This window comes from Protopterus annectens, chromosome 2.part0 (assembly GCF_019279795.1).
Source record: "Protopterus annectens isolate FY-2018-M chromosome 2.part0, PAN1.0, whole genome shotgun sequence".
Classification (NCBI taxonomy): Eukaryota; Metazoa; Chordata; order Ceratodontiformes; family Protopteridae; genus Protopterus; species Protopterus annectens.
In genome coordinates this window covers 1,490,872,676-1,490,944,764 of record NC_056728.1, presented here as the reverse complement: position 1 = coordinate 1,490,944,764, position 72,089 = coordinate 1,490,872,676, and positions in this window count along the sequence as shown.

Genomic DNA, 72,089 nt, shown 5'->3' with positions numbered 1-72,089 from the left:
TGGGAAACTGGGATATGTAGTACAACTAGCTTTGCAAAAGGGTTGAGCCTTATAAACATTTTCAAATTTAACAATCACTAGTATACACTAACATGATAAACACCAGAGTTGTTTTGTGAGTTATGATTGTGTATCCATGCTTCACAATAAGAACCTTGAAGTCTGTTACCCTTTAATGTGTGAGTAAATGAGTGAATAAGTAAGTTACTGACTGACTGATTCTGTGTGTGTGCGTGTGCGTGCGCATGTGCGTGTGTGTGTGTGTGTGTGTGTGTGTGTGTGTGTGTGTGTGTGTGTCTGTGTGTGTGTGTGTGTGTGTGTGTGTGTGTGTGTGTGTGTGTGTGTGTGTGTGTGTGTGTGTGTGTGTCTCTGAGTGTCTACAGAAAGCAAAGCATTTTCATCTATATTTTCTTCCACATCTTTAGATCTGTAAAACAGGATTTTTAAGACACTGTATGAGATGATGCTTAAGTTTTATGGGCCAGTATTCATAGTCATAGTGCAAACATGTTAGTGGTATTCGGTTTGTCCGCAAATGTGCATAGCTAGGTGGTGACTCACAGAGGCCTCTTATGGTGATTAGTGGTGGCTGTAAGTTAGTGAGATGCAAATGACAAAGTATATGATGTGGCATATGCTAATGAATCCTACTTGCAATTCATAGACAAAGTTTCAAACCATCCACACATTTTTTTCATAAAAAGATAGGTGCGCATATTGTATCTACTTCACTATCCACATAGGTACTTGCTGACCATGGAAGAAGTAATTGAAGTTGTCCTTTCTTTATGCCAAAGCAGCAGTCAAACAAAAAACAACATCGTCAATCAACAACTGCTATCCTCACACAAAAAAATATGGTTGTGTGACCCAACACCCTTAATAATATTACACATGCAGAGACGTGCCAAGTAAAGTCGGCTGAAGTGCTGTTTGCATTAACATTAGTACATGAATACAATAAATAAAGCAGTTTGCTAACATATCCGTCTCTTCATTTGCTCCTACTGCATAATACCGTCAGCCACATGAGAAAATCTTCCAGTAAAGACACGTGTGTAGCCAACAAAACATACGTGCTACTTCAGTACTTCTAACATGTATGCATAATCACTAAAACATGACAAAGAACATTTTTCACAGAGGTCATAATTATTTTTATTTAATTTATATTTGTTAACTGTGAAAATCCAGCTGGACCAGGTCCATTTTCAGTGGAGGCCCGGGGAGAAAAGCTCCACAATTAAGAAGACATTTATACAATTACAGATATACATACATTTATACAATTACAAATATACATACATTTATACAATTACAGATATACATACATTTATACAATTACAGATATACATACATTTATACAATTACAAATATACATACATTTATACAATTACAGATATACATACATTTATACAATTACAGATATACATACATTTATACAATTACAGATATACATACATTTATACAATTACAGATATACATACATTTATACAATTACAGATATACATTCATTTATACAATTACAGATATACATACATTTATACCATTACAGATATACATACATTTATTCAATTACAGATATACATACATTTATACAATTACAGATATGCATTCATTTATACAATTACAGATATACATACATTTATACAATTACAGATATACATTCATTTATACAATTACAGATATACATACATTTATACCATTACAGATATACATACATTTATACAATTACAGATATACATTCATTTATACAATTACAGATATACATACATTTATACCATTACAGATATACATACATTTATACAATTACAGATATACATACATTTATACAATTACAGATATACATACATTTATACCATTACATATACACATACATTTATACAATTACAGATATACATTCATTTATACAATTACAGATATACATACATTTATACAATTACAGATATACATACATTTATACAATTTGAGATATGCATACAAAACAGGTAGTACTGAAAATGTATTTACAAGTAGAATTATTCTTTACTTTGTTAACTATAGTTAAACTTGCAGTGCAATACTAAGATACAGTTTTGAGAAATAGTGCAAAGGTTCAGTGAAAGGGTTTAGACAGATATTTTTCAGAGTTTGGCTTCCAGTAGTTACCAGGTTTTGCAGGACAAAATGTACCATTTGAGATAGTTTTACAAAGGTAGTAAGAACTGCTTACAGATTTAGTATGTATGTATAGAAGGGAGCAGAAAGAACAATATGATATGTGATAAGAGTCAGTGTTCCATTGTGCATAGATATAGTGTGATATTTAGACTGGAGTAGATTGATAAAAGATGGAAGAAAGGTATAGGGATTGTCATGTGATACATGGGCAAATCCAAGTTGTCCTGAGATGATATTTGCATGATTGTTTGAAGTTTGCATTTGTTGTTGTGGAGGTTATATTGGTGGGGAGATTGTTCCATTTTTTGGCTATGATGTGGGAATATAGGGCTTTTCCTGCAGTGTTATTAGCAGTAGTAACACTGAGTAGAGGTTTATTGGAAGAATGTAGAGAGCGACTGGAAGAGTGGGAGGTTATTAGGTGACTGAGGGCTGGAGTTTTGTCTGGGTGATTTCTGATGTTAAAGGCGTAGGTGAGTTGTTAGTAAGATAGTAGGTTAGGAAATTCCAGCCATTGAATTTCTTTTAGTACTTGGCAGTGATGCATTTTAAAGGGGGAATTATTGGCAAATTTAGCTATTTTGTTTTAGCATGCTTCTAACTTATCCAGATCTGATTTTTTAGTGTGGGTTAGGATAGGTGCAGCATAAGTAAGTGTCGATAGGAGGTGTGTTTGAGCTAGAGTGATACGTGCTTTTTCCGTGAGATAGTTTTTGTGCCTGTATAGGGTTCCCATTTTCCTATGAACCTTTTGAATAGCTTGTGTAATATGAAGATCAAATGCTAGGTTGTTGTCCATTTCACCTTGTGTGAGTGGATGGAGAGATTATAGTGCCATTTCTAGATGAGATAGAGAAAGTGGAGGGGGAGGAATTAGTTTTATTAGGTGTGAAAAGCAGAAGTTTGGTTTTGTTAGGATTAAGTATAAGTTGGATGTCGGTGATCCAATTTTCAATAGCAGAGTAAGATTTCTGGGCTAGTTGTTGGAGGGTACTGACAGATGGGGCTGCACAGATGAGAGTGGAATCATCTGCATACTGAATTAGTGAAGCTTGCTTAGAGGAGGTATATAGATTGTTTGTAAAAATTGTGAAAAGTAGTTGGGCCAAGTATAGAGCCTTGAGGTACCCCTATTGAGTTGGGGAGAGGAGAGAGGAGGGGATAGCTCATTATTCCATTGTACAGATTGTTGTCTGTTTGATAGGTAGCTATTGAACCAGGAGATGGTAGAGGAAGTAAAGGATAGAGAATGAAGGCTGTCCAGTAATTTAGGGTGTGAGACTATGTTGAATGCTTTTGAGGGGTCTAAGAAGGTAGCAGATACATAGTTGTTGTTGTTTCTATGTTGATTAACCAGGTTGGTGTAAGAGAGAAGAGCAGAGGTTGTGCTATGGTGAGGGCGGAAACCATGTTGGGTGGATGAGAGAAGTTTGTTAGTGTCTAGGAATTGCATAACTTGAGAGTGTATGCATTTCTCTAGGAGCTTAGATAATGGGGAAAGAATAGCTATTGGCCTGTAGTTGGAAAAATCGTAAGATTTGCCTCCTTTGTGAAGAGGTATAATGTAGGATATTTTCCATATTTGTGGTAGATATGCTTCCTGAATGGACCTGTTTATTAGGATTGATACTGGATAAGCAGGAGAGTCAGCTGCCATTCTTAGGAAGCTAGTTGGTATACTGTCAGCAGCTAGTGTGGTAGGTTTTTGTTTGTGGAGCAGTTTTCTAAATTTTGATGTAGGGACTGGAGAGAGGGAGAAGGATGGTTACTAGAGTTGTCAGGAGTGTTTCTAGTGCTTGTGTGAGATGAGGTGTTGGTGTTTGTTAGCTGGTTGGATAGAGTTTGAATTGAGTTTATGAAGTGAGAGTTAAGCTGGGAGGCAATATCTTTGTTGTTAGTATATGAGGAGGTGGGGCGAGCAATTGTTCCAGGTTTTAGCAGTGAGTTGATAGAATGCCAAAACTTTTGGGGGTTGTTTGCATGTTTGTTTTGAAGGCCTAGGAAGTAGTTTTGTTTGTCCTGTTTGGTTTGTATTTTGGCTAGGCTTCTAAGTTGTTTGTACTTTTGTTTGTTTTTTTCAGAGTTGTCTTGTTTCCATTGCTTCCAGGTCTTGTCTCTAGTTTTAAGGAGGGCTCTTGTGTCCTGACTTAACCATGGTGCAAAGTTTACTTTGATTTTTCTCTTTTTTAAAGGTGCTATGGAATTTAGAACTGAGATAAATGTATTATTAAAGTATTCTACTGCCTCATCTAGGTGTAGAGTTTTTAGAGGGAGCAAGTTACATTGGTGGAGGATGTTGTTTATTATGTCTGGGGTTAAGTTATGATCATCCCTGATGTTTTTATAGGTTACGGGTTTGAGGATTTTGGTTTGTTTCTTGAGGAGAAAAGTAGGGAGATGTTCACTGAGTATGTCAGGTAGGGACCCTACCTGATAGTGATGTTTATGGGTATTTACTAATCTCCACTAAATAGTGGTTTGTTTGTGGGTTTTTTTATCTATTCTGGTGGGGTCTTGAATTAGTTGTGTGAAGTTGTAGAGGTTAATACCTTTGGTAGGGTTTTTGGAGCTGAAAGTTTGCCAGTTGATATTGAGGTCGCCTAGTAAAATTATTTCCTGAGGGCAATTTTGATTCAACCAATGAAGGATTTATTTTATGGTTGGGGAGTTACTTCCAGGAAGAATGTAGCAACAAAGGATGTTAAATTTTTTCTCATTGTTTATTGATAGAATAGAGCCTAAGGTTTAAGCATTTTGAAATGATGGTAGAGGGGTATGAAATGGTTGGAGGTTTATTTCATTTTTAAATAGAATTATGACTCCACCACCCTTCCTATTTGTTCTATCTAACATTAGGATGTTGTGGTTGGCTGGTGGTAGAATCTCATCACTAGTGATATGTGGCTTAAACCATGTTTCGGTAATGGTTACAACATCAGGGGAGTAGTGAGAAATAAAAGCGTGTAGGTCTACTTGTTTATTTGAAATACTTCTTATGTTGATGTTCATTATTAAGTTCTATTTGGAAGGTTAGTAAAGGAGGGCCCTGGGTTTGGGTGTATGTCACCAGCTATGAGGAGTCTTTTACTAAGGTTAAATATGTGTTAGATAACATAGGTTAGGTTTGAGAGTGATATGTATACTGCTTTCCTATTGATAAAAGTAAGTAGATGGGTGTTGGGTGTGTGTGGCAGAATATTTGTGGAAAATAATGTTGTACAGACTGTAAAGCATATATGGGAGGTGATGTGTCTTATCGTATGTGCACTATGGAATGAGGTGGTGTCTAAGGGTAGGTTAGTTTGTATGGCTGTAGTGTAGGAAAGGGATGTCAGGGCTAGTAGGAGTAAGGGTAGTAGGACTTGCATTATGTTTGATTGGAAGCTTTTAGTAGTGTTATTTGATAATGGGGTGGAGGTAGGGTTGAGTGAGTACAGGTATGGGTGTGATGTTAGAGTAGGAGGAGCTATGAATTAGTTCTGGATGGTGACTAGATTAGGAAGAAAGTCAGGTGAGTAGGGTGATGTCTAAGTTCAGGTGTAGTGGGGTGTGTGGGATTTGGGGGTAGGGTAGAGGAGCAGAATGAGCCCGAAGGGTTAATGGAGTGGGTACAGAACCCCCAGCAGAGGTGAGCACCAAAAAAGTATCAGTGAGTGTAGGTGGGGGTTGAACACTGATAGTGGTGCTAAGACTGCTAGAGTCTGCAATTAAATTAAGTAAATAGGCTGTAAAAGATGATTACAGCAGCTAGATGTGAAATAAAGGGTTGCTAGTCCTGGAAGAGGGCGCCTTTAGGAGGGATAGTACCAAAACTACTCTTATTAGGATATAATGGGTACTAGCTAGTCAGGGAGCGATTTTAGGGGGGGTTGCTGCCAATCTAGTGGGGAAAATGGGGTAATCCCTGTGAGTGTGCACCACAAGGGTTTTAATTACAAAACTCCAAAGAGCAGATAGGGAAAACAACTGTCTTTGTAAAAAAAGTAGTTTCTGGAGCTTACATGCACTTATTTTATTAGAGCAGGATTCAGGGAGGTCAGTTCCACTGTAGTCCTTATACACCGGGCAGAATGCTTTCGTGGGCGGGAGGGAGTTTTAGGAAATGCTAGATGCACTTATTTTTTTAGAGCAGGATTCAGGGAGATCAGTTCCATTGTAGCCCTTATACACAGGGCAGAATGCTTTCGTTGGTGGAAGGGAGTATTAAACAGTGCTAGATGCACTTATTTTTTTAGAGCAGGATTCAGGGAGGTTAGTTCCACTGTAGTCCTTATACACTGGGCAGAATGGTTTCGTGGGCGGGAGGGAGTTTTAGACAGTGCTAGATGTACTTATTTCTTAGAGCAGGATTCAGGGAAGTCAGTTCCACTGTAGTCCTTATACACTGGGTAGAATGCTTTGGTGGGCGGGGAGTTTTAGACAGTGTTAGATGCACTTATTTTTTTAGAGCAGAATTCAGGGAGGTCAGTTCCACTGTAGTCCTTATACACCTGGCAGAATGGTTTTGTGGCGGCAGGGAGTTTTAGACTGTATTAGATGCACTTATTTTTTAGAGCAGGATTCAGGGAGGTCAGTTCCACTGTAGTCCTTATACACCGGGCAGAATGCTTTCGTGGGTGGTAGGGAGTTTTAGACAGTGCTAGCGGCATGCACACAACACATTGGGAGTGGAGTCCTTCCTAGTTGATGCGTTGATGTCTAGTCATTGACTGATGATGATCATTAATCATTGATGACTAATCATTTCCACTGCTCTGTAATGACTTCCCATTTACAAATTACAGCTTACAGTATTCCCCAAAGTTATTATAATATGCCCACTGCATGAATAAAACAAACATTTCTTGAAGTGAACATGGTAATCTTATATCACTTTAATCTGTTAGATATTAATTTGCCATAGTTCCATTATCTTTCCTTCCATATAAAGTCTGTAGTTTCCTATCTATGTAACTCCAGTAATCTCCAAGAAATATGATGGTTCTGTCCTATAAGTTCAGGATCCTTTATATGCTTTGTATGCAAATGAGGCCCCTTACTTTTATCTCTATGAATCATACTAATACGTCAGCATCTAAGTTGCCTTTTCCATGTAGTAGCTTTCCCTTTCATGCTTACTCCATAAGTAATTTACTTGTTTGCCCAGGTGGCATGTTTACTAAAATGCCTCCACATTTCTATACTCAGCGCAAATGACCTCCACTGACCTTATATGCAAAATGATGTAGTGCCACTCCTCTTGGATTAATGCTACTTAGAAACAAAGACTGAGATTGTGAATACTACCCATGATTTGAGCCTGCCTGCATTGCAAAAAAACAGTGTGCACTCACAACTGTATCATGGGCATTGCCCATGTGCATATATGATTGCATGCATACATAATTTATGTGTTTATTGCAAGAATATGTATGTCATCGGGTGTGTGTGTGTGTGTGTGTGTGTGTGTGTGTGTGTGTGTGTGTGTGTGTGTGTGTGTGTGTGTGTGTGTGTCATTCTTTAATCTAGCATATGAATGATTAATTCATGAAGTCTCCCTTTAGGATATAGATGACTGTGTAGATATGTTGGGTTAAGTATAAGATCACATTAGAGTTGTTTCATTATCCATTGTTTGTATTTAACAAATAGTTTTTGTTTATAGGAAATATTGGCTATTGTTTTATCACAATAAATGCATGTCAGTGAGAATGAATATATGCCAGCTTATGTTCAGTATTCATACAGATATCTTGGTGTTAGGCTGCTGGAAGGCATGCTTGGTTTCATTCACTTTCTGTGTGTTTAAATGTATCTAATCTGGTTATCATTCGCAGTGCTGCTTGGCTATACCTCTGCCTCATTTCTCCCACTGTCCTCTATTTTCTCTATCCTTCTTTCTGCAATTACTATAATATAAAGAAAAACAAAAACAGAAAAACAGCTATAGAAAACATAAACAAGACAAAGGAGACAATACTTAGTTTCTAAGCTAGATCGTTGGTATTATAATATTAAACCGTTTAGTGTTATTACCTGTAGCTGTAGCTGTCTATAATACAGATGCTAAGAATTTGTATAACAGAATGCTTTTATGTTGAATCATAAGAGTTTGATGGTGTCCTGCCAAAAAAAACATATATATAGCACGCAATTTATTTATTTACATTAGAGAGTGCTTCCTAGGAAAAAAATATATTTTCATAAGCACAAATTCAGTAAGGGGTTATTGTTACATGCATGAAACATAATATCTTGGTATCTAATTATTTGCCATTATATACTGCTGTACTTGAAAAAAATCTAATCTGTGTTTTTTTTTTTTTGTAATACAGTTTTTAAATTAAGCATCTTAAATTTTTCATGCTGTTGCTTCAATACCTTTCATTAAAGGTATAACATGAACTGAAACTAGGAAATTAGAGTTGGTTTATGGTTTATCAGAAGCAAAATTAAATAGGCTTAACTGATTTTAGATGCAGTCATAAGGAATCTACTATACAAGGAATGCCAAACCTAGTACAAGAGCAAAGAAAATATTTTTACAATGGACATTATATTTAAAGAATATACAGATAGATACGAAACTTAAACAAACTAACAATGAGATGTTGCCTTTGTGGGATCAAATCATATTTGTCTAAAAATATTAGAGGAGTTTACAAATTTTCTTTTGAACAACATGTTAACAGTTTGACTGTACTTCATGTGTTCCAAGGGTGATAGAATCCTTATGAGTCCATTCTGTAAAGTATATTAAAATAACTAACTTAGAGATAAATGGCCACATTATCTTTTTATAATTAAATATATACGGTATAGATAATGAGTGCAAAAGGGGAAGATTGCTTAGATGTCTTATAATTAATAAGACAGATATAGCATCCCTACAAGGAGCTCATTTGCTGGAGGAGGATACAAAATACTGTTTATAATAACGCATTATATTAGTAAATATTCTTTTAAGCAAAAGAGAAAGGAACCAAAATACTATAGAAAACAAAGTCAATATATCTTCAAATGTATTTTTATGTACAGACACCAAGAGGACTTGTGGTAAGATAAGCACTGCTTATTAGCTTAAACGGACTACATTATTGACTATGAATTAAAACCTGAACCTTGGAACTAAGATAACAAAGTGAAATATTGAAGCTCATTGGTAGACAGTGGACTTCACATTGAGATTAGTACTAAAGGTCTATCTTCAGATGTAGATTTTATAATTAGGATTTATGAAAAGAGAAAAAAAAATATTTGATAATTCTTACTAGTGTACTGCCATGAAAAGGGTTTTCTCCCTCTCTATTAGTGTGCAGAATATATGTAAAATAGTGGGAGAACTGCTCAGCTGTTCTAAACATATTTAAGATATATATACATATATATATATATATATATATATATATATATATATATATATATATATATATATATATATATATATATATATAAAACAAGGGAGGATAGCAGTCTGCTGTTTTGAGATATTGCAATGAATGTATGAAAATAACACCTACTATTTTAGGAATATTTCAAAACAATATTATAGGTTCATAGGTTGGTACTAGGCTATCGTCCCTAAGGCCTATACAAGCCTAGCCATAACAATTCCCTGGCTATTTCTTTCCACACTATTTACTTCCCTGGACTCCTGTCAAGCAAGGCAATTGACATGATCCCTGGGGTAAATTTCCTATCTCCCATCCAATTGTCAAGGTTCCTTTTGAAGAGGGCCAAAGAGGCACTCTGCTTGACATGTATGTGGAGTCTATTCCAGAGTCTGGGGAGTCTCTGGGTCAGGAACCTATCCCTCCAGCATGTTTTGTTCATTATGATGACAAGGTTTAGATCCCTGGAGTGTGTGGCTCTGATGGATTGGGTTTTCTTTAAGTGTAGCATGTTCAACAGCTCTGGGTTTGACATGGCCTTGTATGCTAAGCAGAGATCGCCTCTGAGTAAATGATATGCAACAGAGTATAGCTGGAGTTTTTTTAGTCGGTCAGCATAGGGCATCTGCTTTAGGCCTGTGATTAACAAAATTATATCAGAAGCAGAGATGTACTAAGCACTAAGTCAGCTATGCAACCTGAGCATCACACACAAAGCTTATCTATCCCTGAATCCGAAAGACAGAAAACAACGATATGGCACAGTTATTATCACTTGCACAGGGTATTGTGGGTATGGGGGGGTGGGCAGGATGCCTAGGCTGACACAAAAGGTAAGTGAGTGCATGTGAGTAAGAAATATAAAAACAGGCAGACATTTGGATAAAGTAACAAATGGACACTGAGACAGAATGAGGTTTAAGCCTCATGACTGAGGCATATAACTGTTGTGTGTTTGTCTGTATGGGCCCTCCAGGTGAAATTGGTGTGTGAGTGTCTGCGAGAACACAGCCAAGCTCTTTGGTAGCTCTACATCTTGATATGTCAAATGGGTGTGAGCTGTACATGGTAGAGGTGACAGTTTATCGTCGCCATATCTGACCATGAGAAAAGGCTCTGCCAGGAGTTGCACTGGCATGTCCACTCCCATGGTCAGATGCACTGTTGCTTCCTGAATGTGTCAGCCACATCCCCATGGCCTGCCACATCTGGGTGTGGACAGCTCAACCACTGATGGAGCAATGGAAGTAGTGTCATTATGGGATCGTGATCAGGCACAGCCACATCAGATAATATGAGATGATGTGGCTGACCTACACCCACTTGGATGCTGTCCTCTCCCAGCAGATGTTCCATCATGGACACTGCCCATTCCAATGTGTCATTCTTTTGTACATTGAATCGGCAACACTATAGAGGTAGTCATGCATGTCAGCTTGTGCCACATCTACAACCCTAAGCATTTCTCTGGAGGACCTATTGGAAAATGCCTGCTCCTCCATGATGGTCGTAAACATATGTCAAGTGGCAATGGTGGACACACCTGAATCAGGTGGAGGATGGACAGCAGGCCTCCTCCAAGCTCCTCTAATAACCATCCTGTGTGGCACCTCTCTCACACTTTGGCTACAGCCAGAGTCAACTGGTTCTGAAGCCACAGTAACCACAGTTCCCGGAACTGAGTGTCTTGCCCTCCTCCTGTCCAATATCTAAACCAAAAAAAACTGTAGATACTCCACCAAAGGCTGCCTGCCCACAAAGATTCCAAACGAAAGAAGAAAAAAGCAGGTACTGGCCACCACGCTGAACAGCTTCAAAACTTTTATTTAAAACACAATTAAAAACACAGAAATGAGTGCTTTCCGGACCAAGCCCTTCTTCAGATACAAAACTCAAATGAAACTGCGGTTTTTATATAGCTCTTCAGTTAACATTCAGTACCGCACTCTACTTTTCTTTAATGCAGGTCTTAAAGGTATAACCCCATTTAAACCTGGGGTTTTATATGCTGCTAGCTTAATGATCCATTTAGTTTCATTCAACTCTGTCTCATTGATCAAGTCACCTCCCCTTTTGTTTTTATTTACACATTGTGTAACCATAAACTTAAACTTATGATTTTCATACTTACAAATGTGCTGAAAAAGTGCATTATTTTCATGTTTTAATCTTACAGAGGACAAATGGTTCAAAATTCTGTTTTTCAGCATGCAGTTAGTTTTTCCTACATAGAACCTGACAGACAGCTGCCTGGTAAACAACATTCTTTGTTCTACAATCTGAATACAAATCAAAACAATATTGTTTTCTTGATACAGGGTAAATGAATTGTTTTTCCATCAATGTAAGACATGGTTTGCATAAGTATTTGCCATGGGTGCACCCATGGCAATTCTTGCTGTTTGCAAATATGGTTCATCATCAAAAGGAAAGCTATTCTTTGTCTGTACTATATCTAATAACATACAAATATTTTCAATTTCGGTAGTTGGTAAACCAATTTCTACATTAAGGAAATCACGAATAGCTTCTATACCATAATCATTTGGTATGACAGTGAAAATGGAGGTCATGTCCAGAGTAACAAACAAACATTCGACCACTTATCTGTCCAATTAGAACACCATTTCATAATATTTGTGAAAGAGAATTAAGGGATCTGTATGATAAAGTAAATAGAAAAAAAAAAACGTTATAATTTGAATTATGCTGAACATGAAGCTCTTATACAGCAAGAAAAAAATTATGATATTATTATAAACCAGGCAGATAGGGGAGGTGCTACAGTAATTATGAAGTCCACTGATTATATGGCAGCATTATGTATTCTGCTACATTACAGTAATACTTTTATGAAAGTCACATTTTTAGATATAAAGAAGCACATTTCAGAGGTAAATTTGTTGATTTATGAATTACAACTGAATAGTGACATAACTTTAGAATTATTTAGCTATTTTACTGTACCATGTTCCAGAATACCACAGATTTATGGTATCCCAAAAATCCATAAATCCCTTAATAATCCTCCACTGAGGCCTATAGTCTCAGGTGGAGGATGAGTGACTGAACCTATATCAGTACAATTACAAAAATATTTAAGTAGGTATTTATCATGCTGTTTTAATGTTTTGAAAGATCAATTGATTTTCTGTTGAAGTTGAAAGATTGGTGTAAAAATCAACAAGTGGCTGAATGTTTGCTTGTCGATGGGAGAAACAATTCATTTATAGTAATACTAATATTTTAAATGAAAGGGTGTGCTTCTATCAGCGTTTTGTTGATGACTGCTTCTTGCTTTGGAGAGTAACAATAGATATATTAAATTAATATATTTTATATTTAAATAATAGTATTAATTTTTTAAAATTTAGGATTACATGTTCTGAAAAGAAAATTGTGTTCTTGGATGTTGAGCTAGTCAAGAATGGTAATTTAATTGGTACTAGCATTCATAAAAAGGAAGTACATATGAATCGTTATATCCATCGACAAAGCATGCATGCACCGCATGTCTTTAAAGGTATTATTAAAGCACAACTGACAAGGGTAAGTAGGCTGAACACTAATGATGAAATATGTGAAAAACAAATGGCACAGATGGCTATGGAATTTCATGAAAATGGTTATGACCTAGATTCTATATAGAAAAGCTGTAAGGAGATATTTGAAAGTAGTTTAACTTCTAATAAACCCACCTTCTTAATGGAGGATGGGAGGGATGAAATACCTAATAGAGAAGTTAGTAAAATTAGATATATGACTACATTCAATGTAAAAACAAGATAATAATTCAGAAAAATTGGGGCATTTTATTAGCCATGCCAGAGTTACGAAATATTTTAGAGGAAAATCCTTATTCTGCTTATAGAAATCTTAAGAATATAAAGAGATGCTATAAAGACTTTAAATCTGTTATAAAAATCTCCCATGACTAGTAAACCAGGTACATTTCAATGTATGAATTGTAGCTGTTGCAATGATTTATTAGTAAATGATAATGACACATTTGCACATCCACTGAATAATAAAGAGTACGAATGCTATTGTTCAGCTAACTGTAATACTACTTATGTTCTATACCTTGATAGTTGTATAAAATGCTCATCGTTCTATGTAGGTAAAACTACAAGAAAATGGAAAGGGAGAGAATCGTTAAGTACAAATCAGACATACGTAGAAAAATTACAGCAAACGCATTAGCTAAGCATGTTTTATGTACTAATATTGAAAATCCTTTTAAATTTAGAGTTACAAAGATAGTATATAAACCAGTTAGAGATGGTGATCTTAATAATATACTGGAAAATAAAGAATATCAATGGATAATTAGGTTGTAAGAGGATCTTAAACCAGGTAAAATAATACTGTAAGTTTAAAACCAGTATTAGTTAAGAAACAAGAAGAAGTTAAATAATTAATATAAGAATTTTTACTTTTGTTATTTAAAACTAGTATTTTAATTAACACTTTGTGTGTTTTTTATGTGTTAATTGTTCATTTTTTGTGAATGGCTGACTGTGATCACATGATTTTGTAAATTTTATATAAAGTAATTGTGAAAAATGTGAATGTAATTGCACTGAGGAAGGGCATATTACCCACAATCTTTGCTTGTTTAATAAATACATGTTTTTTGATGTTGGATTTATTTTATTAGATAGGTAAGCCTGCCAGGAAGCTTCTCCTTGGACAGACTTGTCCTCCCTGAAACAGCAACACTAACATCAATGGCATGCTGTTGAGAACTTTCACTGAGATGTCTTGTTCCCTGACAGTGGACAGAAGCTCTTACTTTTATGTCAGTGGTGGCTCTGTCATAGCCACCCCCTCCCCCAGTAGCCATGCATTCACAGGCCGCTGCAGCTGCTATCCTCCTGGCTGATGAAATCATGGCAATGGCCCTATGGCGCACCTGATCATATGTTGTACTCTAGCCACCTACTGTATTCAAATCAGCCACTGTCTGCTGCCAAATTTGCATTTTGTCAGACATATCCCCATGTTCCCTCTCAAGCAGAAAGGCACTATGTCACCTAAATGCTTCCACAATCACTTAATTCTCAGGGTCACTGAAGGGGGGAGGTGCAGGGATTGCGACGCCTGGGTGCCATAGTCTTAGGTGACATAAAACACAAAAGAAGGATAATACACATAAGTATCACATAAATAGAAGTCCTGTTTAGATATAGAACATAAAGGGTAATATTTAAATATTGCCCACTGGAGAAATAAAAAAAACAGTCAAGATATTTAAATATAAAAAAAGGATGTATGTGATTATAACATATTACAATCACACAGACAGTAAGGTTGGATCAAAAAAGGAGAGTACCAATAGGAAAATTTGTTTGTGCCAAAACAGAAGTTGAACTTGGCTCCCCCCCCCAAAAAAACAACAGGCAAATGACACATAATGCTAACAAACCATCAGTGAACCGCTAAAAGTGCTATCAAATAAACTGTCCCAAAAAGATTTGTACACATTTACCACAGAACATTACATTGTATGCAATTGACAGTTGACAGTTACATCTACCTATGACCAGCACTACCCTAGAGGTGTCGAGAGCCATCCTAGAAGGCTAATACCCCTGTGTCATTGACAATATAGAACATTTACATTTCACTCAAATAACAATAGAAGAGTATAAAGAGAAAAACTGTGGTAATATTAGCACTTGTGATGACAATCAATAAGAGTGTGCATCTGAGAAAGAAAAATGCCCTGACAAACATGCCTATGCCATCAGCAAACTTCTTAAAAGTGCATACAGATAAAAGTTGTATTTGCTAATGCATATATATATATATATATATATATATATATATATATATATATATATATATATATATATATATATAAGATTTTTCTTAGTGACATTTGAGCATTTCCAATATATAGCTGAAAAATGCAAGCATACCTTATTGAGATCACTTGTCTTCTGTACAGATAAATCCCAAAGTAACATCTTCTGTATTAGCCACATAAACACGTCTACTTATCTTCAGGTTCCATAGCTACATGGTTCCCTTTTTATAGTGTAGATTCAGGGATATGATCAGGGTGAAGATTAAAAAAATGAGGTGTGAACTCATTAGAATTGCTGAATCCCAATTACTTGACTCTGTGTACCAGATGTAAACATAGTGGAGGCATTACCTCAGTGTTTATTGCTAATGGATTGCAACTGTGAACGATTACTGGTAGGGAAAAGAAAAACACAACAACAATTCAGATGCCCTTACCAACAGTGGGTGTGTCAGCCAGGTTAGACTTGCAAAGTATAAAAGTAATTATATCAAGATTTTTAAGTATGTAAGTAGCACACATTTCACAGTTTTTGTTTAGTATCACCCAACTTCCCCTTCATTTCCTGACAACTGTCTATTATTGCCATTTAATATCCTCACACGTTTTAAGGACAATGATAAAGAATGCCTTATAGAAGACTGCATGTCTCATATTACTGATCAGATAAGATAAGAATGAGCAACAAACACAGAGAGATAAGACAGACCTGCATTTCTGCAAGCACTAGTAATAAATGTTTGTTTAATCACTCAGTGTACTATATCTGAAAATAATATATGTGCAAACAACTGCCTTATGTTTTGTTAATACTGTAAATGATGTTGCAGTTGGTTGTATGCACAACGATTTTCATTCTCTGCTGCAAAGCTGTTTTTTGTGGCAAAGAGGGATAAAGACACCCTTACTGTGTTTCAAAGGTTCATTGTAGTGAGAATTCAAATCTAGACGTGTAAAAATATTTCATGTGTACCAATATAAATTTTTAGTGTTATTTAGTACATTTCTTTTCTCTCTTTTTCATAATTTTCCCTTTTTTATTTTTTAATGCCAGTGTTTGCATGGTGCATGGCTTAGAGGAACCAGAGGGAATGGAGAAAGACAATAAATGTCATGTTTAGCTTTGCTTATCTCATTTTTGCAATGCTTAGCAGTGCACAAACCTGGACTAGTGTCCCACACAAGAGGCAAACAGAACACCTGCAGACAGGGCACTGCACGGTGGTTAACACACAGACGTTAATAATGAATATGGAAATAAGCAGCTGTTATTTAGCTATTCTTGTGGCAGAAGGTGTAAGTGTAGGATTGTAATAGAAAGTGCAACATATTTTTACTGTTGTGACAGTTCAGTTTATAGTAATGGACAGGAAAATATCAACTATTTCATTATTCCTGTGGCAGCAAGTGTAAGTGAATATCAACTATTTCATTATTCCTGTGGCAGCAAGTGTAAGTGGAGCACTCCTATACACATGGACCTGGGTTCTAATACAGGATATGCTAGACATTTTTACTGTTGTTCTATTTCATATTATATTAAATATCACTTATAACAATTTATATAAAACTATAATTAGTAGAGCTGATACAAACTATATGTATGAGGGATAAGACACCTTTACCGTGTTTTAAAGGTTCAGATGTATGACTGAGGGTATACTGTCTACTATGTTTCTGTAAGTTTCATTCTGTTATGTGGACTTGGGTGGCCTTCAATCTTAAATAAGGAACATAAAAAATGAATTTATATACCACGACCTTTTAAGGTCACACACATATGGTTAACACCTCAATCTGTTAAATGCATTTATAAATTATCAGTGACTGTCTGAGAAGCACTTTTGGTGGCATAGATGGAACATCTCCATTGTAGAGGAAAATGTTTTGCCCTTTATGCATAGGTTTGAATCCCACACTGTAAAAATCAATTTTAGCAGTGTTGAAAACCAAACAAATGTGTCAGGTCATGGAATCTATGATCTCAGTGGGGTCTATGGTTAATCATTGAGGAAAACAGCCTTTGAATGGCTGATTGAATGCTACTAATCAAAACTCCTTTTTGTTATATAGGCTTTTCTTCATAAAGGAATTCATCAAACAGTTATAGTTGGCCAACATCGTGATTGTTCGATGATGCTGTCAACTGAAACTAAAGAAAAGTAACTTTCAGAAATATGACTTCTAAAGTGCATACTGTTTAAAATAAAGTACAGAATGCCTTTTATATGTTAATAAGTAACAATATTATCCCCTTATAAATGTGTGATCCAAGAGTTGGTATATGTAATCAGTGGGGGTGTGGGGGGTGCAGCCCCTCACATAAGCAGTTTCTGGTGTTTACCAGATTGTCCCCCACTAATTATATAACTACTCCAGGATTGCACACTTATAAGTAGATAATATTGTTATTCATTAACATATAAAAGACTTTCTGTACTTTATTTTAAACAGTATGCACTTCAGAAGTCATACTTCTGAAGTTACTTTTCTTTAGTTTTAGCTGATAGCATCAACAGATGATCCCGATGTTGGCGAACTGTAACTGTTTAATGATTACCTTTAAAAGCCTATACAACAAATAGCAGTTTTGATTAGCAGCATTTGATTAAAAGCTGTTCAATGGATGATTTCTTCGACAATTAACTATAGAACCCCACAGTGTATGTCTGCAAAGTTAAATCATCTAACATTTACAGCAGCATACACCCCTCAAACTAATGTTAAGTGTCAGATTAATCATCTAGTTTCAAAAATTGCTTTCCTCTATGTTTTGTACTGCTCCTTTCCACTTAACATCATGCAAACACAGTTGGCATCATCGCTCAGGTTTGCACACTACTAGTAAATGCAATAAAAGGAATTAGCAGAAGTCATTAGTTGCTATTTCACTGCTTTGAGATTATACATGTCTGGTATTTAAGGGAAAGGTGCCCAATTTAGGGTGCAGAGGTAGGGTGTTCAGGAGTCCAGAATATTTACTAGACTTCCAGTAAAGTGCCACAGCCAAAGGCTCCCGCAGTGGGACTATACTTGCTCTCAGTACAAGTCTGTGGCTTGTAATAGTCTGCTCAAGACAATATCCAGTGTGACTGGCATCCCAAGTATTGGAAAATAGTGTAAGCACCCCCGCACTCAGCCAGTGGCTGGATGAGTTTCAAAGTAGCAAGATCCCATATTGTGTAAGTATGCTAATAAAGAGAAATTATAATAAACAGAAAGCTAAATATAGGGAAAATGGTATGCATAATGCTCTTCCATTTCTTTCTTTTCTTTTCTTTTCTTTTCAAAGCTAATTCTAAAATGCTGTGAAAAGGCAGTCCCATGCCTTTTATCTTGAGAGGCTGAGGGAATCAATGGTATGTATGCACCAAAAGAGAAGTATTATTGTAGCTTAAAATTTAAAGAAAAATATATACATTAGTTGCAAAGTAAGCAAGCATATCCTAAAAGTATGCATACACCAGTCTGTAGCACAAACCAACTTTAGGAGTCAAGTGTAAGCCAGTTGTCAGAGGTTGCGGGCTGAAATATCATGAGTAACAGCTATACAATAGTGAGATACTTTAATAATATTACATAAATTAAATTCTACACAAGTGGCATAAATGCCCTGCTGTTAACTGTAATTTGTATAATAGGACCAAGCATATTTGCAATATCTACATATTGCAACGATTACTTTGACCAATCTCTAATTATTGTTCCTAGTTGTTAGAAAGTATATTTATATGTAACACATCAGAAAATAGTTTTATTATTGTGAAAAGCATTGTATGTCACATATAATGGTACTAATTTTATCTTTTTTTCTCTCACCCCCAACTCTTATCTCTTTTTTATTTTTTATTATGTGTTGTCAAAATGTCTCCATGTCATCCAACACATAACAAATCAATAAATACTTCACAGTACCGGGACATAGGCCAGACCCAATGGATCAGCCTGCCATAGTTTTACTGGCTCCAGTACTAATGACCAGCAGATCTGGGACCCAGCCTGGTAGTTCTACCTTTGCTGCCCGTGCAATACCTTTGCCCTCAGATAGTACTGCCATGGCAGCTGGTGCTGTGGTACTCTCTGGGAGTACTGGCAAAGGTGGGGATTCCATCACCCACAAGGAGATGCCATTGTTAGTGTGTACGATTGTGCACTGAACCATTGATGTATGCGCACACTGGATTGAGATGCTGCTTTCCCTCATGGTCTGTAGGAGGAGTAGAAATCATTCACTCCACCATCCAATGCAGTATGGGGCAGGTGATGACAGCCCTATAGGTGAGGACTAGAGTCTAACAGTTCCCATATTTGATGAGCATGAGTTTATGTTATCCCCTCCTTCACCTCAGTCATGGTGTCTCCCAAACATATGTGTCCCTCACCATCCCCATGCCTTGTCTTGTTTGTCCTGTTTGTTTGCATTGGCTTCCCCATCTACCCAACTTACCTGATCCCAGAAATACAAATGTCCCCTATCCAGCATTCCTATCTTAATGAAGTAAAAAAGGCACCTGTCCCACAAAAAAACAGATAAAAAATAAAAATAATCATCCCATAAATAGCTCTCCATTTCACACGTGTTTTCTTGACACACTAGATTTGGACCAGTTGGCTATACAAAATGGTTAAGTTGCTGTGACCCCTCTTTATGGAGGTGACAGTCCAAGCTCTGCTAATATTCTGTACATATTTTCAATTTACACTGCTGAAGAAATGGATAGCTATAGTTCTTTTCTATCTCCCTCCTGCAAATTCCTATATTGTTTTCCCTTTGTTCTTCTCCCTTTTTGTCCCCAATTTTAACACTTTCCAATCTACCCCATTTTAACATGTATAATCTTATAAAAAAAATAGAATCACACACAACACACATAAGTAACAAAAAAGCAATGGAGCCCTTCATTTTTTGGCCTCTATGTTTGTGCGGTGTTTGGTATCATGCACCAATACCAAGTGACAGTGAACTGTTCTTCTGTGGTGTGGTTACTTCCATGCAATGCTACTTAAACATGCTGCACTACATCAACACACAGTAACACATGATGAATGTAGTATAAAAAATAAGTTCATTGCTTTATCACTACTTATTTAAAATGATTACATACACCTGGACTTGAACCCCATATCACCTGGGCTCAAAAAGAAATGAGTCTATGCATTTACACCTGCTTCCACAGAGTCAGCTAAGCAGCAGGTGTGTTTCACATCCTCAATACCAAGAAATCTTAGAATTATAGCACGAGGCCCGCATTTGTGCACTGCTAAACTACGTGCAAGCAGAGAAAGTGGTAGAAATGTGTATCCCGCATGCACAAACATTTCGCCAACCATTGTGCAAACCAGCTCTCCACGGTGCACTATGCAAAGTGAACAATAGCATGCATTACTTCTGTTTACTGCCCACTTAGAGTTAATGACATGAAACTACATGTGGAAGCACAAAGAAAAGGAAGACACTATCTAAGTAAAAGACACATATTTACAATGCAGCCATCTGTTACCTCCCCCATGCACTGCAACCTTGGTCTCTCAGTACTTGTTCACAAATATATCAACTACACTACATAAGTAAATAACAAATGTTGTCTTGTATACCATGCACATCTTTAGAATGAGAATGTACATTCAAATTTTCCAATATTTGTAGCAATGTGGACACCTATTTGCATATAGTTTGTAACCATGGAATACTATACATTCTTCTCTCATTGATCTGGTAACACGCAGAACTTTATTATTTTGACATTTGGACATGGTTAGCTATCCATTTCATGCAGACCTCCCAACATCTTTTCCCTAACATCCAGTGCTGATGTCATCCACTATAAATTGTCCTGCAGCCTTGTAAAAGTCAGACATGTGCCATGGTGCTTGCATAAAGTACTGAGTTCCCTAGTCCATGTACTTAGTTAGCTCGGGGTTCTACTTTCACTGCAGTGAACTGGGGTGTGTGTATATGTCTAGTCAGAAGATCGTAATAGTGTATCTTGCAGTTACCACCCCAATCCCTTGGAGTACCATTATTTTGACAGTTGGACATTCCTATACATCCATTTCATGTGGGCCTCCCAAAAATCTTCTCTCCAACATCCACTGCTGATGTCATCCACTATAAGTTGTCCAGTAGCTTTGTAAAAGTCAGACTTGTGCCATGATACTTGCATAACATACAGAGTTCTCTAGCCCTTGTATTTAGATATGCAGGGTTCTATTCTCGCCGACAACTCTGTGTGTGTGTGTGTGTGTGTGTGTGTGTGTGTGTGTGTGTGTGTGTGTGTGTGTGTGTGTGTGTGTGTGTGTGTGTGTGTGGCCTGCATTTGTGCACTTGCTTGACATTAGAAATAGCACTTTACATCAGCATGTGGGACATTGCTATTACCATCTTCCTCTCAGAAGATTCTGGTGATGTCATCAGTTATAGCTGATTTGCAGATGTGCTGATTTCCCATTAGGACAGGATCAGAGACTGGCCTATAAGCCAGACAAAAGTCACCTCACCCTATACAATACAGATTACAGTGACAGGGTTTTCAGTCTATCCACATATGTCATGGCATGGTTTGTAGGTCCTATATTTTCCTGGTGATAAACCCTTGTAGTCTCTCCAGTTATTGTAGGTGTCTGTTGAGGTACATATAAAACGGAGTATTATACTCTGTTAGTGTTCTGATGAGGTTTAAGTGTAGTGCTATTATAACATCCTCAGATCTTGATACAATGGCCTGAATTATGATGTGCACAATGTAACCTTTCCCTTCCACTGTGGAAACTTGGTGGTCAATGTTCAGATTGCTATCTATGTGTGTTTCCAGGTCTTGCACCATTGGGTTTGAGCATATGGGCAGTGTTTCAGTAGGGGGGAACACATGTTTGCATTTACTTGTAGACCATGTGGCTTTGGCACCAATTATTTGTCTGTGTTAGCCCCTCCTGTAATATGTTAACATCATTGGTGGACTCAATGATTGCACCCAATATGCAATAATCAGCAAACCTGGCAAGGCAAATGCCATATATTTCAGCCTGGACTGTCAAGAAATAGATTCTAAACAAGAAATAACCAAGCACAGATCCTTGGGGTATGCCACTGGTGACAGCTCTACTGGTAGAGGTTGATTCATCAACATTCAGAGTATGTGTTCTGTCAGTGAGTCAATTGGTTAACCATCTAGTGACATAAAGGTTGATCCCCAGCTGAGAAAGTTTGTCAATGATATCTGAGTGGGGAATTGTATCCAGACGCTAGGCCTATCATGCAGAGTCAATTGTGTCTCAGAACATATACCTACCTGACACAGTTAGATCCACACTTCAGCACAATCTCCAGATGGAATATGTTCCCATAGAAGGGTGTACATCAACATGCATCTATCAGAGTGTGGGGAGTTCAGCACCTGATGCATGCATCGTGCATGTGTAGACGCATACTGAACCTCCTCATCTTTGCAATAGACCAACATGTAATCATGGACCTTTTCTAAATGGACACTAGTAATATCGCATCTGTATGCAACAGACATGTATGAGTTCTTAATGTTAGAATCCACATCTGTTACATCTGTCATTGAGGGCATGCATGATGGCAACACTGTCATCATGTGGAAGTTGACCAGGCCAAGGCATTTGACACAAATCTACACCATTGTATCCACTCAGTACTGTCAGGTGTGGCCATAAACACCTATATCACCAAATAGGTAGACCACTGGTTCACATATGTGGAATCTAAATATGTTAAAATGTGTGAAGTGACCTATAACTCAAATTCAATGATCAGGCCAGTACATCAGGACTGTCTGATAATCCCTTTTCTGTCCATTATTTAAGTCACAGATGTAAAGAATGACATACACATCTTGTATCCAAACACCTGTCTGGAGGACTATAGATTGTGGGCAATCATTGACTCTCTAACTGTGATATTAGTATAATACAGACAGTATCAACACACATCACAGATTGCTGCCACAGCCATTACAACACATGAGATAAAACAAAAACATGGGAGGATTTATTACATTATGAAAACAAACACACAACCCAGGAATAATTTATAACCCAAGGGTAATGTAGATATCACACCCTATAAGCAGACCAAGTGGTATGTGACCTGTGTCCTGGGGCAGATGGTATGTGTAACATCCACAAGCCTGTGACCACAGTGGTAATTACTCCCTTGTATGAAACACAACTACTTAGTATGTGCAGGACATCAACATCCAAAACCATTATACCTCCCTATGCTATAGCCTTCATCTCAACAATAACTGAGTACAATGCACCTTCTTCATATACCTATCTACACATCTTTCAGTGATATATAACTGAAGTGTACCACCTTTGCCACAGTCAGCTGTCACCCATCTTATTGGCCATACCTACATATTCTTTTTGCTGCAGAAACATTACTGTCTGATGGTGCAGAAACCCCATCAAGGTGTTATACCAGATGCATGTGTGATACCTACTCCTGTGATGCACACAGTACATATATAGCTTTTTGACAGCATGATATGGATTACATTTGTGACAGTGTAGATTGTGCCATATATATAGACACCAGTCAACTAGCCTGTATTGATAATGTCATATACAGGTATAACAGTGTCCCTTCTAACACCTCCAGCAGATGTTACAGTGTCAGGATGGTGTGCTTGAGTACCCTCATAGATTGCTGACATGCCATAATAGTTGTACAAATGCGTTTGTGTAGAAGCATCTGTGATCACTCAGAATTACATATGTTATGTTTGAGAGTTGGGATTATTGATGGTATTATTCTGATATTGCCCATGATTGTGTGTGCTTTTGTTTACTGTTGTTCATGAGCCTGTAACTGTGTCCCAGTTGTTGGAGACCTCTGCTGACATTTCAGTCATATTCAGGTAAATCAGTTTGCAAAGATTTACAATATGAAACAACCCCCAAATGTATATAACATCCTTGATAGATATCTTCTCCATTGTTCATGTCATGATACTTATGTTACAAAGATATCTTTTCCATTGTTATGCCACCTTGTCTGACAGTCACATAATATACATTTTCACCGTGCAGTCCATACTGTACCATGTCAATATGTGATTAGTGTTCCTGCTGTAACTGTCTTCCATTTACACACCCTCATCTGCTGTACATTACAATGTTTCCCCTGTCCTGTTTCCCTGGGTTTATTCCTACAATTCATCTGTGTATCCCTATTAAATACACACCTTCCCATGAGTGTTTATTTTAAATGGCAGTCCATGTACCTTTACAGATCATTTACATAACTTGTGTACAGACTGCTTGGAATGAGATTCCACTATACTCTGCACGGTATACACTGCCCTGTAATGAATTAAATATATTATGTGTTTAGAAGAATCACTTCAGGGAGATTACTTTATCATGCAGAAGTTACTGAGTGTAATCACGAGGACCTAGAAATATCATTGTTAGTGCCAGAACCCAGTTTGGAAACAGCAGTGAATGTTGAGTAGTGGCATTGTTGTAATTAGGATCCAAGTGACCATGTGTTGTGGATTTTCAGATAATGTGTTTAGCGTAATGGTTGTTTCTTTTTTTCATTTTGTGTGTTATGAGTATGGGTGTGTGTGTGTGTGTGTGTGTGTGTGTGTGTGTGTGTGTGTGTGTGTGTGTGTGTGTGTTGTGGGGGGAATGTTGCACTGTATGTGTTTGATAATAGCGAGGTGAAATATATAAATGCATATCTATTATTTATGCATTTATAAATTCATTTGATCACAGCCCTCTTAGGAGTGCACATTCAAAGTTGTCATTGGAGAGCACATCATTGTGTTTTTGTGTGTGTGTGTGTGCATGTGGAATGGGATACTTTCTGTGCTTCTAACAGCAACAAGTTGAAATACATCACTGTGTCTATTATTTATGCAATTATTCAGTGAGATTACTAAAATTAGAGACCTGCCTTTCTTTCTTTTTTACCTAGTACAGTTTTAAGAATTTGTCTTTGCAGACAATTTTATTGCTGTTTCCTGCTTTATGTCACAGTTCTACTCCATATTATTATTCTTATTACTTTTTTATTATTTTTCAACAGTACAGTTTCAAATGTTGGTCTCTACAGCTGTATCATTGTTGTGTCTTGCTTTATGCCACTGCTTCACTTCAGTAGGCTCATTTCTCAAATAATAAAGTACTGAACTGTGAACACCATTACCTTAGCTTTGTAATTTTCAGTAGCTTTTTTCTACTTCAACCCTGTATCTCTTCCTCTTTATAAACTTACCTCAAGCTATCTTCACCTCAGGAAGGAAAGTGATACAGATGTTTAAAATTATAAAGGTTCACAGTTATGCGTGGTTACCAGTGCTGGATCATGGTCAAATGGGGCCCCAGCCAGGGTAATGGATGAGGGCCCCCACCACTTATGAACCTACCCAGCAGCCATTCTAGAGTTCCATTACTTGCCTCTCTCTCTCTCTCTCTCTTTCTCCCTACTCACCATAAAACATTGTTAACACCTGTCAATGTGCATACTATTTCATTGTGAGACTATATTGTTTTGTTTAGCCAATGGCGTTTGCGCTATAATACTTGAATAAAAGCTTTAAATTAAATCCAAATATCTTTAATCATTGCAGAAGTAAAGAAGAAAATAGTATACACAAAACTCATATTCATTGGAACTTGAAATGCTCCCATCCAGTGGCAGATTAAGTGTACTTTTGGGCTGTTTTCAAACCATGGGTCCCCATATACATTTTCGGACCATGCATAAATGCATGTATTCTTTGAGTCACCTTCCTTGTTGTATTAAACTATAGCCATTGTTTAATACAGCACCATTTGCTAGAGTGTGATATAATCGTGTAGTTTTGAAAAATTTTCAAGTAAGAAATCAAACAAAATGTATGAACCAATAATGACAAAGCTACCCATTTCAGACCATTTCTACCATTACAGGCCACTCAGACTGTCATCATTATAAACCACCAATATCAGTCAATATGCACAGTCTCTGCAGAATTAAAAGTCAAGTGAATAATTCCCCATTAAATAGAACTGTAACTAATGAAGAGGTTGCTGCTGACAATGTTGTATTTCACTGCTTCATGTACAAATTCAGGACCTGTTTGCCTTGTTACACTTAAAAAAGGAGACCTGGTGATATGCAATAGAGAAGGGATGAAAAACCAACAACAGGTTCAGAGTTACTAGTCATGTCATCCAAAGGAAAACACCCCAACCTCCCATGTGGAAGCAGTCTCAGTAATCAATCTACCTGATGTTGGAAGAGAACCCACAACTTTCTGAAGCAAAGGCAAGCATGCTACCTGTTGCACTACTGACACTGAGTAACAGAGTCTGGAAACTATGATTGACACTGACAAACTGTAATCCTCAGTGATTAAAAAATACATTAAAGGAGACCTTGCAATTATATCTATCAATCTCTTATCACAAGAAATCTGGACAAAGCCAAAATAATGAGGGTACAAAGGCCCAAAAATAGGGAGAACTTTTAAATATTGCTCATATAAATGTAGAAAGTTCTTAGAATAAAAGGCATTGTGTCACCATACATTTTCTGGAGGATATAAGTCTGAAATTAAAATGGCGTCCATTATTCAGCGAATTTAATCCTCACTGATTTGCCAGAAAACACCAAATTATGTGTAGAACACACCAAAGATATTAGACAAAAATGTGGACATTCTGGACAGTTGAAATGTATGCTGGCAGTTGGTGTTGAGATTTAAGGTACTTGTTTGCAAATAGTCAAGGCTCAGACTTTGATCCTGAGCAAAGTTACTTAGCCAGCCAGCCACCTAAATGGGCCATTTCATAAGCACATGGCTACTTACTGAACCACACACTCACACACACACACACACACACACACACACACACACACACACACACACACATGGTTACTTACTGAACCTCATACTCACACGTGGCTGCTTACTGAAACACACGCACACACACACACACACACACACACACACACACACATACACATACATGGTGACTTTCTGAATCACACACACACACACACACACACACACACACACACACACACACACACACACACACACACACACACACACACACACACACATGGTTACTTACTGAACCTCATACTCACACGTGGCTGCTTACTGAAACACACACACACACACACACACACACACACACACACACACACACACACACACACACACTCAAAGATGGCTACTTACTAAGCCTCACACTCACACACACATGGCTACTTACTGAACTGTTGGCATGGATCACTTAAAATCTCTGCACTTATCAAATTGCTGGCTCAGTTCACTTAATGCTTCACACTAAATTGCACTGAAGCACTGGCTTGAATCACTTAAAAAATCTCGGTACTTATTGAATTTCTGGCTCAGTTCACTTAGGGCTTCACACTGAATTGCTACACTTAAATCTCTGGCATGGCTCCAAATCCTTGTTTGTTGGGCCTAAGTTGAATCTCCCCTAGTTTACATTATAAGAAACATCCTAGGTTTCTGGGGCTTATTCCTCTGTAGAGAAGTCTCCCACGAAGTCCTAAAACCCTGCTGTTTTCTAACAAGTTTCCCGCACGGTCCTAAAGCCTGTTGGGTTAATGAAAGATTTCCACTCATGTTACTTAAGAAAGATTTTATTCATTATCACCCCCCAAGCCAACATGGGCCCCCACAAATAACATGGGCCCTAGTCAGCTGTCTCGGTCACCTAGTGCTGGATCCAGTTCTGGTGTCTACAGTTCTCTACTTTGGATTTGTAAATGCCAATTTCCCAAATATCACGCATTGTAAACAGAGAGTGTGTTTTGAGTATAAATAATTATGTTAAATATCTTTAATTCTTGTGAGTGGTGCAACGTTTAGCTTTTGCACAGGCTAAAATGCATTGTTATAGTCATTGCATTTTCTACAAGTTACCCAGTTACAGTTAGTTATATCTCAAGGTGGATAGTCACTGTGTGTTTGTGCTTCTACTGGCAACAACTGGACACACACAGCAATAAGGAGTATTGCCCTTCAATGTTCTTGCAGTGCCACCCACTGTGAGCATACTGTAGTGCAGTGCATTACTATGGCCACTCATTCTTGCCATTACCCAGGAAGGGTTAGCCTATCTCAAAACAGTGGTAGGTAACACACACACACATCTACATCAATGTTTTCCTGCACTTGTGAATATCAGGAAGCTTGGATACTTTACTGTGGCCAGAGAGTGCACTGTTCATAAAGTCCCTGTAATTGATTAGTACGTATACCATCATTGAGTAAAAGTGGGTTACCTTTGCTAATGTCTTTTTCTTCATACCATTTATTCTCCCACATAAAATCCACATGGATGATTGTAAATTCTATAGTACTCAAGGTTGCTGGATGCAGTTATCATCTGTTATTTCTGCTGCATCAAGGGGGAGTCTGACTATCTGCATTCCATTCATGCTCTATTCATTTTTAGCAATATCACACAAAGTATTTTATTTACTGAAATTAGCATGAAATTGCCATTTATATGGCTTGTGTGTGTGTGTGTGTGTGTGTGTGTGTGTGTGTGTGTGTGTGTGTGTGTGTGTGTGTGTGTGTGTGTGTGTACATGTATGTGTTGTAGTGTTACTTAGAGTAACCCATTGGCCACAATTTATTTCGCTTTCCATCACAGTCAGTCAGCACTGTAGATGGTAAAAGGCTATCTTGGATGGTAAGGACTTAAATGCTACGGTTTCTTTTGCTTGGTGTCTGCATGCCCTCCCTACATTATTGTGCTTTTTCTAGGTTTGTGTGTTTGTATGTGTTTGTGTATGTGTGTGTGTGTGTGCGTGTGTGTGTGTGTGTGTGTGTGTGTGCGTGTGTGTGTGTGTGTATGTGGTGGGGTTAGGGAGAGTGTGCTTTATTTATTTAACTTTCTTTGCAATCCAAATTCAGATGAGTGTGCAAACATTGCTATAGCTTGTCTTGAGGCATTTCACTGTCCAGAAGCAACACTTTGAAATACATTACTATGATCATTATTTATTTATTTATTTATTTATTTATTTATTTATTCATTTATTCATTTGTTTCTTTAATTATTATGTATTTCTTACTTTCCTCATTCTCAAATTTCATATATGTATACACGTGGCTTTCATTTGGATTATGGTATGCAGGCATGCTGTGAGTATATATATTTGAAAGTAGCAGTTTGAAATGTATTACTGTAGCCTTTTCTTTTCATTTACCAGTCCAACATTAGAGGCATATAGACAAAGTGGTTGTCTTTTAGTAGGTGGGATGGGACATCATGTTATGTATATGTGTTACAGTAGTAGCATGTACTAAATAGCTGTAGCTATTTGTTCTTTCAATTTCACTCCAATCTAACAATATATCTACATCTATATCACTATGTATCTATCTATCTATCTATCTATCTATCTATCTATCTATCTATCTATCTAATGATTTTTGTGGTAGTAGGGAGAAAGAGAGCTCTCACAGATATGATGTACTCATTGTTGCAGCATTTGTTTGCTCAGTTTATTATGAATTACCATATTTGTTTTGACCATTGGTAAAATAATAAGGCCAAGTTTCTTTACTTACATTGTTAAGATATGTTGAATAGATAAAGGGAAAAGATGAAAAACAAGACATGTATGTGCATATCTATGTTAATTTTTCAAAATATGAATTAGGAAGTAGCTGCCATGGTGCCACTTACAGGCTGGCCTGATTTAGAACATATGTGCTATGGCATTTGCATTATGAATTATACATTGTGTGAGGTTATTGACTGCCATTGTTGCAGTCTATAGAAAATATTTATTTTATAGTTCATTAATGACCTTTTCAAAAAGATGATGTGTGTAGCCATGTGTGTACAGAACGCTAGTATAAAAATGACAGAGAAAAAAAAAAGATGGGTATCTTGAAAGCAGCACCATAGCTCCTTCATCTCAGGCCTGGCACAGTTCTCTGATTTTGCACCCCCTTAACTCTGAGTTGAGGAGGAAAAACAAATTTCTAACTTCAGTGCTACAAAAATGTCTTATTCTGAAATTATAACAAACCAAACCAGCTGATATAAAGGTAAGAAAAGGATTGCTACAATTAAAATACTATGCACAAAACACTTCAATGCTTCAGCCATGACTAGAAATACAGAATTGGTATTCTTTTCATATGGCATGATGTCTTGACATGGACTTTGACTTCCAAAAATGAATGCCAAAGAGGAGCAGAAGCAGCACACAGCCCTGGGGGACTCCATTGGTGACTGGCTTCTTTGTGGGGGGGGACTCCATTGTTGACTGGCCTCTTTGTGGTAGTGGTCTCCCCAATCCAACTATCTGGGTCCTGTCTCTAAGCCCTTCAGCTATAGAGGGAGTTACATAGGGGTTTGCACTTAATTTTATGAATTTGTTTACAATATCTGAGTGGAGTATTGTATCATATTCCCTAGCTAGGTCAAGATAGGCAGTATTTACCATTTTACCCTCATCCATTGCTTTGGTGACTTTTTCAAAGCAGTCTACCAGGTTCAGTAGGCAAGACCTGCTTTCAACAAAACAAACTGGGTTGGGTCTAGTGTCTGATGGTTTTCCATTTCATTGTTAATCATTTCTATGACAATTTTTCCATTGCTTTGCATAAGTAACTAGTCAGACTACTGGGTCTGCAGTTTCCAGGATCCATTGATTTTTCTGCCCTTGTGCAGTGCTATGACCGCTGACTTACTACATTTGTGTGGCATGAAGCCTATGTCGACAATATTGTTGAATAGTGACTCTAGTGGCCTTGATAGGTCACATCTCAATCTACTTAAGAATCATCATGAGATATTTTCGACGCCCATCAAAGCTGTATTCTTGGCTTTAGAGACTACATCTAACACCTGCTTCCTACTGATAGTTGGAGGGATTATGCCAGGTGGTATTTCCTGTGAGGCTGGGGGTGAGAGGGAGATAAAGTTGGAGCTGCATTTGTCAGACAGAAGATTTGCTCTATGTCCTGGTTCCATTAATGTGACTCCTTTTACAACCAGTTCATTTTATTTATTTATTATTTATTGGCATTTGTTTACCAGGAAAGCCCACTGGGCCAAAATAACCCATTTTCAGTGGAGGTCCGGGGAAAAAAGCTCCACAGTATGAGTACAAAAACTTACAAACAGTAAATACAATATAAAACAGCTTCCAGTTACAAGCAAGTAAACACAATGCATACATAGTAATATACCATAATTGTAAGGATGTAACACAAATCATATTTACATATGAGTATAGATGAACATAACAACTAGTATAAGTTACAAAACTAGAAGAGTAACTGAGTTATTAAACATAATTAAGTGGCATATACAAGGTATTTGAGAGACCTGGTTAGTAGAAGGATGGGAAGAGGGGCAGTGAGAGATGAAGTAGAAAAGATGGATAGAAGAGTAAAAGTTTAGCGAGGTTTGTTTTGGTAGTGAGTATGAATGAGTTTGAACAGGAGAGGGGTGTAGCATAGTGTGCAAGTAAACTTAGAGTGTAGGCATTCAAATTATGGAAGAATGAGAACAGAGGCCTGTGCACTTCCAAAGGGAAGAGAGATGTAATCGCAATCCTTTACTGAAGGATGTGATTGTACTAGAGGTTCTGATAGCTGATGGTAAAGAGTTCCAAAGCTTGACAACAGAGAAGGAATAAAGCATGTTGCCAACTAGGAGTTTAGGTCTATATACTCATAGTAGTAGTTGATTTTCAGATCTAAGTGGTCTGTTGAGGTGGTAGTGGGTCAGGAAGGAAGAGAGGGCTGGGCAGTCTGAGAGTTTGTAAATAATTTTGTGAGCTGTGATTAGCTGTAGGTAGGTAAGATGATGGGGAAGTTTGAGCCAGTTAAGTGATTTTTAAGGAAATGCAATGATGGGAAGAGTATTTTGTGTTGGTTGCAAATTTGGCAACCTTGTTCTAACCAGCCTCAAGCTTGTTTTTTAGGGAGCAGTTGATATTGGTTAGGAGAGGAGTGCCATAGGTCAGTGAGGGTAAGAGAAAAGTTAAGGCAAGTGTACATTTGGTAGAGCAGTTGAGATAGTATTTTTGTTGCTAGAGAGAGCCTAGCTTATAATTTGTTTTTATTATATTATTATGGCTATGGAGGTCAAATGTCAGGTTTTCGTCAATTATAACCCCTAGTAATTTAGTCTGGGAGATAACTTCTATAGTTGTGTTGGTTTGAGAATGAATGGTGAAGTCTGTCTTTTTGACAGAGAATTTTCTTGGGAGTGAATACTATCATATTTGTTTTATTTGGGTTTAGAGCTAGATGATTATTAGACATCCAGATTTCGGTAGTGGTAAAGGCATTTTGGCAGATTTGCAAAAGTACTATTGTTGATTTTGCAGAACAAGTAATGGTCAAATCTTCTGCAAATTGTACAACAGATGCATGTAAAAGGTGCATATAGAAGTCATTTATAAAAATACTAAATAAAAGGGGATCTAATATGGAACCTTGGAGGACCATTGTAGTAGAGTTAAGGAATGGTGAGAAGAAGTTATGTCATCTAGTGAATTGTCTATCACTCAGGTAATTTGTGAACCAGTTTAGAGTTGTTGAGGAGATAGCTAGGGTAGAGAGTTTGTTGAGAAGTATGGGGTGGGAGACTGTATCAAAGGCTTTTGATAGGTCTAGAAAGAGGGAGGATACAACTTTACCATTGCTTCTGGCTTGATTTATGGTGTCCATGAAGGAAATAAGGGCAGTAGAGGTGCTGTGACCAGGTCTAAAGTCATTCTGAGTTGGAGAGAGAAGATTGTTTAGTTGTAGATGGTTTAGAAGTTGATAACGGATACATTTCTCAAGAATTTTGGAGAGAGGGGAAAGAATATAAATGGGCGTAAAGTTAGAGATATCTATGTTGTTACTTCCTTTGTGGAGTGGATGAAGGTATGCTTTTTCCAAATAGTAAGAATGCAAGACTCTTGGAGAGATCTATTGAGAAGTATACTGATTGGATGGGCAATAGATCTTGCTGCCATTTGGAGATATTCTGGAGGCAAGTTGTCATGGGCACAGGAGCCAGGCTTCCATTTAAGGAGAATTTTTGTTATGGTGGCAAAAAGGATAGGCGAGAAAGAAAAGGTAGTTGAGTTGGGGGGGTGCTTCCTGGGGGGAAGGATATGAAGGATGATGGTTAGTAGTAATGTTAGTGTGAAGGAAAGTGAAGGTCAGTTTGGCTATTGTGTTGATGAAGTATGAGTTGAAGAGGGTCAGGGAATGGGCATAAGTTGTTTATTGTACCAGGGTTAATTAGAGCTGAAATGGACTTCCAAAACTTCTTAGGGTTTTGTTTGTAATTGTTTTGGAAGTTTAGGTAGTATTGTTTTCTATCATTAATGATTAGGCATTTAACTTGGTTATGGAGCTGTCTGAATTGTAAGAAGTCAGTGGGATTTTGACGAGTTTGCCATTTGTTTCTATATTTTATCTCTGGTATTCATAATTTGCTTGGTGGTTCTGGTAAACCAGATGGAGTGCTTTCTTTTGACTCTTTTATTCAAACAGGGGCTAATTTATTGAGGATAGTTAGGAAGGTGGAGCTGAAGAGCTTGACAGCTTCATCTAGTGGTAGTAAGTATAGAGTATTCTTATTTATCATTCATAGGGATTCATTAAAAATTGTGGGGTTAACGTTACTTAGATTTCTTGATTGTTTACACTGGTGTTGGGAAGGTATTTGGTTGGTATTTCAAATGATGTAAGCTAGAAGATGGTCACTAATACTACAGGGGAGAGTACCAGTTATTGACACTTTGCTGGGGTAGAAGACTAGTATCCAGTTTAGAACTGAGCTGCTGTCTTTGTTTTTGTTGGGTCTTGTTATATCTGTATAAAGTTGTACAGGTTGATATTAGGTAATGGAGAATGGTTGAAGAAGTCTAACCAGTTTATATTTTCATCCCCTAGGATGATTGTTTCATTGTTAATATTGCCTGAGATCCAGGTGAGAATATGTTTCAAAAGGGGAATATTGTTGCCTGGGGGATGTATATGGTGGTTATATAGAGAGACTTAGAATTGTTAAGTTTAAGAAATGAAATGAGTAATTCGGCAGTTGCAAATTGAAGAATAGGTTTAGTGTATGGGACTATGGTGAGATTACTGGGGAAATTATAGCAATGCCTCCTCCTTTTTTGTGGGGTCTGTCAGCCTGTAGGCAGTCATAACCATGGGGAAGGAATTCTGAATCCTTTATGTATGGTTTCAGCCATGTTTCATTTGCAGCTAGTATGTCTGGTTTATTATGGGACAGCAAAGCATGGAATTCTGGTATTTTATTTCTAGTACTTTGAAGACTGGCTGTAATGATATTTAGTGATTTATGTGAGTTGGGAGGACTAGTATTTATGGGAGTAGGGCCTGGATTAGGATGGATGTTGCCAGAAAGAGCTAGGTTAGATTGTATGGACAGGTAGCAAATAGGTAGGAGATGTCTTTTTGAGTGACTAGAGATGAAAGCATAATTGAGAGTATGTTTATGGGTAGGAAACAGTTTTAGTTTGGTATATAGGAATATGTCAAGCACGTAGAGGCTAGAAGATATGTTAGAGTAGCTGGGCAGGGTTGAGGATTCTATTACAGTTAAGGAGTTGTGTTTTTGGATGTTAGAAGTAGTAGCTAAGGATGTCAGTTGAGATAATAGACATAGAGAAAGTGTAAGGGGCAGAGTAGACAGTTGTATGGAGAAATAACATGGTGATGAAGTAAAATGTGTAAGTAGGAATTAAAGATTGGGGATAATTTAGCTGAAGTAACAGATAGTGTGGTAGGGAGATGTAATAGCTAAGCTGATATAAGGTTACTACCTAGAGTAGAGTCTAAGGAAATTGGTTGATTGTATATTAATTGATTAGTGGTAAGATAGGGGTGATGATTAGTTTTGAATGATGAAGTGGAAGAGGTAGCTGTGATTAGCTGATTGAGTGGTGGTAGGAGCTGCGGAGAGAATAAATGTTATTGATATGGAGTGGGTGGGAATGGGGTAGGGTAGCAGAGTGGAGTGACGCCAAGCATAGCGAGGGAGAACGGAGCAGTTTGAGCCAGCTGCAGGAAAAGGTAAGCCGCTAAAAGAAAAACAATCACTTTTGTTTGTAGAAACATTTTATGCTTGTGGAGTAAAAGCAGAAATGGTAAAATGGCTAGTGAGGTTAGGTTCATAGGTTAGTACTAGGCTAACTGCCCTTGTGGGCCATTTTAAGCCAAGCCAGTTACCCCATGTGAGAATCAAACCCTGCATCTTGTGTCTGTAAGGTAAACATCTTAACCATTATGCCAACCTCCCACATTATAAATAATCAGCCCTTGCAAGTATTGAACCCAGGACCCTGCACACCATCACCACAGGAATTTACCACTAAGCCATCTGAGCTGTGCAGTGTAAGTGAGATGCAGAGTTGCCTACGAGAGGAGGTTAGGGACAGGATAGCAAGATAGCTTACGTTATGTAAAAGTAAGGAAGTTAAGATATGAGATTTAGGGTGAAATAAGGTGACTAGAAGTGAGTTCTTGCTTAAAACAGCTTAATGGAGGAAGAAATGTGGAAAACTACAAATAAAGACTGGCTATGGAAAGAAAAGAAATGGTGTGGATGCAGGGGGAAGAAAGGGGGCTGCCAACTGAGGCTATACGCTCTCTCACAAGTCATATAATAGAGGGAAATAGGTACATACAATATTATTGTTTGCTGCCGAACTTTCCAATGTAGAGATGGAGTCCGGCGCTCTTGTAAATGTTGAGGAAGGTCACAAGGGTGAGCAGACAGGGTGACAGCAATGAAAAGTTAGTTTAAAACTGTAATTAAAAACAAAAGAAGAGAAGGTAAAATTGAGTAAGATTGGAATAAGAGGGGTACAGAAACTATAACACTCTACCACAGATGCAATAGTATAACACAATAAGAAAACATTGCCAGTGGAGTAATTAAATGAGCAAAAACTGATTAATATGAATAATAATCCGCACCTCCACAAGGTAAACGCTCCCGTGAACGTAAAAATAATGTAGAAATATACAAAAACAGTACTCATTCACGGTAGCAGAACACGGCAGCTGGAAAAAACATCCAAGTTCAAAAGTCCATAAAACGAAAAATAGATCCAAGTACGAGTATTAATAAATAAAACTTTAATTCAACAAGACATCGGTAAGCACTTTCACCACTAGGGCTTCTTCAGACCATAAATTTCACAAAGCATTCAACCATATTTATAGTACATCCTATTAATGTCAATTGAATACTAAATTACTTAATTAATTAATTACATAAAACCATAATTAAAACAAAAAGACAAAGACACAGCATAAAAAACAGTCGTAAATATTTAAAAATATAAAATATGTAATGAATGTCATATTATAAAACAAACAGAAGGTCAAGTATTTCTAACTTTCAACCTCCTATTACTTAAGATAGGTTTTAATGGTATTTTTTCATTAAGTCCAGGAAATTTATCCGCTCTAAAGTGAATAATCCATCTAGTTTCACAACTTTCTGTAAGGTTTCTAAAATTACCTCCTCTTATCCCAGGTTCTATCAATTGTAGAACACAGAACCTAAATTCATGTGTACTGTTTGTTGCACTGTGTGCCTAGCCAAGGCATTACTCACTGTACCTAATCGTATGTGGTATACGTGCTCCCTAATTCTTTCCTTAAGTGTTCTATTAGTTTTGCCTATGTAAAATGCTGTACAGGATAGGCATCTCACTAGGTACACCACATTGGTGCTATTACAATCAGCAGTCACATGAATATTAAATACTCTTCCAGTAATGGGGTGTACAAAAACATCCTGTACAGCATTTTACATAGGCAAAACTAATAGAAACCTTACAGAAAGTTGTGAAACTAGATGGATTATTCGCTTTAGAGTGGATAAATTTCCTGGACTTAATGAAAAAATACCATTAAAACCTATCTTAAGTAATAGGAGGTTGAAAGTTAGAAATACTTGACCTTCTGTTTATTTTATAATATGACATTCATTACATATTTTATATTTTTAAATATTTGCGACTGTTTTTTATGCTGTGTCTTTGTCTTTTTGTTTTAATTATGGTTTTATGTAATTAATTAATTAAGTAATTTAGTATTCAATTGACATTAATAGGATGTACTATAAATATGGTTGAATGCTTTGTGAAATTTATGGTCTGAAGAAGCCCTAGTGGTGAAAGCGCTTACCGATGTCTTGTTGAATTAAAGTTTTATTTATTAATACTCGTACTTGGATCTATTTTTCATTTTATGGACTTTTGAACTTGGATGTTTTTTCCAGCTGCCGTGTTCTGCTACCGTGAATAAGTACTGTTTTTGTATAAAAAACTGATTAACGATTGGGGTGCACAATCTACCTAAGGCCAAATGTTAAAACTAATTATAAATCACCACATATTATGTTCACCTTAAAACAGCCATAAAGGTACATTTACAAAATTGGAACAGAAACAGGCATGATTACAGCCATGAGGTACATTTACAATATTATGACAGCAAAGATATTACACAATTGCTATACTACTAACGTAGCTAGCATATGATGACACAATCATACCTTTAGCACAGTATGAAGTATGGCATGTCTGAGAATTAAAACAGGAAGAACGCCAAATATAAAATATACCTTATTCTACTTAACGTAGCTTATGCATTGTTATGTATGGCTTCAAGGTTTTTAACATAGACAAAGACGACCTTATGGATGTCCCTGGCCTGGGACATTATCTTTACCTCAAAATTTGCTTTTTTGGATGTAAATAGTCCTCTTAGTTTTCTATTCAGTTTGATGAGAGTTTAAATTTTTTTTTGCTGTTATACGTCCTAATTATTTCTATGACTTTTTATCTTTTGCTGTACAACATGTTTAATTTTAGATTCCACCATGGTTGTTTGTTTCTTGAGTTAGTTTTGGGCTTACTCCTGATAGGCACAGCAGTCTCTATGCAGTCATTGACATGGCTGTAAAAGCTTCTGTAAATAATTTTATGTAGGCTGCTGTGTTGTCTGGGTATGGATGGGCTTGAAATTTGACAGGTTATCACTTAATAACAGGTAGTGTGTCTTCAAGTAGCTTCCATCTAACCCATACAGTGTTTGCTGCGGTTACCAAATTTTTTCTAATTTCAAAGGAAACCGCTTTGTGGTCTGACCTTACTAGACAGAACACGACACTGGGGTGTGCAGTGTTCTCCTATATTTGTGAGTACAGGCCCAATCTGTCTGTACCTCTAGTAGGTATATGCACTAACTGGTCTAGGGTGTTTGTGTTTACAAAGTTGAGGAATCTCTGCAACTGCACATTTTGAGTTGTGTGGTATTCCCAGTTTACAAAGGGTAATTAATGTCCCCCACGAGTATAGTATTTGGTTAAAATGTAAGTGTCTACAATAAGTATAAGTACGAGCTATGGGTTTCATGGGACATAAAGGGTGACCTATAGCTTTCTAGGATATAGTATGTGACTTTGTATACAGTAATCTGGATGTGGGGTAACTCCAGTGCATCATGCTGTTCAACCAACCTTGAGGTATGCTTTTTACTGATGTAGATAGAGACAGGTCCACCTTCACTCCCTGTTTGTGCAGTTGCTGGTCTAAATGTGTGGAAGACACTGAAGCCTTGCACTGCCTTGGTACTTTCTGTGGCTTGAAAACCATGTCTTGGTACCGGCACAGATGTCTGCATTCTCCAAGGTGAGGACAGTTTGGAGAGAGATGAGCTTCTTGTTTAGACTCCTGGCTTCGATCAGTAGCACCTTTAGATTTCCTTGGGTGGATTTTGCTATGTTGGAATGATTGTCAATTTGCCATTCCCTAAAAAAGCTCTAGGAGGGAGGACATTGTTTTAACCAATATTCAAAAGTCTGTGTGTTGTTTGCATACCCCTCATCTTCCATTCTATGTAAGATATTACAAATAAAGAAATAAAGCTATAATGGAAAGATTGATTATTTGTATAAAGTTTCCTAAAAGTTATAATGGTCAAAAGAGTTCAACCATCTGTTTTAAAAAGACATATTTTTACAATTCAAATAATGTGCCAGAGAATGATGTAAGCCTTTAATATACCCATACCCCAGAATTCAGAATACATTCCTTTAAATTTAGACCAAGATTGCATGCCACATTTTCTATTATAGCACATTTACAGTTTATTAACTCTGACTATTACTAAAGAAATCTGACAAATAATATTCATAAATGGTTTGCAGATGTGCTCTACAGTGCACCTGACCATAGCTTATACTCAGATGTACATTTGGAAAGAAACATCCATATTAAACAACATAGTTCCCATAAATGCAGAGGAATCATGCATTCATTTTTTCCTGCTTTTTTGACACTCAGTTTATCTGCTATAGTGCTAGGAGACTGGAGACTACGCTGTCAGTCAAAAGCCAGGGAAAGGAATCTTGATTTAAGAACAATCTACACAGTGTGAAAACATGCTCGCAGGCAACAGGCATAACAACTGGTATTTTGAAGGACAGGCATTTTCCTTAGGGCATGTCTTTAGGATGTAGAGGAAACTGATGTACCTGTAGAAACCACCAAATCTAAAATAGTAATAAACCACTCAGATAAAATACATAAACAGCAATCAATCAATCAATAAATAAATAAATAAAAAGTAAAACCAATTGAATTATAAATGTTCATTAAAAGATAAGCTTTCGCAATAAACTCCATCTTGCTTGAAATTGTAAAAAAATATATAGATGCTGTGATTAGACTTACTTTAATCAAAACTGAATGCCTTTTACCATAGAGTAATTTGGATCTAGTACAAATGCACCCATGCTAGTACCTTGTGGCATACTTGGTCACAGTCACTTGCTCTAAACTCATTTCCTAACTCCCACAAGCCCTGCCCTGTTTAATTACTTAAACCTCTCAGTAACTGACCAGTCTAAGTTGAATAGGTCTTATAGAACACTTACTCTGGCACTAAAAATCCCATCTGTTTACTATCCCAAAACTTAGTCCTCACTCTCTAATCCTACCTGTAAAACTCTCAAAGTCTTTGATTATTTTCTAACTATAAACCTCGTCTCCTCTTCCTAAACCAACATTCCACCTCAGTTCCTGAACCTAAAACTCCCCTCCTTCCCCGTCCCAAGTGTTTTCTAAATCTAAAGTTCCCCTCCAGTTCCCAAACCATAAACTCCCCTCTAATTCCCTAATCCTAAATTTCCCTCCTACTCATAAAATTCCCTTCTTTCTCCCTAAACTTACATCTCCATCTTGATCTCTTCCTGAAAGTCTAAGCTCAACTCCCACATTTTCTCCTCTTCATAGTTGATGCACTTAACTTGCGTAAATTCAAATATTGTGTTCAGGAAAGGTGTGTCAGCTCCACATTTTCGTCAGAGTTGCCTGGGGACCTTCATACCCCTCTTCCAGTAGCCATCAGCTATAGTCACACTGGTGACTCATCTATGCTCTACCACTATCCTTTGTAAGATACATTCTCTTCTCCTTCTGAAGACATTACTATTTTTGGATATCTTAGCGGAGTATGCCAGGTACCCTATGGCCACACCTGTACTCTGCTTCACCAAGTGGAATGCATTGTGGGGCACCTCATTTGTGTGACTCTTGGAGGAACAACCCAATATTCTGTATGACAATGTTTTAACATTGCACTGCAAGGAGTGAAACATGGCATCGCTGTCTCTGCTTATACGCCATGGATACAGCATGCACTACAGCAACTTGATTTTCTGTATATTAGATGTGCAATTATGTATAATCCCCCAGAGCCATAGGATGAAATCTGCATGCAGAATGCTGCCTGCAGGTGCCTAGGTATGCACTCAGTGCTGTGTAGAATTCAGCACAAAGTTTGGCCAGTCATGGGTGATGCATAAATCAAGTTATTCAGAAACAATAATTAGTTGAGCTCTCATTTACATGATTAATGTATTTAGGCACTCAATTTGCATGATACAAGCATGAGGGAAAGCAGCGAGCTTCGACACACTATACAGAGTAATTTGTAGAGAAGAAAAATGTAAAACTGCAAAAGCTGAATCGTCTTCTGATTGCTTAGAGGTGCTATATATCAGCCTCTATAAGGTTAGTGCTACTTTTTCACCTTAACTTTTTCAAATATGGCTACTGTTAACCGCTGTATGATTATACTGCATAATAAAGTAGCTTTGACATTAACAGTGCCAGTGGCACAATAGATAGCACTTGGTACAGAATGGTGTAGTTTCTATTCCCACACCAGGTAGATTGATAGCTGGCAATGCATTGCAGAATATGTGGATGCTGTACCTCTTTGTTTGTCATCCTTTGGATAAGGCATTAATCCAAAGTCAGATCTGCTTGAGTTGGTGGTAGCTCAGGTGGATGTAAAAGATCCCACAGCACCTATTGAAAAGAGTAGGAGAAGTTACCTGATGCCCTAGCCAACCTTCCCCCTATTAACATAAATACCACCTTAGTCTCCCCTGATAAGAGATTATTAGAGTAGTGGGACTAACCTAATCAACAAAGGATAAATAAAATAAAATAAATTACTTTTAAGACTTATTGAATTGGTGATGGGAGTGTCGGTGCAAGGCTGAGGGGATGGTTGTGCTGCAGGCTTGTTAAGAGTAATGAGAGACACACCCAGCAGCAAGTACTCAGAGCACATGTGAATATAATCAGGCTAGCCTTAGCATTTCACGCCACGCCATTTATCTTTTGTATAGATTCTAAATGTACCACTTGTGCCAAACTCTGATTAACAATGAAAGGAAACAGTCATATCAACTTGTTGACTGGAATGTAATACCTGTGGCAGTGTGGCCTGACATTAGAAAAACAGTTTGCATAGACAAATATAACTGTCTGGCACACTAGCAGCATGGTATATAGACAAGGGTTAAAACAATTTGGTAAAGGGTTGCCTAGCGCGATCATAACCACACTGTTAATACCAGCATTTCCCATGCCTGCAGAGCAGTGTCAAAATAGAATAGCAAATAAAAGAACACTGACTCTGCTAATAAAACATGATGAGAGTCAAAACTTTCTGAGAGAGAATGAGATGCTACATCAGGACCTCCTCAGACAAGCCCTTTGGGCAGAAAGCTGTTGACTGGGCCTACAGAAGCTGTGCCTAAATGATTCTGTGGCAGACATTAATAGTGTTGGTGGCCAGGATTATACATATGAAATGGCCTGCCACAGGGCCACCGATAGAATAAGTGTGGTGGGAAAAAGATATATTCATCTGGCACAAGAAGGCTGATTGATGGGAAGTGAGCCATAAGTCAAACCACCTCTGAAAGAGATGGAGGAGTTTCTGACCACTTCTCTGGCAGTGCACCTCCAGAAGATCCCATAATGTGGTGCTGATCTTCACTGTGTTCCACACATATCCATTGGAGATGGAGTACGTAGCTGTCTTTCTATGTAACACTATGCTTAGTTTCCCTTGACCCACAACTCACTGGCAAACTTAGTAGAGCTGTCTGGTTTGGGTTATACAGGAACATCAGGAATTCAGCCTGCACACCCATCTGCATGAAGTATGTTTTTTAAATGTTTGGTTTAAACCACTAGTATTTCTACATCTGGTGTCATTGAATGCTTCTGTGCTGAGCTATACTTACAAAGAGTATTGTGCTTTGCTGTGTTCATAGGTGATTTTCTGTCCAACCCAAGCACTTGTAATTGCCACTACTTGAAACTGGAGGCTCTGCAACCTCTGATGATAATGGTAGGAATAAGCTGTCATGGTCAGAGAGTTCTTTGTCTATATTGGACACTGTAAATGTGACTATTGACTCCCTTGTACAGTCCATGGCCACAGATTCTGTCTCTGTGGATGCCCAGTAGGTATAAGCCAACAAGGAAAACAGGTTACTGGGGTCATTGGCATTCAGAGCAGTGCTGTACTCCTTTGGTTCATCTGCCAGAACATTTAAGTAGTTCAGCTGAGTGGGAGGTCTTCATTGGAGAGATAGAAGTTGCTTCTTTAGTGGTTGTCATCCAATGGATGTGCTTGGTCACCATGGAGGCACAGCCATTTCTGATTTAGTAAGGCTAATGCAAGGCGTGCAACATGACCTCTGGGAGTTAATGTCCTGTATATGTGATTGTTTGACAGACTAAATCACATGATAGAACATATCATATATTGTATTGCTCACCTGCCATGCATCCGCTGCCATCCATGAAGTCATGCTAGGCCTGTCTCCATGAGTGGTGATCACTGGGGCCATGGATGGCCTAGATCACAGTACTGCATCACTAGCACATCCACTGCTAAATCTGTTGTGGAGGTGTCTACCACAAGGAGAGAACATCCCTGGGGTCATGGCAATCATAGTAGTGGCACATCTGGAAACATATTTCATTCACGGTCATTCAGTATGCTGACATCTAGCCAGGGCCATGATACAACCCATGCAGTTCCTGGAAAAGGTGGCTCTTGTGGGTGGGTACATGTTCAGGATGCACAACTCTCTACCATGAATGCCCTGGACCTGTCCAGTCGATCATGCCACAGTACTGCAACAACTGCTGAGACTGTGTCCCAGGCATACCACTACAGCTTCCAATACTTCACACACACACACACACACACACACACACACACACACACACACACAGTAGCATTGATCCTTCACAAAGCCTTTCATATTAATGCCTCCCACCTAGACATTCAATGCGCCTACAAACAAATGCAGTCTTATTTTTAACTGTTCTTGGCACATATAAATATTTCTTGTAAAAGACATCCACACATGTGTTCCCTCAACCAGCTCTGCAAATGATGATAACTGTGCCCTGCCCTGTGTACATTGTTACTTGGGTTGGCTATGTCTGATGGATTGTGTGGCCAGCCTATGAATGGGTCAGCACAGCCTGGTGTTGTTTTTGCATACATCACTTTTACTGTAGTATATTTATTTTATTATGGGTCATAGCAATGTGCAAGCCACTGACACTTTGCTAGTGTTACAGCATACTGCAACCACCTCCATCTAGCATGCTGATCACCTGTTGTTGGCTCCTCATCTCTCTCAGCCTCCACTGCCTGGTGTGCTGAGGACTGCTCCTCCTGCACCTGCCCACAATGTGGTAATTACCTCCTAATAATGATAAAGTATAACACTGAACATAGTGAAAATAGTTTTGCACATTTCAAGATCATACTGCAGTGCACCCCTGAATGAATCCAGACAACAAAATCATGCCTTACATAACCGAACTACATGCTCCACAGTGACCCCTGTTCGTGACATGACATAGCTCTACCCTGGTCTACTTATAGGTTCATAGGTTCATAGGTTCATACTAGGCTATCTGCCCAAGGGCATTTATAAGCCTAGCCCATAGTTATTTGGCTTTCGCCACCCCTTTAGTTTGAATAAAACTATGCCTATTATTTTGCTGTGCCTCTGTCAAGCAGTGACACTGAAGTAATCCCTGGGGTATATCTGCGATCTCCCATCCATTGGTCAAGATTCCTCTTGAACAAGGCCAGCGAGGTGCTCTGCCTCACATGTACCGGGATTTTGTTCCACAGCATAGGGAGTCTCTGGGTGATGAATCTGTCCCTCCAGCACGCTCTATTAATAACCGTGTCAAGGTTTAAGTCTCCCGCCTTGTAGTTCTGAGGGATCTAGATTTTTGAGGTGAAGCATATTCATCAAATCTGGGTTTGACATGGCCTTATATGTCAGGCACAGGTCACCTCTGAGCAAGCGGTATGAGACTGAATAGAGCTGGAGTTCTTTCAGTCGGGCAGCATAAGACATATTTTTGAGACCCTTTATCCTTTGGTGAGGAACTTTGGGGCCTTTCCAGCTGCTGCAGGTGTCGGGTCAGATACATCCGAATGGGGCATTGTACTCAATCATAGGTCTAATGAGTGATGAGTACAGGGGACAATGACCTCCCTTGATCTAGATGTGAATCCCTTCATGATCAGGTGGGCAATGTAGAAGGTTTTCCTAACTACTTTAGCAACATGAGTGTCAAACGAAAGGCTACTGTCAACCTGGGTCCCCAGATCCCTGATGACTTCTTCTGTGCTCAGTGGATTGCCACCTATATGGTAGCTAGGTAACCTTGTTTTTCCCGAAGGGTATGACTATGCATTTCTTGGCATTTAACTTTAGGCCATGGCTCTGGCACCAGTTATCCGTTTCTGTGAGGCCCTTCTGAAGGATATCTGTGTCAGATGTGTTTTCGACTATGGCCTAGTTTGCAGTCATCTGCAAACTTTGTCAGCCATAACCCTCCTGCGTTTGCTTGTACTTCAGAAAAGTAGATGCTGAACAAGAGTGGACCCAGGACTGAGCCCTGTGGGACACCACTTGTGACAGGCTTTGAGTCTGACATGGCTCCAGCAACTCTGACCCTGTGGGTTCTGTCACTTAGCCAGTTTGCAACCCATCTTGTGATGTATGGGTTTACATTCAAGCTGATGAGTTTTTCAATGATACCTGAGTGGGGTATTGTGTCGAAGGCCTTTGCCAGGTCAAGGTAGGCTGTATGGACTGCCTTTCCTTCATCAATGGCCTTGGTGACTGTCTCGAAAAAGTCAACCAAGTTTAAAAGGCATGATCTGCCTTTGACAAAGCCAAACTGGGTTGGATCCAAAGTCTGCAAGTTCCCTATGTCTTTATTTATGAGTTCCATTATGATCCTCTCCATGGCTTTGCAGATAAGGCTTGTCAAGCTAATGGGACAGTAATTTCCAGGGTCGGTGGAGGCACCGCCCTTGTGAAGTGGGACCACAGTCGCCGCGGCGCCACTCCTTGGGTATGTATCCTGAGGTGAGGCTAAGATTAAACAGCTGTCCTAATTGCGGGTTTAATTCCTCATTGAGTTCGTGGAGCACACAGCTGGGGACACCATCCGTCCCATGGATGCTGTGTTTTTGCTTTGGAGAGAGCAGTTCTCACCTGGGCGTTGGAGATGTTTGGGGGCTACAATCCTCTGGTATAGATATCTCTCCTTTGGGAGAAGTTTGCACTGAACCTGTCAGCCAGTATGTTGGCAATGTGTGTAGGTTCAGTAATCTTCACATCATTTTGACCTAATTCTGAGCATATCTGAGAGTTTCCTCCTAGGTTTCTAACATAGCTAAAGAAGGCCTTATGATTGTCTTTTGAGTCCTTGGTGATTTTTCTCTCAAAATTTACCTTGGATGATTTTATGAGAGCTCTTAGTTTTTTACTTATAATGATCAAAGGTGTCTTACCTTTCAAGGATTTTGCTCTATCTTGTAGTAGCTTCCTCCTTTTGTTGTAGAGCTTGTTTATGGCTGGGGTCCACCAGACTGGACGCTTGCCTTTGGTACAGAGAGTCTTAGTTTTGTTTGGGATTGCCTGATCCATGCAGTCCTGTAGGTGCTGGTAGAAGGCATTTGTAAGTGATTCAGTGGTTTGAGTAATGTTTACCACTGGCTCAGGGGCCTTAAAGGAGACCACACTAGTTTTAGAAGTGTGAAGTCGGCTTTTGAGAAGTTTTTCACTGTGGTCTTTTTATTTCAGGTGGGGCGGGATGAGGACCTCCAGCGAGATTAGTTTATGATCTGATCTCACCAGTGAGGGGTATACTTCCGGTGTTGAACATTGTGATCCCATGTTCGTGATGATGAGATCAAGTATGTTTTCTCCTCTTGTGGGATGGTGACTAGTTGTTCCATGGCATTTGAGTTTATGAACTCCAGGAACCTTTGGGCTAGATTGTTTGGGCTTGAGTAGTGTTCCCAGTCTATATTAGGGTAGTTGAAGTCACCTAGTATGATGGTGTTTGGAGATACATTTATCCCCTCCAATGTTTTCAGGAAGGCCATGTGAGGTTCCTGAGTTTGAGAGGGTGGCCTGTAACATGCTACAAATTGCAGAGTAGTCTTGCCTATGGTTAATTGCACCTGGATGGTCTCCGATGCATCGTGCATTGCCACCAACCTTGAGGTGTGGGTGTCCTTTATGAATATGGACACCCCCCCCTCCTTTTTTGGTGTTGTCCGGATTTTGGGGCCGGAACGCATGATATGAGGTGAAACCAGATAGTGCTGGGGTGCTCTCAGGAGCCTTGAACCAGGTTTCTGTCACAGCACAGACATCGATGTTCTCCATACTGAGAAGGGCCTCGAAAAGTGCATCTTGAGATTGAGATTTCTGGCATTGAGCAGCATTACCCTTAGTTTTTTCCTTTTTGTGTTCTAGGGTGGTAGGTTTAGAATTTGAGCCTTGCCTAAAAAGGCACTATGGGGTGGCAAGAGCCTTTGCCAATATCCGGAAGCCTAGGGGTGACAGGTGCAAGCCGTCCCTTGCGAAGCAGCGTGGCTTGTCCAGCATGTCATCCCAGGCAGACAGACATTGGATCCACTTTGAATGACACCAGAATTTAAGCCAATTATTAAAGTTGATCATCTTATCACTGTATTGTGGCATCATTCTAGGTGAAGGTAGGATACTGCTCAAGGTCAGGGTCATACCTGCCTGGGCTACATAATCAGAGAGCTCCTCAATGTCTCTTTTCATGTAGTCCAAGGAGGTACATCTCAGGTCGTTGACACCAGCGTGGACAATGACTGAGTCATACTTGTACCTGCTGTTGAGAGACCTGAGTGCTTGCGTTATGAGGCGGATTCTAGCGCCCGACAGGCAGCTTACTGTGACCTTCTCCTTACTCAGTCTGGTGAGCGGGACGTCAGTGTGTCTGACTATGGAGTCACCTATGACAAGTATGTTTGGTGTTGTATTTGGCCTTAAGGGCATTGACTGCTTTGCACACTGATTTTGTTGTTTATGTGTTGTTTGTGTGGTGTATTGAGTTTGCAGTTGCTTGGGTGTCTGCTTTGGAGGCCTCTGCTGTTTAGGTAAATTTTTACTCAGAGCCATCGAGTATGTCTTAGTGTGTTTATGTGTTTGATTCAGTGGTGTGGTTGAGTTATGTGAGACTGGTATTGTGGTGTGTGTAGTTGCCTTCTCCTCCTGCCTGGTCTTGCCAGTCCTGAGTTGAGAGAGCTCAGCCTCCAGTCTGGCTAAATAGCTGCATCTCTCACAAGTGTTAGTGTTACATGGGAGGAGGAGAGGGTTGTCCGTGTACATGAGGCAATTGTAACATTGTCTCAGAATTCCCAGATTCACCAGCTGGGCAGGAGAGGACGCCAGCATCTGACCCTTCGACATGCTAGAAAGAATTATGAGTTGGTATGAGACAGAAAAGTAGTGGGCTTAGCAGGGAAGTGGGCACTCCTGGGGGGTTTTGCTAGTGAGAGATTTGTATAATATAGGAGTGCTTGACCTGCAAAGAGAATGCTTATAAGACAAGGGATATGCTTATAAGACAAGTGCTGAGCTTTTTGAGAAGAAAAAGCTATTTGGAACAAGTACTGCACTTTTTAGTGTAGGTGTAAACTGTTTAGTTTCCTAACAGAGCAGTTCTAAGGGAAAAATTGTGAATTGTGAATTTCTAATAGTTGTCATCAGCCAGGGTTCCAGGGCTTATCTATCATTACCAATAAGATGCACTTGAGAGAATTAACCCCTTGCAAGCCATTGGCACAGGCCACAGGTGCGATATATGTGGCAGCTGTGATAACTGCCTGGGTGACCTGTAGATGATATCTTGTGTATTGCAGACCACCTGGCAGTTAATGGAATGATACCATTCACATTTCATGTAAGTCTTTTTCAGTTCTCCAGGTGAGGGCTTTTATTTCAATGTGGGTTCAGCCTATGACCCCCCCAAGAACCTTGGGAAAATGGACTATATCATAGAGGTCCCACAAGGTGTTACCTCTTTCTTTTGTGATATGTGGAAACCACATATGCTTCTCCATATTCAGCTGCATTGCATAGAAAAACTGATGGAATATTCTCAAGGCAAATGCCTGAGATACCCCCACTGTGCCAAAGTTGGCCACTGAAAGGTCCTGAAAGCTAGTATACATAAATTGACATATACCTTGGTATACACTGGAACAGGTACTTCCCATCTCCTGCAGGCCTGCATGTGAGACTAACACATGTCCACAATGTTTTGCATGGTATCCCTATTCACATGGCACTAGTCCTCAATGTTAGTGTCATGGAATGCTTGCAATGTTAAGCATGTTTAGATGACATGGCACCTCTGAGGATGATAGCATGCACCCCTTTGTCTCATAGCAGAAATAAGGGCTTCATGCAGACACATAATAACTAATGCTGTGGCATCTCCTTATTTCCATGTTTTGTAATCAGAAACATGTAGATTTACCTGCATTCACCAACAATGGCATTATAGCTCTATGTCTCATGCTTTACACATTTCTAAATGATTCTGCCCTCTTGACTTGTCTCACCTGCATACACCTCTCATTTTACTAATGTTGCTCATTCCCATTTTATTATATGGCCATTACCATAGACAGCACTGCTGCTAGGCATGTACCACTCATGGTATATGTGTCTTTGAATCTCACACATTCCATGTGTGGCCACTCATCACAAAAATCTAGGACATGCTGGAGAGACAGGTATGTATCCCAGAGACTACCCTGTCATTGGAACAGGCTCCCCCTCCACGTAAAGCAGAGTTCCTACCTAACTAAATTCAAGTGCAACTTGGACAACTGAATGGGGAACAGGACATTCATCCCTGGTTTGGCACCTATAAGTTTAATGGACACAAGCAACCTGTAAATGGTTCATCTCCCAGGCCCTTACACTTATCAAGGATACCAGAAATTGTCAGGGATTTGGGATACATGCCTAGGCTTAAAAAGGCCCTTGTGGTTATTAGCCTAGTAAACACCTATAAACCTATGAACCATAATGCAGCTTTGTTTTCTGAATCTTAGGGATGGTCCTTATCATTTAATCGAAACTCACTTTGTCAAACCTCTCTTCATTAAACACCTTTTCATCAAAGTCTCAAATCAGTGAATGGACTTTTAATTGAACTGTTTTTCAGGGCAAACCAATGGTAGGCCACCCTGGCGACTGCATAAAAAAATCAAAAAACTTAAAATATATCCAGGTGGGGAGCTTTACCCAACCCCCCCCCTCACATCCTACCAAAATAAATATAACAACCCCAAGATTGCACTATAGTGGGGAAAAGGGCAAATTCCATATAATGGCCAAATGTTGGTTTGCCCTAGAAAAAACTTCGACTAAAAGTCTGTTCGCCTATTTGAGACTTCGATGAAAAGGTGTTCAATGAAGAGGAGTTCCACAAAGTGAGTTTCGATTAAATGATATAGACCCATATTCTGAATCTTAGGGACATTTTTTAAAACTTTTAACAAGTGTAAACTTTATAAGCCATTGTTCTGCTTAAAGACTTTGGAATGTATCAGTTTCTCTTGACTGTAAGTCAAGTGCTTAAAACTTTTTTGCAACACACTTGACTTATGGCCTGAGCCTTTGCTGAAAAGGGTTTTGGTGCCAGACCACTTGCCCAGTGAACAAATGATAGGTAGGTAAATAATTAATAAACAAACAAGTGATCAGGAAATATCACAGTTCATCATCATCGTAAGTACAGGGTATAACTACAAAAAACATGGGTCCTTGAATTTGGGTGACATAATTTTTCTGAAAAAAGCTCTACCAAAAAGGCATAATTGGCATGTGCAAGAGAAATAAAGAAACATCAAAACTGCTTTCTTAAAAGCAACATACATTTATAAAACAAGTGGAAGTATCATGCTTTTCAAATGAGATGAGCATTAATGAGTAGAAATAACCCACTGCTTTTAAGGAATATGAGGAAACAAAGAGAAGGACAGAACAGTAGGAAGCCAGAAAGGCAATCAGAAAGAGTAAACCTTAAAACTAAAAAAAGGAAAGCCAATCCAATCAAAATGGGAGATAAAACTTATATCTAGAGCCCTGGTTTGCTAACACTTTGACTGCCCTTGAAAGAAAAGCTCCATTAGAAGAGATCATGCACTTTGTAGAAATATAGTCACAATACCAAATTCCCTCCTACCTGATGTTAATATTTCAGTAGGTAAATATCCTTTGCAAAAAAAAAATATATATATATATATATAATTATATATATTTATTTAGTTAGTTAGTTATTTATTTATTTATATAAAGTAAAATGAATTGCCAATAACTGATAAAGAATCATTCACTAGGGAAGCTCTGTTGAGAAAAACATAGTACAGGAAATTACATAGGATGTCTGCTTCTGTATTGTATGTATATTTCAACAAAACAGAAGTGCTCTGAAAGCCTAAAATGGGCGCTTCGAATGCAGAAAGCAAAAACAAGTTGAAAAATATCTATACTGGAATGAACTTAATATGTAGCTAGCAGTAAATACTGACATGCTTTTTAATGAATTCATGACTATTCATGATATTGTATTTTGATTAAAAACAAAGATATAACACACTCAACAAGTCTGAGACAATGTTTTTACAATGAATTTTTTCTCCTGGGTCACAGATATTTTTAACCTACAGTCAAAGTACTACCAAACCAGAGATCTATATATCCCCTTTGGCAAAGAAGAAGTCCCTGTAAATTACAATATTGGCACCCCCCAAGCTCAAACCCAGTTGTGCAAAATTTGGAAACACAGGTTGATAGCAATCTGAACTTCAACAACAATTTGTCGACAGAGGTAAGGAAAGCCTTCTACATTGCACATCTCATAAGTAAGGGCATTGCATCCAAGACTAAGGATGTTATAACTCCTCTGTACTTGACCCTCATCAGACCACTAATAGTGTGCAATGCTCCCTTTTGCATGTACCTCACCAGACATCTACAGCAGTTGGACAGACCACAGAGGTTTCTCACCAAGAAAATTCAGGGCCTCCTAAACATGACCTACATGGAAAGACTGAAATCCCTGTCACTGTACTCTGTATCCTGCAGGCTGCTGACAGGCAACTTGTGCCTGGTCTACAGAACAGTCTGTGACCCTGCCCTAATGGAAATGCTGCACATCCAAAAATCAAATTGGGCAAGAGTCACTCACTCCAGGGATCTCAACCTAGCCTGCGACATTAACTGAACATACTGGAGAGACAGATATATCTCCCAGAGATTGATGCTGTTCTGGAATAAACTCCAGAGCTCCTCAATGACCATATTCAAGTGCAACCTAGACAACTGGATGGGAGACAGTAAATTCACCCCATTGGTGGCACCTATGTCACTCCTAGACAGGGGCAGTCCGTGATGATCATAGACCTGTTCTTCAAATAATGACCATTTAACCAAGGTCAGTTAGGGAACATGGGTATAATATGGCTAGGCTTGTAAAGGCCTCAGGACCATTAGCCTAGTAAACACCTATGAACCTATAAACCTATGTGAGATGATAATGTGCTGCAATATTGATCTAATTTTTTATTTTATTTTCAAGGTTCTTGGACTACCTTCTGTACAACAGCATTAGATTTAAATGACCACAAAACACTCGTTTGTCAAAGCTCAGTTTAAATGATCTTATACTGATGATTAAAATAAAGCCCAACCTTTTAACACCTGTTTATGTTCAGGTATTAGCACAAGAGATAAAATATTTACCAAATGTGAAAGGTAAAGGTATTTGCACACCAAATTGTCTTAGAAAGTCTTGATATGTATGCACCCCCTCCCAAAATGTCCTGTCTAAATGGTTTCTTTCTTTCTTTCTTTCTTTTCTTTCTTTCACATTAATATAACATTCTGTGCTACCTTTGGATGTATGTCATCTCACATTATTTTATGGCTTTGCAAACCTGTGTGTGGATTTCCAGTGCTTCTTAAAAAAAAAATCTCATTTAATGCTTAGTATCTCTAGGTTTCCATGGAGAAATTATATAGATCATAATTTCAGCAGTATCAAATTACCATATTTATCCTTTTATTTATTCTTTACTGAACTTAAATCTAGCATCAGATGCCAGATGTTCACAACTATTATAATAAGAGTGAAAACTAAAGCTGCTAAAATTCAAAGCAAGAGCAGTTTGTTTACTTTTTTTTTTTTTGCTATACTGAAGAATGAGGGTGTCACATATTTTTTTTTTTTTGCTATACTGAAGAATGAGAGTGTCACATATTGATTGTCAGTGATGAAACTGCAGTTTCTGGTAGAATCTGAGTATTCTGAAGAAAACATTAGTCAGGAGCCAGAATGGAGTAGCCATGATTTCTACATCCAACAAGTGCAGCACCCCCCCCCCAAAAAAAAAGTGCTAAGGTTAAATGTTGTGGATGTTACAAAATAGACTGGAAATCACAAAGAGCCAACTTGACCTGTGGATTCTGTCGGACTGTTTGCAATTTGTGAATCATTTGGTAATGGCTATAATGTATGAAGCTGATTTTTCTGTATGAACAGGAAGTAGCCATTGGTCCTGCTAAACAACAAATACTTCGGGGAAAGGGCAACTGAGAAGGTAAAACATTGAGCAGATTGAGTTTCCTGTAATGGAAACTGTGGACAATTTAAGAACATTTAAATTGATATCATATGGTGTTTTGGAGGATGAAGTAAAAGTAGAGTTGATAGAACTGTTATAAAACAAAATGCTGGAGTAGACTGGGTTTGCAAATGACTTGTTGGGGTGAAGCTTATACTTGCCGCTGCTAGACCTGGACCTTAAATACGAGAAACCATGGATGGTATAGACAATATTTTTGACATTGTATGAAAAGAACCCATTACTATGAAATGGTAAAACACTATCAATGGCTGGGCTACCCAGTATTTACTGAACATGGCTACCCCAAAATAACAGTGAAGCGTCATTTTCAATTTGTTGAAATGAGAAGTATCTTGATAAAATTGTACAGCGGTCAGGATTTTCTTTTTTGTGGTCTTAATTCCTTAATATGCACCCAATCATACACTTTGTGAACAATTTTACCTGTGAAACTGATTGTTTTTTGCTAGCGCGGGACTGGCTCAGTTCGTCCCTGCTCCGTTCACCCTCACTATGCTCGGGCTCACTTCGCTCCCCTACTCTACCCCCATTCCCACCCACCCCTACATCAATTACATTTATAGCTATACACCACAACTCTAGCCACTCCTCCATCAAAACTGTCCAATCACATAGAACATGTAATTATCCATCACACCAATACAGTCCATCACACCCTTCTCTACACATCTCAAATTGGATACCACACCCTATATTTCAACTCCATCTCTACCATATTTCAGTCCTATCCTAGTCCATAATCCACCTCACAACTAAACAATATGGTCTATACTCCAACCAACCACATTCTACTCACCCTATTACACACAATAGGCCTCTCTTCTCTCCTCCTCCTATCCATGTTCTCATCCTACCACACACATCTTTATATCAGCCCTCCACCACCATGGCAAACTGACTCAACTATCACTACTTCCACTACTACCTACTCACCAGTACCACCAAGTGACCTCTAACCCTCTCCACTACCTTCCTATCTATATGGAAATATCACCTACAAACTTCGAGCCAATTTCCCCAATAAAATAATCAAAATAACTCACAAACTAAACAAACTCTACATCCACATACTACAAAAACTCTCATGCTGTGGTGATATTCACCCAAATCCAGGGCCCAACACTTGCAATAGCACCTACCCAACAAACCCCATTCCAATATATGCTTGGCCTAGCTAATCCCTCCTCCTTCTAAACATTAATATAAGAAGCATACTTGACAAAACACATGATCTCCACGCCCTTCTGGCCCTATACAAACCTGACATCATAATATCAACTGAAACTTGGCTTAAGCCCATCCACCATAATAATGAAATAACAGCCCCTGGCTATAATATTATATGTAAAGATATGCCAGGCAAAAAAGGAGGGGGTGTAGCTATCCTTTTCCAAAGTCACCACTGAACAGAACAAATTGAACACAAATCTCAGGAAATCCAAGACATAGAACTAATATTAGCTACACTAAAACTAAATCCCAACAAACAAATCATATTAGCTGGAGGTTATATACCACCAGGCAACAACACTAATGTACTCAAAAACCTACTAAATTGGATGAAAATCACTCATCCACTGGAAACCATTCTTGCAGGTGACTTTAACATTGATATGTCTGACTGTAACAGTCAAAACCCCACCACCCATATTAACCTCCATGGTTTTACCCAAATTATCAATACTCCTACAAGAACAGACAAAACCTCTAAACGATAGTCAATCTTGGATTGGATACTAGTATCTGACCCCACTCAAGCCCATCTCTCAGGTTGTCTCTCTGACAGCCTTAGTGATCATCAAGCAACATGCCTAATTGGGAATTGACCCCACCTAACTAAACAACCCCTTGTTAGGGTCATATGAAACAAAGATTTCTTCAGATCTAAAGACTTAATAAATTCACTCAAATCCTGTATATGGACTCCACTAAAATACTTAGCACTAGATGAAGATGTAGAATGCTTCAACTCCACCTTCCTAAACATTCTGAACTCCTATGCACCACCCAAAACCACCAGAATTAAAATCAACCACTCACCATGGCTATCAAAAGACACCAGATACTTAATGAAAGAAAGAGACAAAGTCTGGTTGCAATTCCATAAGCACAAAATCCCTACCCTAAAACTAAAGTACCATGAACTATGTAATCAAGCCAAAAAACACATAAAAATTGACAAAACTAGTTACTATAAACCTTTACAGGAAAAACACTTTAACAACCCACAAAAATGTTGGGCCTCAATCAATAACCTACTACACTCAGGAAAACCTTCCACTCCTTCCCTACTACTACCAAACAGTCTACACAACATCCCCACCCACTTTAACAAATACTTTACTGAAACTATCCAAGCCCTAGCCAATACCCAAATGACTAGCACCCACACAATATCAATAACAGCCCCCACCCTTTCCAATACAGAAAGTAATACACATAGTTTCTCCATATAACCAGTCAGTACTACAACTATCACCAAACTCCTCAAAAAACTGAAATCAACAAACCCAGCAGTAGACAAACTACCAGCAGAATTTCTACAGATTACCGCAGAGGCCATAGCCTATCCTGTGTCCATCCTCATTAACAGATCTATAACTGAATGCAAAGTACCCAAATCATGGAAAATATCTCACATAATATCATTACACAAAGGGGGACAATCCCTTGAACTTACAAACTACTGCCCCATTGCAATACTATCACCCCTATCAAAGATTTTAGAGAGGGTAGCCCACTCAGAACTAATAAATTTCCTCCTTCAGAACAACCTATTATCATCATCCCAGCATGGATTCAGACCTTCTCACAGTACTACCACAGCATTACTATCCTTTTCAAACTCTGTTAATACCCACAGAAACAACAGCCCATTCATATTCTCCATATTCTTAGACGTATCCAAAGCCTTTGATATGGTGAACCATAGTTTACTCCTAGAAAAACTGGCCATTTTTAACATAAATTCTTCCCCCTTATCCTGGTTCAGTAGCTACTTATCTAACCGACAACAATCTGTTCTTTGGGAAAACCACCTGTCACCCCTACGTCCAGTAACCATTGGTGTCCCACAAGGGTCCATTCTCGGCCCACTGCTATTCTCATTATTTAGTAATGACATAGCATCATCCCTACACTCTGCCTCAATAGTCCAATATGCAGATGATATCACTATAATATGTGCAGCCCACACTCTTGACAAACTTCAAATCGTAACCCAAAACAGCTTTACCCTAGCTGAAGAATGGTTCTCCAACATCAAATTACTGCTTAATCCAAAAAAAAAATAAACTTATTCTTTTCAGTCCAAGTAGATCTCCCCCCATAAATAATAACTTTGCAATAATATCCAAAGACAATTCTAATATCAGACAAACACTACACACTAAGCTCCTAGGAGTAGAAATTGACAATAAACTTAAATTTGACATCCATATTCTCAAACAATCAAGAAAGTCAACAAAAAGATTGGACTCCTCTATAGAAACCACAACTACATGACCAGACACACAAAATCTGCCATAGCTAAAACCCATCTGTTATCTATACTTCTTTATGCTTCCCCAATGTTTACCAACCTTCACCTATCAGAGCTCTCTAAAACTGAATCATGCTACAACAAAATTAGCAAATTTGCTAATGAAGCCACTCATAGGTCCAATCACTGCCAATCCCTTAGACAACTCAACTGGCTTGAGTTACCTCAAATCCTCCTACTCAACCAACTTACCACTGTCCATAAGCTCTACTACCTTCCTATGAAAGCCCCTGCCTTGCAACAATTAATTCAACCCTATACACCCTCCAGAAACCTAAGATCAACACACTGAAACCACATAACTATCACCAAGCACAAAAATGAAGCTGGCAAATCACTCTTTGCCTGCTGCATTGCAAAAACCTGGAACCTCCTACCCGATCACCTAACCTCAACATCCTCACCTTACCTCTTTAAAAAAAACATCAAATCCCACTTTATGCAAAAATGGCTATGTTCATGTCTTCCCCCAGACTAGACCAAATATACTCTCCCAAGTAATGAATACTGCCATGGTTTTCAACCTCTAATAGTTTATTGACACAATGCTAGAAAGTAAAGTATTCTCTACTATCTTACCCCATTTGCTCACATTCTACCAGATGTTCAAATGGAACTCATATCAAACTATTGTTTGTAACTGCATTCAATTAACATAGTGTACTTTGTGTATGCATATCTTGTACCTTGTGAATGTTACTAATGTCATGTAATAATTGTGTAGCTGTGTGCATGAATATTTTTTGTATCGTGGAAATGTTAACTAATGTAATGTAATACTTATGGAGCTTTTCTCCCCGGGCCTCCGCTGAAAATGGACCTGTGTCCAGTTGGACCTTCCTGGTAAACAAATGTAAAATAAATAAAATAAAATAAATAAATAAGGATCTCATGACCATATGTGTTTTTTTTTTCATTTTCTGATGCAAATATGAAATAATTACTTTATAGAGCAAAAAAGTGCCAAATAATGAATATTTTCAAAATTGTGTACCCTCATCACACACACATACACACACACACACACACACACACACACACACACACACACACACACACACACACACACACACACACACACACACTTGGATGCTATAGAAATGCAAAAATGAAATCCTGTAGGATTACAAAAAAGTCTTTTACACCAAGGGCATATAAACAAATCACTAATTACATGAACCCTGCCATCCTTTATGCAGTGCAAATGCAGATGGATTTTTTGTTACTACAGTCATGTAACATAATGTACAAAATTATGTGCTGCTGCACCTCTTATACTAATTGATCGTTGCAGCTGGAATCTGTACAAGGAAGGGAGGAACTGAACTTGAGGCATATGAAGAATCAAAAATCTCAGTATATGCTTTAACACTAAGACGCTTGTTGGAATAAATAATAATTCTAGTAAATAATTTACATAAAAAAATATCAGAAAAAATTATTATTTACCACCTTACTGTAGGGTACTACATAAACCCTGAAAGTATATATGAGTGCATAATGTGTGATCTGACTATATATGGCAGAATGAATCAAACCTGTACAAGTGAACTAAGGTCATCGGGGAGGCTGAAAGCTAACAGTGTAGGTGGCATTCAAGGTGCCATGCATTGCATGTATCAATTTCTTTTGGGGGGGTGGATATATTTTTGTTTTACCTTTTCAGTTATTTTTTTTTCTTGCACGTGTCATACCTAGGGCCTATATAAGCCTAGCAAAATGGTACCCTGTCTTTCGCCACCCAGAAAATTATTTTCCTGTGCCTCTGTTGAGCAGAGCCACAAAAGTGATCCTCGGGGTGAATTTCCTATCTCCCATCCAATCATCAAGATTTTTCTTGAAGAGTGCTAGTAAGGAGCTTTGTTTGATATAGATAGGTAGTTTAAGTCTCTGGGGCAGGAATCTATCCCTCCAGCATGTTGTGTTTATTGTGGTGACAAGGTTTAGGTCCCTAGAGCATGTAGCTCGGAGGCATTGGGACTTTTTTAAATGGAGCATGTCCAACAGCTCTGGGTTTGACATAGCTTTGTATGTTAGGCAGAGATCGCCTCTGAGTAGCCAATATGCGACAAGAGTAAAGCTGGAGTTTTTTGAGACGGTCTGCGTAGGGCATCTGTTTGATGCCGGTAATCCTATGAAATGTCCAGGTTTTCGCAGTGTCCAGATTTTTGCCTCATATTTTCAGTCTGTTCCTCAAAAAATTTTTGGCTTTCTGGATTTTTGTGGCAAATCAGTGAGGAATTAATTCATTAAATAATGACAGGCATTTGATTTTAAGACTTCATATCATGCAGAAAATGGACACTAACACAAGATCTTTTATTCTAGCAACTTTCTAAGTTTATAAGAGCAATATTTAACATTGTCCCTATCTTGGTGCTTTGACACCTCCCCCCCATTATTTTTGGCATTGTCTAGCTTTTTGTGCTAATAGGTTAAGAGCTATGGTTGCCTCACTTTGCCCAAATTCTTTATTTGAGTTTGAGCATGAGTTGTAGTCTATGTAAGCTACAAGATGCATGAGTCCCTGCCTGTAAGATCTCAGCCTGGGACTCAGGTGCATGTGCAGACCCAAATATTTAAAAGTATAGATAAAACTGCTAAATGTACAAGCATGTGCTGTAAAATTCATACACTTTTGTTTGACTTTTATACTATCTTATTAGTGATGATCAACCATATAGACTTCAGCTTTCATTATAAAATACTTTAGCATGGTAAATACAGCACTAATTGCACTGATTTTGGTATCCCTAATACAGAGAAACATTATTTTTTCAAAGCAGGTAGCTATCACTTCCATGACCTTCCTAGCCTGACAGTCCCCACCTTTGTAATCTGTAGGTCCTAAATGACAAGAAAGTTTCTTGCTTTTTGCCTTCCTCACAAACAAATGTATTTACATTTGTCCCCCACTGTCTTGTAATAAGATTTTTATGACATTTTATATCAAGATATGCACAACAAGAAAGGACCAATATGTGTTGAGCGTGTGTCAGAATATCAGAAGAAGTTAAGAAAGATTTGCTTCTGAACCAAGAAACAATATATATTCTCAGTCTTGCCACCTACTAAAAGATAATTCAGTCACAAAAATGTAACATAGCAAAAGTAAATGCATAGACTAATTTTCTCTTGACTAATAATTATTTGTATCCTCACATAAGAGCCATGGGATCAAATGAAGGCAATAATTCAAAGCAGAACTTTCTAAACCATTGAGGGTTGATCTGCTGTACAGTACTGCTTTCTAAACAAGTTATGGGTATTGTAGTGCAATAGATAAATATCTTGGCATATGTGAAATATTGCTCATATACTTCTTTTACTTTCTTATTTACAAGGTCAATTAATGTCATAATTAGGTATGCTATAGGGTTACTGCAATTTTTAGAATGAATTAATAATAGTTCAACTTGATCTGTAAAACATAATGCCTATGCGGTGCAATATAATAACCATGACTACATCCCAAGTTTTCCATGGTTCACAGAGTTCAGGTTGTTTACTGGAGAGGATATTTCATGATTTTGCAGTACTGCGCTAACTTAACCATTTATTGACTGTCAGATCCTTCCAGGATTTTATTACCCTTCAAAAAAGAATCATGTGCCTTCTGACACACACACACACACACACACACACACACACACACACACACACACACACACACACACACACACACAAACAAAACTCTAAATTTAAACTTTTTTTGTTTTGATTTTGCCTCCAGTAAAAAAGTAAAAGAATGTGAACCATTATTGCTTCAGGCATGCCCACTTAGAAAAACACATGGATCTCTCTCTCTCACACTCTTTTTTTGTCATACATAGAACTATTGTACTGTCAAGTGTCTTACAGATTGCTTTTATTAAAAATACCATCAAAAATTCAAAGCAATTAAACCACCCAGATTCATGCTATATACACTTCAGGTGTCTAGCTAGGATTTATAATTCTTGTAGGTCTTACTTAAAGTAGACATGGATATGTAAAAGCATACCTCTTCAAGATCCCAACACTAGGAAACATTTTAGCTGCTGACAGCCTATACAACAAAGACAAAGACTACTAAGCCTCATTAAGAGGTGCCTTAAGGCTGCACCATGCACAACTCTAATCAAAAGACCACTTCTCCTAAACAGAGAAGCTAACAACATATAAGTCATTAACACAAAAATTAGAGGGTGCAATGCTAAAATATTACTTGGGTGGAATGAATCCTTGGACCATTGTCTTATGGAGGCAGAAGCAGAACTTTCTTTGTGTTGACAAAGTAATGCAAATGCAATAAGTTTTTTTTTTTTTTTTTTTTGTTAATGATGATTCCTTGCTATCAAAGATTTTAAAAACTGTTCCACAAATATTCAAGGCCAAAAGTTGAATTACCATTGTCTAGCATGATAACTCATTTACTAGTGCCACCACTGAATTATTTACTTATGTCACTGGGAAAATATATTACTGTACTTGAATGGTCAAGGACAATGCTTAATGTTAGATACAGATGATTGTGTAAACAAACTCCTGTAGGCATGGTAAGGAAAGCCAGAACACTATGAGGATGGCACACCACAGGAAAAAGGTAATGACAGCCATACATTAATCTTCCATGGTCCCTCTCTTGGATGATTTCATATCATGTCTACAAAAATAAATGACTAACCGATCAACCAACCAAGCAATGGTCCAAACAACAAACCAGCCAACCAAGTGACGAACCTAAATTCAAATGAATGCATGCACACATAAATAAATGATCCTAGATGACCCTGTATGATCATACTTTTGAGAGCTTTTCCACACAAGGGTGTAAATGACTTGCAAATTATCTCATTGTACTGTATGAAGAGAGTTGTATGAAGATGGAGCTCTCAGAATATGAGTCTGAGACAGGTATGGACCTAGGCTTGAGTACCATCCTACCATCACCAAGAATGATGTCGCAATACAAGCAAAATAGTATTGACAGTTGGCTTAGCTTCTAATGTCATTCTAAGGGGATGCAATGTTTATCAGCCTGGGAGGAGATGGCAGACAGTTGTAATTGCTTTGTCAGGGGCATCCTGTATCTACCACTCAAGTGGCAAAATCTTGCCCACCCCCATAGTGCCTCTTTTAGACAATGTCAGTCTTCTAAAGCTTCAAACATAACAAAACAGAATATGGATGCTCAGTGTTAGGATCCTTAATAAGTAACTCCTCTCTTTACAAGCACTCCTCACCTTGGAAAACATAGATATGTGGATTGTTGCAGCAACCTGGTTCAAGACAAATGAGAACACGCCGTCAGTGCAGTGGTTCAATGGCTATCAGATGTTCATTCCCACTGCATTAGATGAAGCCACTAACGGCAGTAGTGTCTCCATATTCTTAGAAAAATCACCTCCAGATTCATTAAGCAAGATAATGACCTTGAATTGCAGTGCCACTGGCTTGACATGTAGCACACTCACCTTTGATGGAGAAGACTGTAGGTTCTATTCCCATACCAAATAGATGAACTGTTGATAATGCATGGAAGCCTAAGGAGGGTACTGTATTCCAAAGTGTGCCATTCTTTGGATGAGTTGTTAAACCAAGTCCTCTTCAGCTGAGTTGGTGGTAGTCCAGTTGGATGTAAATAATCCCATGGCACCTACTGAAAACAGTAGAGGAAATTCCCTGACTCCTTGGCCAAACTTTTCATTGTAGTATAAATACCACCTTGGGTCTCCTCTGTAAAGTGGCTACTAGCCTACTGGTCAAGATAGGATAATAAAATAAAATAAAATACACTCCTCCGTGAACAACACACTATTAACAGAACCCCTTTATCATAGCTAACTAAAGGACCCCCTCTATTTCCCCTTACCCCCTACCTCACATGTATGGAGTCCCTATCCATTAAGCCAAACACTATTTTCCTAGTGGGCTTCAGCTGCTTCTCCTTTAAATGAGAGATTTATACATCCTCAGATATGTATGTCCAGAAATTCCTGGACTTCATCGATACAAACTCACTGAACCAGTTAGCCTCACCCCAAACAAGTGAGATAAAAATGTGGGCATACTGTTTACTGATATGGGCAGCTTTACTCCTCTCTAATTGTAACTTCCTCCCTGGTCAAATTGGACCACAAATCAGTAACATTCACCTTATGACTGAAGCAAGAAGCATCTTCCAGAGCCTTGCTATTCAGATGATGTACCAAAGCTAATCTACTAAAATGAAGTGGTGAACTGGTTAAACTGAAAAGCCCACTCCCATCTTGATGACCCAATCGCTTGTGCAGAATCATTTGCCACCAAACTCTACTTACATGTAAATGGCTGCATAGACATATATGTCCCCATCAGAAGTAAATACAATGCCACCTTTTAAAATAAATCCCTGTGGTGGAACCTTAATAAAAGCAAACTGTATAATAAAAGAGAAAAAAATCATTACATACAAAACTAAATTTTAATCTGAAGATGCCAATAATGCTCTTGCTAAACTTAGCAAAGAACTCTACTCCCTTAACAAATCAACCAAAGTCAGACAGGAGGTGAAGGCAAAGGGTAACCACAAAGCATTCTTTTAACTTTTCTAGAAATCTCAGAAACAGTGCCCAGCATTGTACAGGACTAATAATAAGTGATATCAAGTACTCAGACCCAGAGGACATAGCCAATCTACTAATGGACAAAATGAGTTCAAACTTTACCCCATTCTCCCTTCCTATATTCTCAGAACATATACCTACATCTAGAATGTTGTAAATTCTCCCCAAAATAACTCCTGAAGGCATCAAGTCCATAAACACTACTTATATGGGGCCAGATAGCAAACTAGGCATGTAAACATGATTTGTCAGATCCCCTTCAGAGGTTATTCAATGGCAGCCTCAAAAAAAAAATCTCTCTCTCTCTATATATATATATATATATATATATATATATATATATATATATATATATATATATATATATATATATATATATATATATATATATATATATATATGTGTGTGTGTGTGTGTGTGTGTGTGTATGTATATATATATATATATATATATATATATATATATATATATATATATATATATATATATGTGTGTGTGTATGTATATATATATTTTTTTGACAGATTAATGGAGGACAACAACAGCTCCCTTGCACAAAAGTAGATTGTCAGTGGACCTGGGTAATTATAGACATGTAAGCCTGACCAGCTTCATCTTTAAGGTTATGGGAAGGATTGTTTTGTAATTAATAAACAAGGACAAATGTAACCTACAAACTTTCAACCAGATTCATCAAAGTCAGATCCTAACTATTTAACATGGTCAACTCTCTCAAGAAGGTTATTGAAGCAACGAATAAGATCAGTAAATGCCACATATCCTGACCTCACAAAGACAACCAACACCATCCCACACTCAGATATTGTACATAAACTGTCCCAGCTAAATGCAAATCCCTATTAAACTCACTGGATAGAAAACTGGTTCACAGATATAGCCCAGCATATTAGGGTGGGCAGCTCTACCTCCCCAAAAAGGCAACCATAGTCAATGTTAAGTGTTTATGGCTGACCATGTTTGAAGATGACTATAAACTTGGTGCCATCATAAACTCTCCAGAGGACACCAAATTCCTCCAAACAAATAGCTGGTGTCAAAACCATGGGCTAAAATTAGATGCCAAGAAATGTATAATTGCATCCTTCAGCTAGCATGACTTCCCTTCAGTTATCACATGTCAACACACTCCTGAAAGTTAATCCAGTGGTCAGTGATTTAGGATCCTATGATGTCAATGAACTATCTATCGTTCACTGTGTATCTGCTATTGTAAGAAAATCCTTTTAGTTGCAATGCTTATACCTAATGGTATTGTGCTAATGGCCAAGGATGCAATCATTTCACTGTACTCTGCTTTCAACAGGTTGTTCATTGAACATAATGCCCTATTTGGTATATATCTGTCCAAACACTTTGTCACCAATGGAGTGACAACAACATTTTCTCACTAAAAATATCAAGGAAATTTCTCACAAAAAAAAAAAATTGTGGAGACCTCTCAAATCCTTGTCTTATTCTCAGTGTAATACAGGCTACTAAGAGATGAATTCTGCCTTGGGTCTATAGCCTCAATGAACCAAATCCAGTCAAAAGTATTACACATTTGCAAGTCCTGTTACACATCTGTAGGCACATGAACTCCCATTCAAGGGATCTTTATCTCTGCTGCAACATAAACAGAGCATTTGGAGGTGTAGGTATTTACCACAAAGAAAAAATGAAGTGAAGCAGTTTTGTTAGCACTATTCAAACATACTTTGGACAAATGGTCCAGCAGCAATGTGCCCCAGTTTAACTCCCATGTCCCTCATGGATAAGGTCAAAAAGTAAATGTCCCAACTTATGCTTGTTGTACCCACATCTGGGTTATTCATATATGAAATAGAAGGGGTAAAATCTATCATGGGAATGTAAGTTGAGGCTTCTTAATATCCTCACAGACCAATAGCCTACTATGTACCTATGAATCCATAGAGGGCATTGCTTTAACCTACATATGTGGGAATCAAGAAGAGATGTGCTGTGAGTACTGAAACTATATGGAATATAAGTGTAACCCATGGAATAACAGAACTGCAAATGCTCTGTCAGTGGTACCATAGAGTATTAATCCTATTTGTAGGTACAGGGATCTCAGAATATCAGACATGTGGGGTGTGCAGCTCACCAACTCAGGGGTGCAGGGTGAGCATTCTCCATGTTACCTATTTTAAAGTTGTACCATCAAGTTTATGAATGTATTTCCTTTTGTTCAAATTGCAGTTAATGTTGCAGACACATAAGCTAACAGTTTCAGGTTTTACATTTGTACTTGCGAATCCAAGACATAAGCTATAAGAGCAAGATCTTTAAATTGAATCAATTTGGTTTTATAAATCACTAGCTGAGTACAGCCTTTACAACAAGGCCTTTCTTGGAAATTTCATAAAGTAGCCCTTGAGACTGACAAATGATTGTGTTACTAAATAAAAATGATGTAACAGTCATGGCCATCTCAGGTCTTAAGCAAAATTTTTAAATACTGCCTCATTTTACCTAGGACATAACTAATGTCTAAGAGATTGACAAACCAGATCACATATATGTCTGAGAGGATAATAATATTATTTAGCAACAATTAACACCTGATCCTTAAAAATTAGCAAATGTTCAGGTATCTCTACTAGATTCTGAATTTTAGGAAAAACTCCAGTTATTCAAACACATGAGAAATACACATGTAACAGATAGAAACAATGGAACCTCATAAATAAATATGATCAAGTAGATCTTCTGTTATGGAGGTATTAAACCTCAGGTATTAAATTTATAAATGAACTGCCCCACAATGTCACCAATAGAAAAATGTGCACAAGTCATGTATGTGTGTGTGTGTGTGTGTGTGTGTGTGTGTGTGTGTGTGTGTGTGTGTTTTCCTCACTGTAATGTGATCTTGAAGTTGACATTATAATTTTCAGGTGGTGTGAGTTTCAGGGGGGCTTGACCCCTGCAAAAACATAAAAAAGGTAGATTTGTGTGGGTTTTTTTTCTTTTTTTCTTTTGATGTTTAAGTTTTCAGAAACTCAATCATATGGTCTCAAGCACATGACTTTCTAGTTTTTGAAAACTAGATCATCTGACTTATACCTATACATGTATATATATATATATATATATATATATATATATATATATATATATATATATATATATATATGGGTCTACCTGATATAGTCGACAGTTCATATGGTTGAAACTCATTTGGTCGATGGCTCATTTGGTCGACAGCTAGTATTCAAGGCATTTAACAGGGATTTGCCCCCCTCCCCAAAGTTGTGCGACCCTGGAGTTGATATATATAGTTGGGGGGGTGTGGGGGGTGAAGTCCCACCCATATTCATTTAAAAGGTTTAGTTTTTGTTGTATTTTTATGTTTTAAATGACTATTAAATGATTAATACAAGTTTGTTATGCCCTAAATCTACTAAACATTTTTATATTTCAGTTTTAAAGAAGTAAACAAAATTTGAATGCAGTGCAACTCAGTAACAAAATTGCTTTTCTCAATGAGGAAATGATTGCATCTTTATTTATTTTTTATTTTTTTTTATAAAATAATAACTTCTCATCCATTTATACACTGACTTTTCCCCTTAAATAAATACTTCTTAATAGGCTATATTTCTGTTTAACATGAAGAAGTTGGATAAATTTTGTACAAAGGGACTGTCTCTCTCGCACGTACACACACACACACACACACACACACACACACACACACACACACACACAGACACACACACATAAGCATATTGACTAAATACAATGGTGCTAGATTCAGAAAAATTTGCCACATCATGGTAAGTGAACTTGCGAGATGAGTGGCAGTGAATGTGATTTGTGTAATTCTGAAAAAAACAACAGCATGATAGGGCTATGTAAAATAACATCTTTAGCCATTTAAAATGCTAAAGAACACATAATGAAGTACCACATATGACAATGAGGCAAAACAACATGGAGGAATGAATCAGAAATGTTTAAATGTCATGCAGCAATAGTGCACCCACCTTAGATTTGTACATGGACAAATGCTGACATTCAGACAGATTAAAGAAGTGTATGTTATTAGGGTTTGCTGCATCTAATATAAATGTGTATTTACAAGAAGCTTTTATAGCAGCCACTGCAGATGATGGTGACTGCAGTGGTGGTGCTGCGGTAGCGTTGTAGCGTTGTCACCTCACAGTTAGACGTTGCCCCGTTCGATTCTCAGTTAGAGCGTCTTCTGTGTGGCGACATGCGTCAATGGGCATTCCTTCGTTGAAGGTTGTGTGTTAGGCCCGGCAAGCCAACACATAAAACTCTACTGCCAATCATTAGCGGACCGGAGTTCAGCTGCGGCAACCCCTAACTGGGAAAAGCCGAAAGACACAAACAAACTGCAGATGATGGTGCATGATGTTATTCTATACAGACAACCCCCCCCAAAAAGGAACAATTGTGTGTGTGTGTGTGTGTGTGTGTGTGTGTGTGTGTGTGTGTGTGTGTGTGTGTGTGTGTGTTTGTGTGTGTGTGTGTGTGTGTGTGTGTGTGTGTGTGTGTGTGTGTGTATTATGAGCCAAACATAAGTATATATATATATATATATATATATATATATATATATATATATATATGTAGTACCTATTAGCAAACCAACTATGAAAGCAAAAAGGGCAGGGTACAGTTCCTATCTATTGCACAGGTGAAGAAGGGAGATGACTCAACCAGAAATACAATAGATGAAGCACCGCCCTAACTAGAAGTCTATGCTCTAATGCTTCTTTCTTAGCATGATGCCTTTATCTTCCTGTTGCCATATAGATTTGCCCCTTAGTACATGATAAGTATGCTAATTAGAGTTCATCTCATTATTGTTTCTGGATTGCTTAATTTGCACAATGAGTAAATCTGATAAACACAATGAAATGTACTACATAATGCTGTACACACAGATGAGCACCTGCCATCAGCTCCACACATACACCCAAGAAGCCAATTATGTTGGGTGGATGGTATTGTCATCCCATAATTAACCATCTGAAGATGAAGTTTTAGCTGAGCATGTATTCTCAGCAGCACAGAGACAGAGGACTGCCATGTTTCACACCTTACATTGCCATTTGAAGCATAATAATACACTGCCTATATTGCATTACTTTGCTGTTCATTATGCATATGAGTTGGCCATCAGTGCCCTCCATTGTGCAGAGACCGAGACATGTAAGAACTGTTTGGGGCTTAATCCAAAATCATTTCTACATGGTCACATGTCACTTGACATTTGGCAGAGTGCATCTTCACTGTCAATATATAACCAATGAGAAATGACACTTCATCATGTCTGATGGCAAAAATAAAGAAAAGTCTTTGTCATTTATTAACAATACTGCCATCAGTCATGTAAATGAGTTAAGCATTGATCCAGATCACCAAGCAATTATGAAATGAGATAAAGTTAAAAGTTTTACTGTAATGCCTTCCATGGCTCATTGTAGTCATAAAGTGATGTGTACATTGTCACTGCACTGGGTGAAGGGCTCTATTTTACAAATTCAGTTTTCAGTCAGTAACTGTATTCCAGTCCCTTGCAATGTGCTTACTTCCTGATACATTCTCTGTGAGTCTTTCAGTAACATGGCTGGCTAATGCCCTGCCTCTGGGAATATGAGTGGCAAATACATGGGTTCAAAATCAGTCAGGAGTCCTTTTTTTGCTATCATGGATTCCATTACCCTTAAGTGAAACATTCCTATCAGCAATTTATATATTCTGACAGGAAGTTTGATACTTTCTAAACAAATATTATTATGGATTCTTCTAGCAGTGTTGAGGTAATACGTTTGGAAATATGCTCCTACCCCTCCTCCACCCTGCTCATTCTTTAATAGCTCACCTTGTGTTCTCCCCTCTGTTTGATGCACTTTTTGATCTCTGTCCTATACTCCCATTTCCAACCTTTGATCTGGTCAAAAAAATAGATTAAGACAGTACACTCTGCTTTTAAAAATGTTAAAAAAAAAGAAATTATCTTTCTGTGTTCATGAAGTGTGTATTGGGTCACATAGAGCAACACATAAATGCACATATACAACCAACAAAAAATTGCATTCCTTGTCTTATGGTAAAAATTAATCCAATTCTTGTAATATGCTATGATCTTACCATTGGCCATGCAAATAAGCTAAACATTGCTTTGTGTCATCATGCCAACATGAAATAAAGTAAAGCTAATGACTTTAATCTAACTGCTTTGATGGCTCAGTATACTCTTGACATATTTGTATTGTGTCAATGCACTTGGTGAGGTGTTGAGCTCTCTGGGGTTTGTAAGTTCTTTTGCAATGATAGGTTTCCAGTCTGAAAATGTGATGCATTTCACTGTTATATGTGTTTTATGACCTCCTTTACTCTGATTTCTTCAGTGTCTCCTCTTGCTCATGCACTACTATGAACCATATCACTAGGAAGGGCATGGGTTCAAATCCCTGAATACATAACTCTCAACCTGCAGACATTGAAAATAGGTACAAATGTAGTTTGGGACAAATTAAGTTGTCCCAGTCCCTCGAATAAGGGGGTAAAGGGGTGTGAGGATGGTATAGAGGTAGAAAGTAAGGTGAGGAATGTAGTTGGATAGGATAGTGGGATTGTGGTGGTGAAAGGGTTAAGGAGAGAGGGAGATGTTAAAGAAGTCAGGTAGGGGAAGGAGGGACGTCTGATAGGATTAAGTGTTAGGGATTAAAGGAAGTAGACACATTTGACATGAGTTGTTGGTGCAGTAACAACTAGCTTACAGCCTGTAGGCATCGTGGATGAAGGTAGGCTTTGGATGGTGGGGAGAGAAGGGGTTAAGTTAACTGAGTCAGTTCCCCCCTCTCCCTTTGGTGTTTGCTAGAGGTTACTTTAATGTGGGGATGGAGTCTGGGAATATAGTTTGAGTTTACTGGTAGGGAAGTGTGAAAGAATACTGAGTGCAGAGTGTGTGTGTTTGTGGGTAAATGGTTGGCGGGTTATCAAAAAATAAATAAATATAGATATAATAAAGTGCTGATGTGAGTAGTGGTCGGCTTACCTGGGTGTTGAGGTGTTTCTCCAGTGGTCCGGTAGGCCTAGGCTTGTGGTGGGTATTTCTCTGTGTTCTGGATTTGTGGTTGAGGCCTCCTTTTGGTCCAGTGGTGTCTCCAGTGGGGTGGTAGGGCTGGTTGTGGTCGTTGGGGCCTTTGTGGTTGTCCAGTGCTGCGAGGTTGTTCCCTGTCATCCACGTGTCCCCGGGGGATTCGTCGGGCCCGTCGGGCCTTTCTCGGTTGGGCCATGAGGTCGAGTGACATCCGTGGGGAGAGGCTGGGCATGTTGTTACCTCCGTCGGGCAGTAGGTCCTTGGTACCATGCGGTCGGGGAAATTAAAAAAAAAAAGGAAAGTGTTCTCTCGGTGGTTGTGGAAGGCAAAGGGGGGTCCATCGTTGCAATCCGGTCCCATTAGGTTGGGGGGTAGTGGTGGATCTTCCTCCTCATGCTCCCTGGTGGGTTTGTGGGCTGGCCGTGTCTGTTTCTGGGGAAATAGTTCTCCCGGTGGTCGTGGTAGGTGGTAGCATTGGGGGGGGGTAGTGGAGGATCATCTCCTCATGTTCCTTGGTGGGTTTGTGGGCTGCTGTTTCCTTGTCGGTTATCCCGGTGGTTGTGGCAGGCAGTCATGGTCCATCATTGCATCTGGCCTCATCTGCGTTGGTGGTAGTGGGGGAATTTTCTTTTCATGCTCCCTGGTGGGTTCGTGGGTATCTGGCTTTCTTCTCCGGTCATTCTGTTCTTCAGGATGGCATCACAGTCATTCAGGTGTCCTTGCTTCCTGGTGTTCGGTGGTGGAATATCCTCTCCATCCTCCCTGGTGGTTTAGTGGGTTGCTTCTGCCATTCTTTCGGCTATTGGGTCCGAGTGCCGGTTTAAGCATGAGCACTGTGTTCCTTTGCCATTACCTCTCTGGAGTGTTGTGCTGGGAGGAAAGGTAAGTGTTTTTAGGCTTGATTTATATATATATATATATATATATATATATATATATATATATATATATATATATATATATATATATATATTTTTTTTTTTTTTTTTATAGATGGATACACATGGGGAGGGATGTAAATGGGGGATATTCTAGGGTTAAGAAGGGGTTGCAAATGGTAGGAGATGGTGGACAGGGTGGCTGAA